At 44.3% G+C, this 51,449-nt stretch overlaps 1 protein-coding gene and 1 long non-coding RNA gene across 2 annotated transcripts; both read right to left on the bottom strand.

The window, feature by feature from the left end:
* Window positions 1-10,048: 10,048 nt before the first annotated feature.
* LOC306797965 lies at window positions 10,049-11,754 on the bottom strand. The gene is made up of 3 exons (XR_013773249.1): window positions 11,637-11,754; window positions 10,573-10,676; window positions 10,049-10,253 (listed from the first exon to the last, which is right to left on the bottom strand). It is a non-coding gene; the product is annotated as an uncharacterized lncRNA (long non-coding RNA).
* Window positions 11,755-14,418: 2,664 nt separating this feature from the next.
* On the bottom strand, window positions 14,419-25,404 carry LOC306798744 (uncharacterized protein; the record flags this gene model as incomplete). Its single annotated transcript, XM_079298948.1, has 8 exons — window positions 25,365-25,404; window positions 23,850-23,896; window positions 21,600-21,884; window positions 20,993-21,087; window positions 19,895-20,045; window positions 18,635-18,796; window positions 15,403-15,413; window positions 14,419-14,658 (listed from the first exon to the last, which is right to left on the bottom strand). The coding sequence occupies exons 1-8, from the start codon at window positions 25,367-25,369 to the stop codon at window positions 14,419-14,421; spliced, it is 996 nt and encodes a 331-aa protein (XP_079155074.1). The 5' UTR covers window positions 25,370-25,404.
* Between the last annotated feature and the right edge of the window lie 26,045 nt (window positions 25,405-51,449).

The following is a 51,449-nucleotide window of genomic DNA, read 5'->3' as shown; positions in this document are numbered from 1 at the left end:
ACAATAGTGAAAAGAATTAGTAGAGCATATAGATCATTTAGAACTGTGAAAACAATAATCAAAGGATTTAGTAGGGCATATAGGACATCTAGAAACTTTCAAGATAAGGCTAAAGTATAATAATAATAAATAAAGGGTTCTGGTGATGGGCAAACATACAAGGGGGATTAAGGGGGGTAGCCTATAGTTCTAAGTAGACAAGCATGCAGAATTTATAACTTTTAGGAATGATACCTGCAAGATTTATGTATCTGTATTGTTTTGAAGAATGTGTATTTCTGCACGTAGACCACTTTGTAAAAAGGTATAAAAACTTAATGGAAAAAGGGAGCTGTGGGATCCTGACTTTGGACGCTAGTCCGCAGGTTCCCCGGGCCCTGAATAAAGCACCGCATAAACTGACTCTGTTAGTTTGTGTTCTGTTTGGGGCATCGGGCAACAGTTTTCCTGGCGACCCAGATGGGACTCCGGAGGTGGCTGGGGCGGTTCGTGGGCTGATCCACTCCACGCCGGCACCAGGTGATTTCTGGGGAGAACATCAACCCGTGCCCGACCCCGCGCCTGACGGACTACCTGGAGGTAAGCCCGAAGATGCTTTATTCTTTTATTGAGGGGAAGGGGGGCCTGCCGATTAAGTCGGAACGGCGATTCCGCACGGGGGTCACAGACGTCTTTAAGGTTGTGGAAAAGCCTAGGCGCTGACCGTCAGACGCGGCAGTGACTGCGCAGGTTCAGCACTTGCCACTCGCGGCGACGAGAAAGGCAAGATTGGTGGATTGGTGGAAAAGGGTGTGAGTGTTGTGTGTGGTGTGCAGTGTGGCAAGGTTTGTGGAAAAGGGTGTGAGTGTTGTGTGTGGTGTGCAGTGTGGCAAGGTTTGTGGAAAAGGGTGTGAGTGTTGTGTGTGGTGTGCAGTGTGGCAAGGTTTGTGGAAAGGGTGTGAGTGTTGTGTGTGGTGTGCAGTGTGGTAAGGTTTGTGGAAAGGGTGTGAGTGTTGCGTGGTGTATATTGTAAAAAAAAAAAAAAAAAAAAAAAAAAAAAAAAAAAAAAAAAAGGTGAAATGATGTCTTTAAAAACGTTTAGAACTATGGCAAGTTCTGGGATAGAAATCCCGGACGATTCGCCTTTGGGCTGTTTATTACAACATTGGAATGTGGGGAATTTTGGTCAAGAACTAAGTAAAAGGAAATGGATTGATTTCTGTAATTATGTATGGCCTTTATATGAACCCGATGGTATGCAATGGCCTAGGAACGGTACACTGAATCCTGACATTATTACACCTCTGATGCATTTTCTGCAAAGTAATGAAAAATGGGATGAAATACCGTATCTAGACCTCTTTTATTATTTGAAAGATAAACCGGAGTGGCAAAAGGAGTGTGGGATCATGGTTTTGAAAACATTAAAGCAGAATTGTGATGGATGTAAGGGTTGGCAGAAAGAGAAGGAATGCTCGGTTAGGTTTTCAGAACCTGAGGAGGATGTTTCTTTGCTGATAGCCCCTAGTGCCCCTCTGGTGGAGGAACGTGGAGAAAGTATGCCAGAGGTAGAAAGGGGGGATCGGGAAGCAAAAATAGAAACCACTGATATACCACAGACCCCCTTATGTGAAAGAACTCGGAGAGGGCGGTGGGAGGTGGAAAGGAAGAAAAAGGAAGAAGGTGCTCATTTAATGGTTCCGCTCCGTGAAGCTGTCGGGCCGCAGGGGGAACGGGTCATAGTGAAAGTTCCCTTCTCTCCGAATGATTTACTAATTTGGAAACAATCAGCGGGGGCGTATCGGGAGGATCCTGAACGAACTGCGCGGGTGGTAAAAATGGTAATTAAGACTCAGAACCCAGATTGGAATGATTTACAAGTTTTGTTAGACACAATAATGGATTCTACTGAAAAGGAAATGGTGTTTAAAGCTATGACAGAGAAAGCACGAGAAATGATTAGGTTGCGGCTTGTGGATGGTACAGTAAATGATTTGGTACCTAGGGAAGATCCGGAGTGGGATCCCAACTCGACGGGCGGTTCTCGGAGACTTAAAGCTTATCAGGATTTGCTAACAGAAGGAATACGGAATGGAATACCAAAAACTTTGAATTGGTCTAAGTTGTATTCGGTCAGGCAGGAAAAGAATGAGTCTCCGTCAACCTTTTTAGAGCGGCTTAAAGAGACAGCTCGTAGATACACTAATTTAGAAGTTGAAGGGGAATCGGGAAAATTACAGCTAGCATTAATTTTTATGGGGCAGTCTCAGGAAGATATTAGAAAGAAATTACAAAAACTGGAGGGAGAGGATACTCGGAATTTAGATAAACTGTTGGAAGTTGCATGGAAGGTATATAATAATAGGGAAAAAGAAACGGCCAGGAAACAGCAGGCTACTATGTTGGCAGTGTTACAGCAAGCGGCTGGAAATAATATGAGAGGGGGGAGTCGTGGACGTGGACGAGGAGGGGGAAGGGGAATAGCAAAAGGGGGAATGCCAATGGGTGCGGGAGGACTTATGGGTCAATTTAATATGGGAAGAGGGAGAATACAACTAGGGATAGATCAATGTGCTCTATGTAAAAATAGAGGACATTGGAAAAATGAGTGTCCTCTCAACCAAGGCATGGGTTTTGGGGGAGGAATTATAGCCAGCAGGAATGGAAATCAGGGATTGATGAATAATACAGGTGCTTTCCCGGGAAATCCCCAAGGTGTCGCCCAAGCCCTCATGATGGGGAATTACCAAAATCAGAGCTGACTAGACCAGGATTTAAAGGTAATAATGGAAGTAGATGGGGAACCATTAGAATTTAGAGTAGATACGGGGGCATCATATTCAGCTGTTAACACTAAGCTAGGACCTTTGAGTGATTCTACTATCCAAGTGGTGGGGGTTACGGGACAAGTTGAGGAACGAACATTTTTGCGGCCATTAGATATAAAATTTGGGGGGAAAGAATTTGATCATCAATTTTTATATATGCCAAATAGCCCAGAATCGCTATTCGGGAGGGATCTATTGTCAATGTTAGAGGCAAAGATAATATTTGAAAAAGGTAGAGTAAGATTGGAATTTCCTGAGGAGAATATTGCTAAGTTGTTTGTAGTAAAAGAAGTTGAAGCAGCAGAAATACCACAAGAAATAGAACAAGCTGTAGTACCATGGGTATGGGAAACAGGAGTACCTGGAAAATCAAAAGCAGCACAACCGGTTGTAATAGAACTAAAGGAAGGAGCCTCCCCAGTAAGGGTAAGACAATATCCTTTGAAATTGGAAGCACGAATAGGAATAGCACCCATGATTGAACAATTTCTTAGCTTGGGAATTTTACAGGAATGTGAGTCAGAATTCAATACTCCGATATTCCCAGTCAGAAAGCCAAATGGTAAGTATAGATTAGTTCAAGATTTAAGAGCAATTAATAACATCACTAAAGATATACACCCAGTAGTAGCTAATCCGTATACATTGTTGACAGCTGTGTCGGAAAGGTTTAAGTGGTTCACAGTGATTGATTTGAAAGATGCATTTTTCTGTATCCCCTTGGCACTTGAAAGTAGGAAATACTTTGCCTTTGAGTGGGAGAACCCAGACACGGGACGCAAGAAGCAGCTCACCTGGACGCGTCTACCACAAGGATTCAAAAACTCACCAACTATTTTTGGAAATCAATTGGCTCGAGAGTTAGAAGAATGGAAGACGACTCAGGTAAAAGAATCACCTTTCTTATATGTTCTCCTACAATATGTTGATGACATCTTTATAGCCTCCACAGAAAAGGATGTTTGCCTCAGACTCACTATTGGATTACTTAATATGCTGGGACAAGCTGGATACCGAGTATCGAAAGAAAAAGCTCAGCTGGTAAGAACCCAAGTAATTTACCTAGGCTGCGAAATTTCACAAGGGGTGCGAAAGTTGGGGGTTAATCGAATACAAGCAATTTGCATCATACCCACACCACGAAATCCACAAGAGTTAAGATCCTTTTTGGGCATGGTAGGGTGGTGCCGCTTGTGGATCCCAGAATTTGGACTAAAAGCAAAACCCCTATATGAGGCAGCCAAAAGCCCTGTGTTTCAGTGGGGACAAACTCAAGAAAAAGCATTCCAGAGTCTGAAACAAGCCTTAAAGGAAGCCCCAGCACTAGGATTGCCAGATCTTACAAAACCTTTTCAACTATACGTAAATGAGAGACAGAGACTGGCAATAGGGGTGCTCACCCAAAAACTGGGCTCATGGAAGCGCCCGGTGGGGTACTTCTCAAAGCAGCTAGACACTGTAAGTGCCGGATGGCCAGGTTGTCTTAGAGCTGTGGCAGCAACAGTGCTTCTAATTCGGGAAGCCAGAAAATTGACTCTGGGGAAAAGGATGGAAGTATTTGTTCCCCACATGGTCATTGCGGTTTTGGAACAAAAGGGGGGGCATTGGCTCTCATCAAGCCGCATGTTACAATACCAGGCACTTCTCCGAGAACAAGATGACATTGAATTAAAAATAACTAATCATCTCAACCCAGCAGAATTTCTTAGGAGCAGCAGCCAGGAAGAAGGAGGCGAATTGACACATGACTGCATAGAAATCATTGAACAGGTATATGCCAGCCGGAAGGACCTGAAAGACGAGCCTTTGGAGAATCCGGAATGGGAACTGTTTACAGATGGATCCAGCTTTGTAGAAAACGGAACCAGGTATGCGGGATATGCAGTAGTGACTTTGACACAAATAATAGAAGCTCAAGCTTTAACCCCGGGAACTTCAGCCCAGAAAGCCGAGATACATGCTCTGGTGAGAGCCTTAGAATTGAGTCAAGGGAAAAGAGTAAACATTTGGACTGATTCAAAATACGCCTTTGGAGTAATACATGTACATGGAGCACTATGAAAAGAAAGAGGACTGTTGAATTCTCAAGGATCAGAAATTAAGCACAAAGAACAAATATTAGCACTATTGGAAGCAGTGCATAAACCTCAGGCAGTGGCAGTGATGCATGTAAAAGGACATCAAAAGGAAGAGGGAAAAGCGTTCCAAGGAAACCAGTTGGCTGACAGAGTTGCCAAACAGGTTGCCCGAGAGGTATGGACACAATTAGCTTTATTGCCAGTGCGAATTAACCCTGCAACTTCTTTTCTTGAGCAGAAACCATGGTATACACATGAAGATGAGAAGCTTGCTCAATTTCTCCAGGCCCAGAAGAATGAAAAAGGATGGTATGTCACAGCTGTAGGTCAGGTTCTACTGCCGACAAAAGTAATGAAAACAATTTTAGAAATCGAACATAACAAGTGCCATTGGGGAGCAGACGCATTGGTACAATTTTTAAAACATGAGGTGATTTCCAACCAGATGTTAACAATGGCAAAACGGATTAACGCCACGTGTCCTGTCTGTATTAAAAATAACCCAGTGACACAAAGGCAAATACAACTAGGAAAGTTACAAGTAGGGCCGCAACCAGGAGACTATTGGCAAATAGATTTCTCAGAGCTACCAAAAGCACAAGGGTACCGTTATTTACTGGTGTATGTGTGTACTTTTTCAGGGTGGCCAGAAGCTTTCCCGTGCAGGACTAACCAGGCAAAGGAAGTAATTAAAACCTTACTACGAGAAATCATTCCTAGATTTGGGATCCCATTAGGAATGTCCTCAGATAGGGGACCTCACTTTGTAGCTGGAGTAGTCCAAGAGGTAGCCAGAGTATTAGGGATAGCCTGGGATCTCCATACGCCCTGGAGACCACAATCTAGTGGCCAGGTAGAACGGATGAATCAGACATTAAAAGGGCAGATTAAGAAAATTTGTCAGGAAGCAAAGATACAGTGGCCCCAGGCACTACCTCTAGCCTTGCTAAGAATCAGGATTAAACCCAGAGAAAAGATAGGAGTAAGTCCATACGAAATTTTGTATGGCAAGCCATATCATGCTACAACTTACAAAGGGGACCCTCACTTAGTAGGAGATCAAGTATTGTTGAGTTACATTTTGTCTTTAAATAAAGTCCTTACAGCGCTGCGGGGAGCATTGCAGTGGAACCGGCCTCTGCCCTTGGAAAATCCTGTCCATGACATCCAGCCAGGAGATCAAGTATATGTAAAGAACTGGAATACAGAACCCTTGAAAGAAGTATGGGGCGGTCCTCACCAAGTGATCATGACTACCTACACGGCAGTGAAAGTCCAAGGGATCGACAACTGGATTCACTACACTCGAATCAAAAAGGTCCCGTCAAGATGGGAAGTACAGCCTCTGTCTGCAACAAAGCTGGTGTTCAGGGCAAGGACTTAGTTCTTTTAACATTAGTCTGTATAATGCAGGTGGGAGAAGCATTTGTTAAAATTACAGTTCCGGAGCCAGATGTAATGGTGCCAGAAGGTGCGGGAATAAATTTAACCTGTTTGTTTTCTGACAACCAGAGAGCTGGATTAAAAGAAGTAAAGGTAGCCTGGAGACAAATCACCACAGACGAAGTATTTACAGAAGGAATCGTGACATTTTGGGATATGGAACAGCAAAGAGGTAACACCACATTGACAATATCTCATATGCAAGCTGATCAAGTAGGACAATTCTCATGCATTGTGTGGATTAGAGAAAACTTTGATTATGGGGACATAAATGTAGGTATTTTAAAGGAAAATAAAACCCAAAGGGGGTACTCGGTGCAGGTAATACCAGTCAGTGCACGAGTAAATATGTGGAATGGATTGAGAGATACAAGCCTGGCACTACAGAGAAACCAGGAACAACAAAATTTAGTAGTAGGGTTAATTCGAGATTTTGGACAAATACAAAACGTATCAAAAATAACGGCATGTTTACCTCTGCCACAAGCTGCAGGGGAACCAATCCCTTGGGGAGTGATTCCAGTAGGAAATTTACCCCTAATAAAAAGAGGTAAGAATGGAAGTTGTGAATTAAAATTACGAAATAAAATCGAAATTGAAGTAAAATGGGAAAAGGTTGGAGAAACATTAAGAATATTAACCTATAAGGATTGTCTAATTAGCCATGGAAGGTTAGGACAAATTAGGGATTGGGGAATTCAATTAGCGACAGGGGGAAAAGTAAAACCTGAAGATGCTAAGTGGGAATGTTTTCTACCACATTGGCAAAAGAAAAGAATACCTAAAAATGAAAGCTATTATGAAATGATATGCCAGAACTCATCCCGGCAGGAATCCTCGTGGGACAGTTGGAAAACGGTATGGGGCCCCAGCATATTAGAACATTATAGTTACATTGGACAAGTTAATTGGTGTGTCCAATAGACGGGAAGCAGAAATGCCACTCACACAGAAGTATCTCAAACCAGCACATCTACAAAAACTTTGAGCGCCACAAAAGAAAATTGGAACTGCACCCAAATTCTCACCTGTGACACTCCAGAGAATCAAATTAGTTTGGCACCGGTCAAAATGCTTATAAAATGGGGTTGTGAGTGTAGAAAACTTAACCATACAATTCCAGGAAGTGCTTTCCCGCAGGACCAGAAGGGTAAAACTTTAAGCTGTAAGGATACAACTATCAGGAGTCCAGGAAATTTAGTATGGATTATGGGACATGGACAATGGACAACACATTTGCCATTAGACGGGCCTGTAACACAAATTACCTTAGGGGTTCCCACATTATGTCCTTTTTGGAAACAGTCTAAATTAACGAAGAAAGAGATGCAGTCACGAGCAAAGAGAAAAACAAATAAAGTAGCAGAAGAACTAGGACAGGGAAATGAAGATGAATGGCATGAACCCTCATCAGGAGTTAAATTTGGGTGGGTATTGGAATCCTTGTTTGCACCAATTTCTACATATAGAAACCGGGAGATGCTGTACAAATTACTAGGACAAACTGAGAGGTTAGCTACCGTTACAAAGAAAGGATTTAAGGATCTAAATTTACAATTGCAGGCAACAACAAGAATGACAATCCAAAATAGAATGGCATTAGATTTGCTTTTATTAAAAGAACATGGAGTCTGTGGATACCTCCAAGGAAAGGTTGATCATTGCTGCATACATATCCCAAATGTCACAGAAGAAGTAGAAAAGGACATAAGTCAATTGGAACAAATTGAAACAAAAGTGCATGAAGTCCAGGAAGAAGCTGAACATAACTGGGTAGGAGCACTGTTTAGCTCCCTAGGAATCCAAGTCTCTGGTTGGATATCATCAATTGTACAATATGTAATAATGATTGTATTAATTATTGTAGTATGCATGATTATGTATAGATGTCTTTTAGGAATGATTGCCAGAGAAGGAACTAATACTCGACGTGTCATGAGAGCACTGACCCGGAAAGAAGTAATCCTGCCAACTCGAAAAGAAGACTCACCGTTCTACATAGAAACCACAACTTGAAGAATTGAGCATCCTTGCAGAAAATCTGAAGAATGCTCAAAAGGGGGGAGTTGATACCGAAATAATGAGAAAAAGGACTAATGTAGATATAGTAGTAGTCATGCTAAGGCTTAGAAAACTGCAGTTTTCGGACAGGCCCTGAGAACCTACCTTGTGAAACAATAGTGAAAAGAATTAGTAGAGCATATAGAACATTTAGAACTGTGAAAACAATAATCAAAGGATTTAGTAGGGCATATAGGACATCTAGAAACTTTCAAGATAAGGCTAAAGTATAATAATAATAAATAAAGGGTTCTGGTGATGGGCAAACATACAAGGGGGATTAAGGGGGGTAGCCTATAGTTCTAAGTAGACAAGCATGCAGAATTTATAACTTTTAGGAATGATACCTGCAAGATTTATGTATCTGTATTGTTTTGAAGAATGTGTATTTCTGCACGTAGACCACTTTGTAAAAAGGTATAAAAACTTAATGGAAAAAGGGAGCTGTGGGATCCTGACTTTGGACGCTAGTCCGCAGGTTCCCCGGGCCCTGAATAAAGCACCGCATAAACTGACTCTGTTAGTTTGTGTTCTGTTTGGGGCATCGGGCAACACTTGTACAATTTCACTGTTTTCCTGTGGGCAACTCACTGGAGTGACTGTGCAACCTCATTTTGGAGTAAAGATTTTCATCTATTCTTAAGAGGTTTGGGTGGGGACAGAATAGTTCCTATGATGTTTCTCTCCCCCTATAAATCCTTAAATTAATTCAATTTATTAATTCAAAAGACTTCCTTTTCTTTAGAAATATGTAAACAGATATTTACAATACCTGTTTTTCAATACAGTCGCCTCAAGTACTGAGGGCAATTATGATTTTGCCAAAACTATGGCTGGAGGAGATCTAAGTTTTATTTTGTCTGTCTCAGAACCTGTGTCTGGAGAAATGCAGGTCTCTGATCAACTCTTCCATAAAATCCATACTATTTGTCTAACAGGTAGATTTGTGAAATTTAATGTGCTGTACAGCCCTCATTAGAGCAGGTTCAGTCCTTTGACAGACACATTTGGACTCGATGATCTTGAAAGTCTCTTCCAGCCTAGTGATTCTGTGATTATTAGGCACCGTTTTCTACAGAATGGGGAAAAGCAGCTACTGGGAAGAGATTGAAGAGATCTGTCCTTAGCCCTTTTTTTCTCCTTTTCCAAAGACAAAAACAAAAAAAAAACCCAAGAAGGGTGTGCTCCTTCTTTACCAAGTGGAATGGAGACAAGATTGGAAGCAACTAGCCAGAGTTGTGCCTGTTCAAAAAAAGATGGAGTTTACAGAAGTATCCTTTTAAAAACATTTGGTTTAAACCAACTCAGCCTGATACTTCTCTTCCCCATCCAAATCCATTTTGTGTCTAGAGAATAACTGCCATGCTTTCAGTGGCTGTATTCCCTTCACCAACTGGGAACAGGAGACTGCAGAAGTTACACCAGTGGAAAATTCTGTCATCATCTGATGAACAGCATCAATAGGCACGTGCCAGACAAATACAGCTGGACTGAAAGAACTTGTCCGAAGCCTGGACCTGAATTAAATTGGTCTGGGTAACAGAGACCAGCCTGTCCCAAACAGCTAGGATGTAGTGCCAAGACACACTGAATTAACTTTACTGCTACAGGCCTGGCAGAGGAGCTAAAGAGAAGGAACAGTGAAGATAGCCTATGTACTTGGACAATGTTAGTGGTGACAAGCTTGGGACTGTTTTTGCACAGGTCTAGGAGGAGTGCCACTCCTTCCATCTGTGCCTCAAACCCCTTGGCTTCCAGGAGATCGTAAAGCTTCTGGAGGCTCTCTGTTTCATCCATAGCTGGAGGTAATGTGACCTGGGCTTTTGGACGCTGCAGGAGGCGTCCATCAGAGGTCGTCTTCACCCTGGAAAATAAAACCAAATTACCACTTGTTGGTGATAATACCTGCAGATAATTGTGAGCAAAACATCTAGAGGAGCTTTCCTAATGATGTGATTTCAAGCTAGAAAATCATGAGGCACTGAAAAACAACGTGGACCTCATGACAATCATTACGGGAGACAATCTGCAAATATTATTAATGCAGATGTAGGCATTTTTTTATCAAAGACTGTAGGGAAAGGAAACAATCTCTGGCCATCTCTGCCAGAAGGATTTTCCTGAAGAAGAGACATGTCAAGCCTGTCATGTGCTTTATCACATCTAACAAAAATGCTCAGTACCATTGACTAGAAGACAATGTGGCCTGAGGCTTCTTCAAGCCATCACTCCTCTTTTTCACAGGGCTCTTGACAGATGGGTATTCACCCCTCTGCTCTTCCATCCCCTACAAAGACATAGAAAAACCCCATGGATCTTTAGAATATAAAATAGGAAATTCCCTGTTGAAAACACAAGTTAGAACCAGGATCACTGCTAACAAGGCTTAGAGAAACATTTCCTAACTTACAGAAGGAAATAGACCAGAGATTCAGTGATGCCAACTCCTTGTTTGCAATAGCTCGAGGGAGGTTATGGGTGCTGCCTTACTGAGCAGCAGTCTAAAATCCCAAATTCATGAGTCTTGAGCATAAATGGGAATGATGCAAACTGGTAGGCAATGAGTATTTTTAAAGGAAGCAGCAGAAAAATTTGGACTCTTTGGGGGTAGGCCCATTGTGTCAGAAGGTGGTTTAGTTCAACCTGGCTCTCCCTGTTCTTGCACAAGGGCACACTCCCTTCTATTATGTAGATAAAAAAGGATAAAAAATCCCCCCAAACAAACAAATTATTTTCTACTGGATGCTGCTGAATTCACCAAGCTTCTTCGAGCTCCACAGTGTTTGACAGGAGGGCAATATTCCCAGAAGACAGACAGTAATTCTAGTAATTAGGATTGACTTGGACATCTTTTGCATTTTTGGAAATGTTCTTGGCATTACTGCTTCCAGTGTCTTTTGCAAAGACTCTGTTATCTTCAGAAGCACCATTCTCACTTAATTGCTTTACTGGGGGCAGAGTAGGGAGAGTGCATAGAGGGGTTTCCCTTAATTGTAAAGCCATTTTCTCCTCCTCCCCTTTCCTGTTTGTGACCAATATTCAAAATATTCAAAACCCCACTTTTTCCCTAATAATATCAGTTCCTTTGTGGTCTGCAGATGAACAGGCTGGGGATTAACAGCTCATTTCCAGGAGCAAAATGATTCTACAGAAGGGGAATGAGATAAAGACAGATTAGGTATGTTTGATCTCTATTAGCAGTGGCAATACTTGCACAAAGGAGACATTTATCCTGCCAAGCACTTACTCTCTTCTTAATTCTTCTCAGAATATCTTCCAGGTCACGGGCAGGAATGGATCATTCCAAAAGCATTTTACCTTCTTGGTGATTCAGAAACAACTTCACCATCTACTGTCCATAATGCCTACGGAAAGATAGAAGGAAGACAAGAAGAAAGGAAGAAAGGCAGGAAGGATGGATGGATGGAAGAAAGGAAGGTAGAGAAAGAATAATGAACAAACAAATGAAGAGTGTTAGCAGAAGAGGCTGATACCCTAAACTCATTAGGTGCAATCCTTGCATGAGAAGGCATTACCTACTCAGCAAAGAGAGAGAAAAATATAATTTCACTCTGAAACTGTGGGTGTGCTTCTGTGGGATCAAAGGATCACAGGGAGCAAGGAAACCCATCTGCTTTGTTATCATTTGCCTTTCTTTAACTGGTAGGGAAGCCAGAACAAAACATCTCATGCTTCCTATTGATAATTCTATACTCTATGTATGCACAGGGGCAGCTAGTTCCTCCTGTGTTCTTGGCAGCTATTAATTCAGTCATCAGAGTAAGGGGATTTTGGTGACATGGTATGATTTTGCCACTAGAAGACCACAGGTTTCTTCAAGAAGAAATTTGGAGGTCATTGAGCCACAGATAACAGCACTCTAGAAATCTGCAGAAGGGGTTTAGAAAGACTGAATACATTGGCTAAAGAGCCCTGAAATATTTCTAGGAAAGTCCTAAGTTAATGAGAAATAGATGTTTGGGATCTTTCAGTGATGAACATTAGACAACACTTTGCCTTTGCGTTGCGCACCTAAGAACAAACAAAACTGTTTGATGGGCTCATCGGAGCTCTTTTCATCTCAGGAAAAAATCCTTCAAGTCACAGGAAGTTGGCAATGCTCCTTCTTGCTGGACAACCTCAGGTTACCCAGTGCAGTCATTTCCCCAGGCAACCCAGAGCAGTGGTCACAGCACCAAGTCTGACAGAGCTGGAGAAGCATTTAGACAATGCTCTGGGGCACATGGAGTGACTCTTGGTGTGTCCTGCACATGGCCAGGAGCTGGACTCGATGATCCTGATGGATCCCATACAATTCAGGGTATTCCATGATTCTATGGCCCTTACCCACACAATGACATAACTTAATATTTCCTTTAGTTGCCACTCTTTTGTGGTTTTACCTTTACAGACAGAGCTCAAACAGTTTTCCTGTCTCAGGAGGTAAAATGAAGATCATTACCTTGTGTCCTTGTGACAGTCCTGAGCAAGTGTCCCTGCTGCATGCGCCAGCCTCTCAGCCCTGGCTGTGCCTGCAATCTCTGTGACTCCAATTTTCTCCAGCAAGGACAGGAGCAGTTCGGCCACACACTTCCACACCTGGATGTGGTGGCTCCTGGGAAGGGGAGAGCAAACACTGGGGCACAGGGAGAAGGAGCAACAGTAGCACAGGCCTTGGCCAGAGTGCTCCCTGTCGTTGCTCCTGCACAGTCTCCCTGTACTATCTGATACTCCATTTCTGTCCCACAATTTACTCTGAGAAAGATTAAAGAAATAGATTACATATTAATTCTTTAGAAATGAAAGACAGTTCATGCTGACCCATCAGAGGGCACCAACTACACAGAGCTGCAGCACACTGAAGCTCTTTCCAGCCATTTATCCCCAAATCTGCAGACCTTTGGGAAAAAAAAAATACAGGGAAAACACACTGTGGGCTGTGAAGCTGCTAAATATATAAATATATAATATAAAGCAGTGCAGCCTGTTTCTTCTGTGAGGTTTGGCAAGGGATACATCTGAATGTTTCACCCTATTCCAAAGCTGAGGAAAGAGTGGCAGTCATTTTAGCCTGCTTGTCCTGTTCTAGACAGTGTCTTTTGGCAATTACCAGGACCAAAACCAACACTTAAGGCAGCATTTGCATCAGCTGTTCCATAGCATTTGGTCTGTGAAGGTGCCTGTAAAGTGATTCATCATCTCAAGGCTAACATGAAACAGTTTGAATTGAAAGTAGAGCTCTAAGGCCAGGATAATCATGAAAGACTCTTTTTTGGCAGGAGCTGCACCTGCTGTGCAGGCTGTGCCACACCCAGCACATTCTCCCCCATGTGCTCCATGCCCCAGCAAGTACCCTCCTTATTTCTCAAGTTAATGGCATAATGAGGATTCATGGTTTTCCCCAGGGCCTCCGTGGTTAGTGCCGTGAAATATCAAAGAGCGCTCACAGCTGCAATTGCAATTGTCCCCCTTCCCGCAAAAGCACAAGGCTCTATCCATAGCCTTTGCAGGCACTTTCACTTCCCCACCATTCACCACATCTAGGCAACTCTGACAGACTGGTAGAACTCCAGGAAGCGGCAGGAAGCTGAGCCAGAGGACTTTTAGGTTGGATATCAGGAAAAGGTTTTTTCACCCAGAGAGTGGTTGGGCACTGGAACAGGCTCCCCAGGGCAGTGGTCGCAGCACCAAGCCTGACAGAGTTCAAGAAGCATTTGGACAACAATCTCAGGCACATGCTGTGACTCTTGGGGTGTTCTGTGCAAGGCCAGGAGCTGGACCCGATGATCCTGATGGCCGCTCCCAACTCCCCATATTCTAAATTCTGTGTTTCTGAGAACTCATGGGCTGCAGGAGGGCAGAAATAGGGGACAAGAGGAAAGAAATGAGGTGGACTGGAGAATACAGTCACTGAATTGACAGAAAATGCAGGATACAGGACCTTCCCTCCCACCATTCCCATTCTTTATCTCTTTCGTTGCCCCACCTGCACTCTAGAAGGTGAAGAATATCACTAGAAGAAGAAGAATCTACTTGACTCCATTGTCCAGGAAAGCAGCCATTACTCGTACAGGAGTCACATTTTCCACCATGATCCCCAGGGTCTGATTGGCTGCTTTCTCAACAAACTCTGGGGAGTTATGCAACATCCGGAGAATGACCCGAACGACCTCATCCACCTCAGAGTCCATGTCCTTCTTCAAGGTAGCAAAAAACTCTCCCAGAGTGACAATGGCCGAGTAGGACACCTTTGACTGGAGGTTGGTCACCTGGGGAAGTCATGAGGGGAAACATAAGAATCAATTCAAAAAGAAAACCAGTTGCCTTAGACAAAAGTCCCAGGAGATGACGACGCGTCCCACTGTGTCCACAGGAACAGAAAGGCATAACAAGAGCAGAAGAGCACAAGCACAGAAAGGCACTTACTCTGGCACCAATTTCTGTCCTCAGACCTGCTTACTGCAGGCCTAAAACTAAAAATTTCACTAAAGTGATCTACTTAACCATTCGATAATGTCAGTTGTTTTGATTTTAGACCCTTGTATTTGAAAAACAAAGAAACAAATAAAAGCAAGTGCTGCTTTCAAACCATAAAGGTACAAGCCATAAGGATAAAGAGTTGTGTGCTCCTGTTCAAAAAAGCAACACCATCAGTTGAAGCACTCAGCCAGGAAACGAAAAACACAGGCTCAGGTCTACAGGCTAATTTGCAGTGTTAAATTACAACTCAGGCAGAGATTAGGACTCTGGAAAATAACAATTAGTGTATCTGTTTTGGTATTTTCACATTTCATTATAATGGCAGCTCACTCAAAGATGAGTGTCAGATACCCGACCTACGGGTAAATACAGCTACATGTACACACAGATCCTATAGATAGCTGACAGACATTAGAAATATAAGGTCTAAGAACAGAAATTAAGGAAGTCCCTGAGCACACACGGAGATGAACAAGCACTACTCTACACACCGTGCATGAAGTACAGGGGGCAATCCAGAACAATGTTCTCACCTCGCAGGTAACTGCCAAGCAAATGTCACAAAGTTGTGAAAGCAGGACTTCTGAATGGCACCCAGCCAGGTGTTTGAGGCTGACAAGTCCCTTCTCCTTCTTCTCCCTGAAAGGCAAGTACCAAAAAGATGGATTTTTCTCTCCACTCAAGAACTAGGCAGCACCCTCTGAAATTAGCAGGCTGGCAGCTCTGTCAAACAATGGAAGGTGCTTTTCAAGGAGTACTTCATGAAACTGTGGAGCTCCTTACTACAGGATGCCATGGTTGTCAAAAGCATGCACCAATCCACGAGGCAAATAGAGGGGTTTCAGAGTCTGCATTTGTGGCTGTTTTAGAAGACAGCCTTTCTAAAATCTCTGGCACTATGTCCAGTCCCTATGTCACTGCTTCCTAGAAGCTGTGAGACTGGGCCCTGCTGCTGTTCCTTGTCACCTCCCTGTACCTGTCCCCAAGACACAATCCCATCTGGTTGTTACTGGGGCATTTCCCTTCTTTGCAAGCTCCAGCAGGCAGCTCAGCAGTGAGAGTCTACACTGGCACTCTGGAGCTGAGTTTCCACTCTACAATCTAGGCCTGACTGCCACCCACTCCACTCCACCTCCACATTCCCCCAAAAAGCAGCAGGATGACCCAGAAGATTCCACACCTAAGCAAGAATAGTTGAAACCCTGCCATTTCCTAAAATCCCCTCCCTAAAACAATCCCCACAACAGCAACATGTTATTGAAAAGGTGCAAACAACTCTGTCTCTCAGCACTTCCTCTGTGCAGGCCCTGAGCAATAGGAAGGTGTGTGAGGCATCAGGGCAGCAGCACAGGGCTGGAGACATATCCCACAGGCACCCCTGAGTGTTACCTGGACCCCCCACACCTGCAGAAGCTCTCTGCACCTCATAGGGCACCAAACAGAAATGGGGAAGAGAAAGCAGAAGAGAAAGGGCAAAGCAAAGGTGATTGCACAAGGAGATGCATCATGGTTCTTTTCATGCTTATCCTAGGAGGGATGGAGTCCTTATCCTTGTGTGAATGAAGCATCCACCAGTGATTTGATGCTAACACAGACATCAAAAAGACAACCAGTATCACCTAACATTTGTAGGCTTATCACCTCTGGGACTCCTTCTGTCTGTGTCTAATTGTGGAACACATGGTGAGTACTGACAAAACATTTCAGGCCCATATGAAGCAGTGAGAAGAAAAAGTTGAATTCCAAAAGTGCAAGATTCCTAGAAAATTTAGTTTATTTTTCCTTCTCTTTGGACATGAGCCCTTCAGGAGTAATGACAGGCTGAGGGACTTGAAAGCACAGTTCAGTCCACTTCTCAGTAAGATGAACTCCCTGGAGCTGCTTCTGGGACTCACATGCAGGAGATCACAGGGAGACCCTGTCACCTGCCATTGCTGTCAGCAGTAGGACCAGAGAGAAATCTTACTCAGTCCCACTGGGCCAGTGCCCCAAGGCACCCAAATCTCTACACTCAGATCTGCTGCCATCCTGCTTCTGCCTTCAGCCAGCAAATCATCTCATCCCACAGCTTCCTCTCTTCTCTCAAGATTCCCTTTGCAGCTCCATGGAGCAGCAGGCAAAGCAAGGAAACAGCACAGACCTGCTGAGCTGGAGCACAGCTGCAGACCAAGGCCTAGAAAAGGCTGCTCTCAAATCTTGATCCTCTCACTGCTCTGGAGTGGTTTCCCCAGTGCCCTTTGGCCCTCTGGGCTGTTGGGGCTCAGAGGCACCAGCAAGATTCACTCGAACCTCCTTTAATGCTAAGAGGGAGACGGAGTGACCGGGGCCTTTCTTACCAGTCGTCGCTGTGGAGCAGGGAGAGTGCCTGGAACAAGGACTGCTGTGGGTCAGGACAGGCTGTGTCCTTGTGCCCGTGCCCACGGAGCAGCTCCTCTCAGCACTGGGCACCAGGGGCCGTCTGCGAGGTCACTGTGAGGAGAGGGTCAGCCCTGAGCGCTGCAGCCCCGAGCAAGGCCCCGCCATGGAGCGGCTGCAGCCCCAGCTCCAGTCAGGGCTCCATGTGCTGCAAACTGGCTCTGGCTCTGACTCAGACACTTCCCTGCTCTCTGGCTCCTGGGACTCCTTGCTTTCTCCCAGCCCCCCCCAGCTGGGCACAGCTCTGGGCTAAACCTGACAATTGCCCACACAGCAATTGCCAGCTCCCAAGTGCCACAGGCAGCACAGCCAGCAGCAGGTTCCTGAGGCCGCAGAGCTCCCACTCCCTGCCAGACGGGTGAGCAGTGGGAATGTCTACCCCCGGAGGGACCCCTGCCAGGGGCCTCTCTTGTCCCAGCACCCTGATTTTCCCCAGCCCTGAGGAGTGAGGCACTCTGCAACTCCCTAAGGAAAGACCTGCAGTTGTCTCAGAACAGTAACAAGCCAAGCCTCAACATCCCAGACACGATTCTGGTCAGTTCTGAACGTGGAAATAGCATCACTAGAAAAGAGCATTCCGAGGAGCATTCCTAACTCCCTCCTTCTTATCTCACTCTGCTTTGGATCATAGCATGGGCAGGCTACCCACAAAGGAGAGACAAGAGCCACTAGGGACTGTCTGCTGTGCATTTCCTGCAGGCAGCAAACAGCCTGGGAGTACCAGGCAGCCCCTCCTGGCTATCAGCTGCTACACACAGCTGCTGTATTTGGGTGTGGTGACACAGGAGACACTGCTTGTTCCCTCTTGGCATTGCAGGCTGTGGGATGGCAGCAGCCAGGAGCCATTGGGCACTTCTGGGAGCAGCAGCATGATGGCACCAAGCCACTGACTGCTATGCAGAGACTGCCCTTGCTGGGATAGCAGAAAAGCTGGCTGCAGAGCTGGGCAGCAGCACAGGCAGAGGGCCCAGATGGTGAGTGGACAACTGCTCGTGAGGATACTCATAGGTGCACAGTGAGCACAGCCTGGCACACTGCCCCACAGCTCCTCCCTGCAGTTACAGCTGCCTCCTGGCACCAGCACTGTACTTTGGACTATCTGGATGGGCAAAAGCCAAGAGCTTAGGCCTTTACCACTACTTTATTCAGCTCAATTTTCCAGTGGATTTCTAAGAACCAACTGCTGCAGTACTACCAAGCTGGAGGAACTCAAAAGTATATTTGCTGTTCATTTTCAGGACAGTCTGTGGACCAAAGAGCCCAGCTGTGCTGGCTGAGGCAGGAGGCAGTTTGTGCTCTTTGTGCAAGGAAAAACCCATGGGGGAAAAAGCTGCCATGGAGCAGGCTTACCTGAGGAGTTGCATAGGATGCTGCCTTCCTTATAGATGATGGGCACACTGGGCAGTAAAGACACCTTGTCCTGCTTGCTCAAGACCTTCTTTTTCAAGGCATTATCAGGGTGTTTTTTCTGCACACTGGAAGCTGTGCCATTGACAGGTGGTAGCCTAAAGCCTGCAGGGACTTGTAAAAAGGAGCTTGTAAGTGGAGGGTGCTGGACAGAGTGATGATGGAATGGGCCAGAAAACTTGCTGGAGCTGGGTAACATCTCTTATCCCAAAGAACTTCAAGTCGAACACTGGCACACTAACACGGGACAAGGATCACACAATCACAGAATCCTAGAAGAGTTTGGGTTGGAAGGCCCCTTTAACCACTATCCTGTCCAACCCCTGGGAGCAGGGACATTTTCATCTAGATCAGGTTCCTCAAAAGCCTATGTAAACTGGCCTTCAAACCCCTTCAAGGATGGATCAGAAACACCTTTTGTGGGCAAACCCTTCCAGCATTTCATCCCCTTCATTATATAAAAACTCTCCCTAATATCTAATCTAAATCTACCCTCCTCTCGTTTAAAAACAAACTGCAGTGATGCTTCCCCTAAGAAACAAGGAAAACCCAGTGTTGCTTTGTTTTTGTTTTCCTGTTTCAGCGGCTGGCTGGGGAAGTTCCCAAAAGACAGTGCAGATAACCCTGCATGATGCTCTGGGGCTGAGTGCTGTCCCTGAAGGTCCCTGCTTCTGCCCTCGGGGCAGTGCACACAGCACTGCAGCCAGAGCCCCCAGCCAGGATTCACTGGGGAACACTGCTGGCTCCTGAGGCTACAACAGCAGCACTGCCTCGGGGCTTCAGCACAGCTCTGCAGCACCAGCTCCTGGGCAGCGAGTGGCGGGAGAAGGTTCTCTGGTGTTTTCACTAGGAGGAATTGAATTTGGTTTCTTCCAGGATGCACCTTGGTTGAAAATCATTTTTCTGGACTCACCTTCCCTGGAACCCACTCTCCAGGACAGAGTCTGAAGACCCAGTTGACTTTGCAACAGAGAATTTTCTAACTCTGGAAGACTTTAGAGGTGAAGGTGGGAAGCTGATATTGTGTTAGTGACTTAGTGAGACCATGGGCGAGACACTTCATGCCTCTGGACTTTTCTTTGGGGGATGGAAATCAATCCTATGCAAGCTTCCACTCAGATGCAAGAGGAACAGTCTGATTGCAACACTGGGCAAAGGGCAAGCAAATGGTCAAAAAGAATCACAAGAATAGCCACCACTTACTCGCTTCAGCTGCATCCCTGGGCTCAACTGCCTGTGGAGGAAGCTGCAAGGATGTTTTCTCTTCTCTCCTTTTCTTCATCTCTCTCTCCAAAAGCTCAATTTTTTTCCGCTCTAAGTTCTTTATAGCCAACTTGCACAATGGAGCACAGACCTAGCTGCAATGGAAATACATCACAGACTGTAAGCAGAGACACACAAACCAGACACAAAATCTCATCAGGAGTACAGAGTCCATAGAGTACCATAGCCTTTAATCCAGCTCCATGTACATTCCAATAGTTTCAGGAGAATGTCTCCCATCCTCACCTTGGCAATTACACACAGTGAGTGGAACACTTCAGTGCCACAACCTTATGCTGCTCCAACTGCAACCTATGACAGGAAGCCCTGTTTGAAGCATGAAAGTCGTAGGAATGCTCCAAAACAAATGAAGAGCTCCCATGACCAGTGGACAGGCAGTTCAGTTTCTACAGACCATGGCAGGAGAATAAAAACCATGTGCAATATGCAGCAAGGTGGGGTAATTAGCTGTTTCTTAACACTCATGGCCAGGAATTGCAGCTGTTTCTCACTTCCTCGCTTCTGAAGGACTCAGGATGACTTGGTCTCTGAGACCAAGACACCAAAAGGAGGAGTCATGTGAAAACAAGTTGCAGAAACCTTGATATTAAGGAGCAGAAAAACTGAGAATGAGTGGGCTGTGAGATACAGCCAGAACGGTAACCAGGAAAAATCAAACTCTCCCATTTTATTTTGTAGCCTTGCTTATACTCAACATTAGATTCTTTGCTTCTCTGCTTCTTAGGGTGCCCTTTGCCCACCTACACTGATGTGTAGCTTGGCACTGCCATTCAGAACTTCTCTAAAATGGCCTTTGCACATAAAGAATGCTTCAGGCAAGGCCTTAGCACCATCTTCAAACCAGTGATTTGGCACCACTGGAAACAGCCAAGCAATTGCTCTGTAGCTGTCAAATACATTCCCAAGAGAATCCCAATTCCCCAAGAGTGGAAGATTATGATTTTCAGGGACATTTTTGGCCAAGAACTACACAGCCACTGGAAAGGAAGTCTGCTCATCCCTGTCCTTATCCCTTACCTTTCCAAAGCCGTCCCTCAGGTCTTTGTCACTCGTAAGACCAGGACTGCTGGGATGATCCATCTCCTTGGCCTGGCTCAGTGGGAGGCCTGGTACTGGAAGCAAAGGTTCCTGTAAATCTCTGGCAGACTTCAAGCCGCCAAAAACGTCATGCTGGGCAACAGGCAAGGCAGGTTCCAGATGGCAGAGCTCTCATAAGACACAGAGATGGTGCATGAGACCAGCAAGGGACATATGCCTAGACCCTCTTCTCCCAGTGGATGGATTACTGGCAGCAGACATGACATTACTGTGTTGGCCAGCAGACTGAAACCTGCTGCATGATGAAGGCCTCAGCCCCCAATGCTGGACAGCCTCTGTGTTTGCTAGAGAAGGGTAGAGATGGAGATTGCTCTTGACAGAGATTCTTATCTGTCCTTATGCTGATTTTAGTAAACATCATCTTTCCAGCTAAGCAGCCCTACAGCTCCATGGGGCACTGGGAGCAGCACAGCTCATGGCAGGGGGCACCTGCAGGGCAGAACTGTTCCCTGGCAATGTGCACAGGCTCTCCAGGCTGGCACAAGACCCTTTCTCCTGGCAGAGAGGAGCCCAGCTGCCACCTTACCTCTGTGTGAGGCTGAGCCACGCTGGCCCTTCCCCTTGTCCTCCTCCCTGGCAGTGACCCCGGGGGCAGTGCTGCTCAGCTGCCTCTGCCCGGGCTCCTGGGCCAAGGTCCCCTGAGCCGGCTGGGAGCCCAGACCTCCATTCCCAAGGCCGGGGTTCTGCACATAGATCTCCATTCTGAAGAGGTCAGCGAGTTTCCTTGGGAACAGAGGCATCCTAGCTCCTATCACACACCAAGGGCTCTTTCCCTTTGTCCTCTCAGTTTCTGTTGTAGACTCTGAAGAAGCTGTAGATCAGGTACAAGTGAAGAAGTGAGTTAATTGAACTCATGCCTTTACAATCAACCCATCCAATGGGTGGGGAATTCAATGTTTTTTTTATTTACTGCAAACATTGGTTGGTTTTTTATTTTTCATGAAATTAGCATAACTGGATATTCTCTGAACAATGTGGAGGTGGCAATCCAGGAGAGAAGGGTTCTACGACTTGATATGTTGCACGTTGCCTCCCCACTACTATGGGATCCCTTTCCTTCCAAAGAGTTGGAAGCTCACAGTAGTCTGTAGAATTTGACACTTTCTAGGAAGTGATTGTTTTCAAAAGAAGTTATCAAGGCCATTGTATCTGTAACTCCCACTCAATTCTAGGTTAGGTTTTGCACTTTTGGGATTTTTTTATTTGTCTTTGCAACAAAGGAATTGCTGGTACATAAACAATGACACAACATGTTAGACGCAAAGGCTTTGCTTTCCACATTAGATGTCCCCAGTAATCTGCAAGCCTGTAATTGTAGGGAATAATTTCATCATCGAAAAGTCTCACTTTTGATCTACCTCACTGTTTGAGGGGATTATTCCCTACCTTCTTTCCTGCAGAGACATCCAAACCCAACATAAATATGACCCACCCAAAAATGTTTCAGATCATTGCTGATAATGACACATCAATTTTTTTCTTAATGGAAATACTGCTGGGTAATTCTCAAATACTCTCCAACACAGCTGTTAGAACTAATTCTTAAAAAGGCTTCACAAAGGATAAAATCATAAGGCAGCTATGCAGTAAGAGAGGAATAAGTGCAACAAATCAAGATTTAATTTCCCTTGTAGGATGGTCAGGACAATTACAAAATCACAACAGGTAAGATTTAATGATATAGCTCATTTCTAGTTCAGAATAAATCGAGCAAAAATGTCACTGTACTTACTGAGCAATACTTCTCCCTAGCTGCATTAAGCATTCCAGCTGCATATCAGCAATGAAGGAGTCACTCCAAAGGGGCTGTATACAGGGTTTGGCAGAACTAACACTGAGCAAAGCGACCAGGGGATTTGATCCCTTTTTCTGCATCAGCAAAATTGCTTCTTCAAGTCTCATCTCTCATATCATTGCATGCCCAGAGAGGGCAAAGGAACAAAAACAGACTTTCATGGAGGCTTTCAACTGGAAGGCATTGGCTGACACAGATGCACCAGAGACCACATTTTGTCTGGCACAATTCTACTTGTCAGGGATCAGGCAAGGCGGGGACGGGGGGGACAAGTCAGTAGGAATCTCCTCTCCCAGCCTCAGCCTGTGTGTATGACACAGAGAGAGAGAGAGTCGGTTAAGAGATTTGTTATTGTGGACCGTCCATAGGTGGCTTTGGGCTTGTGCTGTCAGAGGATGACTAACTCAGACCCTGCATAGGCTGCATCCATTTGGAAGTTTCCTGCTTCTTAACTGGAAAATTCAAAATGACTTTCTGTCACAGGAGGTTTCCTTATTTCTTCATGTGCAAAACCAGGCAATGTCCGTGAATCTCCTCCAGATTTCCAAGGGTTCAGCTCAGAAACTACCCCAAGGAAAGACTTTCTCCTTCAAGGGCAGGGGTAAGGAGTGGGAACATTTCTCATTTTATGATAAATGCCTTCATTTTCTCTACTAATTGTAGCACTAGAAAGGCTGCATGGAGATGAAAGGCATGTGTGGAATGGAGTGGATTGTTTCCTTATCCTGTGCTGCATTTCTAGGGTCCCAAGATCCCACTCCAGCTCCTTCCACCCAGCATTCCACACTGGAGGAATTTTCACTGCACCACTGGAGCACACTCCCAGTGACTGGGATCTGCGAGAGTCCACTGAGCCCATCAAGGCATTGAAATGATTTTAAAGAAATTGTTAAAAGAATGGTTTTTATCCAAGCTTTCAAAATGTCACCTCTGAGTTAAGATTCCAATGGGCATTTTAGGACAGACATGCCCTGTACCTACCTGCATGTTCAGACTTCTTTTCTTTGCTTCTGCTGCTGGATCTTGCCCTTGAGAAAATGGAGGACAAATGAACATATGAGGAGGGAGAAAGAGAAGGGAGGGAAGAGTGCAGCATGAAAGGAGGCAAACCTTCCTAGCTTGGTCACTCAGAAGAAGCAGGAAATGCAACACATCAACATAACATGATGCAAAGCTGATGAATTGTCCTTAAACTTTCAGTTGCTGCAGTCAGACACAGCTGACCAAGCTGCAGCTGAAACACAGCAATCATTTTTCAACTTGCATCCTAACTCCCCAGTTCTGCTGACTCTCCTTTTGGAGCCTAAGGGCTCCTACAAGCCTCTCTGAAGCAGCAAGACCTGCTAAGCTGAGACATGAGTCTGTGTGGGGGGCAGCTACTTTGGTGCTGCTGCCAAAGCTTGACTTTGCCTGCTCGTACCTTACACTGGGGCCAGTCTCGTGCTACATGTATTCAGAGCAGTGCTGTGTTCAGAGAAGGATATTCCACCCCATTGCTCTTTCAAGAAAAAGGCTTTCTCCAACTCAGCTGCTAGGCAAGGATATCTAGATTGCACTTTAAAAGCTCTACCTAAGCTTTTCAATTGGAATGATACTTCTGTGACTCCTTCTCTCTTGTTATTTATTCTTTTTTATCATCTGGATAAGCTTGAAAGCTGCAGTTTCTCACACCCATCCAAAGCAATATCTGTCCATCAGGTACACCCCTTGAACTCTTCCCTAGCACGTTGCCCTTTTGGATTTTAATCCCAGGCCTCAATATCCAACATTGATCAGACTGTACATCTATACCCCAAAATTTATCTGGGATCTCATTTCACAGTGGAGGCCCAGACACAAAGAAGTTACTCCTGACATTTACTTTGGGATCCCTTCCCACCAGTTGGCAACTCACAGCGGTCTCCAGAATCTGACAATTACACCCATCAAGGAATTGCTTTCCAAAGACAGTTTTCACAGCCTTTTATCTGTAGCTCCCACTGAGTTCTGGGTTAGTTTTGTTGGTTGTTGGTAATTCTCTTTGCAACAAAGGAAATGTTGGCACATGAACAACGGCACCCCATGTTAAGAGTAAAAGAAGCAGAACTGGAATTTGCAGACACCTCTCCAGCAGCCCATATTTGTCCAAACATATTCTTGTGGATGCTGAAGTTGCCAGTTAAGGATCACAGTATTCAGTGATCTTCAGGATCCAGACCCGTGCAATACAGTTCCCAAATGACACCACAAACATTACAGAGGGAATCAATAGCCATACCCAGCAGAGGACTGGCCTTGAAATGCATCTAAGCCTTGCCTCCTCTTCCCCACCACTACCTCTGCTCTTGGGACACATGGTGTGGGATTTGACATTGGGCTGGATCATCACAGATGGGCAAAATGGTGAATACAGAGGTTTGCCTAAATACATGGGAGAGCTAACTGTGCAAAAGAACCTCATGAGGCAGGAAGAGTGAGCTGAGCAGCAACAGTGGAGCAGCAGACACCTTGGCTTACCTCATCTCCTGGGACTCTTGGGCATCCAGAGTTGCTGCCTTGCGTATAGGGGGGGATCAAAGGCAGTCCCAGTGACCGCTTCTTCATATCCCCAACACTGGGATACAGCAAGGAAGCCTGGAAAATTTAGAACACCGTGCTGAGATCAAGCATCCAGCCTTCCACCACTTGTGGCTCAAGACATTTAGCCATGCTTTTAACTGGGACCTAGCAGGAAAAGACAAGTGAAATGCATGGGGAAGCTCAGCCTTGGATGGGGAGTGGAAAGGGAAGTGTTGAGGTTGGGCCCATTGGTTGGTCCGAGATTTGCCACCTCTCTCCTCATGCTCACTTCTCTGCAAGTGAGGCCACATTCACAGCTGGAATACACATGTTTGGCATAAAGATGTTCTGGGGTGCCACTGTCTCCACTGGCCTTTTGGATGGTATGGGAATGGGTTTAGATCACTATTCTCTCCCTGCTCCTTAGGCACCTCACAGCCTCTGCTGATCTCCAGCCACGTCTCCACAAAGCCATTCTGCAGGATGTCAAAACCTGCTTTTCTCAAGCCCCTCATTTCTTCTGCTGCTGCCCCTCCCTCTTACAGTTCCCCAGCAGCCTTTCAGCCCAGAAGCTGCTGAGCTCTTGGGATGACAGGTGCTCTCCAGCTCCCACACCTCCAGCATCTCAGCCTCACTGGCATTCAGGAAGTTTAGCAGAGTTCCCTGCCCTGCTGCTCTCTGGAAGCTCTCTGCCTGCCCAAGTTTCTCCGGGCCCCCATGTCATGGCCCAGAAGGGGAGTGGAGGCAGTGGGGGCAGATGCACACCCTTCCTTAGTATCCCATCATTTCTGGCACAGCTAAGGAGCCAAATCAGGACCTGTTCAAACTCCAGTGAAAGGATCAAATCCTGTCAGGGGTACATTGGCTCTTTCTCTGCAAGGCTGACATGAAGTACACAAGCCTTTGACTTGACCTTTTGTCTACCAAAGCTGTTGTTCATCTGCCTCCTCCTGCACCCCAAGGCAACCCCAAAACAACTGCAGGTGCTGGCCCTGCTGCAAAGGCAATCGTGTGGCTGGGCTCTGGGCTGCTTTCCCCATGGCCACCTCCCATCCCTTCCCTCTGGTCAAATTCATGCCAGAGCACACAGCTGCCCAGAAAGCTGATGAAGTCTAGAAATAGCATCAGAGGCAACTGTGCAGAAGGCCATGGCTGTACAACTCAGAAGCTGAGACAACCTGGAACTGGCTTTGCAGGACTGCCTGTTCCAGCAAACACCTCTTTTCCTTCCCAACCAGACAGAGTTGACAGAAAACACCACCAAGACATAGATATGGTTAACAGGTACCTGTAGGTTACTAAATGTAGGGGGATTGCTTGGCCAGATTGGACAACTTTAGCTGCTCTGCCTTCTTGTTGAGGTTTTCTCAGCCATAAGACAGAGGAGAAGCCGCAACAGAGTTCAGAAACCATTCAAAGATCTCTCCTGCTATTGATACATGCTGAGGACATGGAGTCTGTATTACACTCCCATTGCAAAGACAGCCTGAAGTGCAGTGTCCAGCAGGTTACACTGCTTTCTCCTTTTTAACAGTAGCCAAATCACTCATACTGTCAGCCAGGTCAGGGACTGTGGCCACAGCTGACCACAAACTGGACATGGTCAGGAGGTGCAAGTCCTGTTTCTTTCTTTGCCATCAATGTTGGGTCTCACTACAGATAAATTTCCTGATTTTCCTCTGCTTGGTGATTGGGTCCATGATGTGCTGCCATGGGGGAGCAAAGGGGGTCAGGGGCTTTTTGCAGATGAGGGTCTCCTCAATGTGCTGCTGCTGCTCCCTGGGCCTGATTCAGCTGCTGATGCCTTCCCCCACAGCTGTATCAGGAGCCTGCCTGGAAAAATGACACTGCCAGTGCAAGTGACAGCCACTGATCCCTGCCATGGCCCTGCCCACAGGGCATCTTGCCTTCCAGACTGCTCCAGTCAGGTGTAGTTAGACAACAAAAATATGTTCAAACAATGCATTTTCCACATTCTGTCAAAAGCATGGCCACACAGTCCACATGCTGGAGGCAAACTGCTGTCGGCAGAATGGGGGCAGCCCCAGCAGCTGCTCTCCCCACGGCTGGATGGCCACGGCAGTGGAGACGAGTCTCTCACCGTGCCCTCTGCTGTGGCACCCAGTGCTCTGGAATTGTTCCCACTGAACTCAGGGTGCTGCTACAACAGCAACAACACTTCACACATTTGATAACAAAGCCTTGGAATGCCATACAGCACTTGCCCCAAGAGCTACTAAAAAAAATGCAGAGTGGGCAAGGGAGTTAGAATAGTTTATTCCTTTTTAATATGAGCATACTTGGATTTAAGCAGGGACATTGGGCTAATCATGCTGGCAACTGGGTTGAAAGCCTTGTCTCTAGCAATTCCACCAGTCAGCAAGATTTTTTCAGGAGAAATGGGTAGATAAGATTTTACAACATACCCGTGAGCAAATCTGAGCCAGAACTGAAAGGACAAGACAAATATTCCCAAATTTGCCACCCATGGTGAAAGGAAGCAGAAAAGCAGATGAAACAAGCGCCATTGCAGCTAAGTTGCCTGCATTTATCCCATGGAAAAGGCCAACCTTTCTGTACAAAAGCACCTCAGTTCAAACACACACCTTAAGGCCAAGGAATAACAGTGTTTCAAGAGCATTTAAAGCGTTATTCCTCTTACTTTCAAGGAAAGGTAGATGCTGAATTCCTTAAAAACACAAATGCAGGTCTATTTGGGACTAGTGGCTTCAAAAGGAATGGAAGTTTAGAACGGCAGTACTGTTTCCATTGGAAAACACCTTTAAGACCAGAGAATCCCCCTGATAACCTGAGACTGCTAACACTGCCAAGGCCACCACTAAAGCACATCCCAGAACACGATGCTCTTGGCCTTCTTGGCCACCTGGGCACTCTCTGGCTCACATTCAGCCACTGCCAACCAGCACCCCCATGACCTTTTCTGCTGGGTGGCTTTCCAGCCACTCTGCCCCCAGCCTGAGGCCTGCATGGGGTTGTTGTGGCCAAAGTCAGGATGGGGCACTTCACCTTGTTGAACCTCATACAGGTGGCCTCAGCCCATGATCCAGCCTGTTCAGATCTCTCTGCAGAGACTTTGTAACCCCCAACAGATCAACACTCCTGTCACAGCACAAGCTGGCTTGTAGCTAGGCAATTAATTTAGCCATAGATAAGAGATTCAGTTTGATTAGCCTAGTTCAACAAACAGGCCCCTAGGTGAACAGTGATAACATATATTCAAACCCAAACATGGATTTCACCCAATGACGATCCATTGGTCAGAGAGCCGAGCAATCCAAACTCCCATCCAATCACATGCGTATGCCCAGGAAATCCAGACCCTCATTTTAAAGAGGGCTCAGAACAATAAAGAGGCTTTTTGTCACATGGATCACAGAGAGTCGTGTTGCCTGTCTCAGACCACAGCTCTAATCAATGTTATATCTGGTGACCATGATGTGATCTCGTATGTACAATGGGGGAGACAAACAGCATTCCACTAGAACTACAAAAACCAGTGAAAAGCTGGACAGAAATCTAAAGCGAGTGAGCAGAGCTGCTAAGCAGTGAAAAGCTAGGCAAAAAATTAAAAGAGAGCATGGAGAGCATCTAAAAACAGAGAAAACCTGCCTGAAGTGCAGTTTCTAGCTTAGATCTTCCTTGGCTCCACTGCTTCCATGGGCTCACACCACAGGAAAAGGTCTCAGAGTCCTTCCTATGGATGCCTTTAGTTTAAGCTTTCACATTTCTCACATTCTGTGCTGAGTTGGTGTGAGACTGTGAACTTCATTTTAAGTGTTGGTAGGTTCTCTTCACAGGGGAGTTAGACAAAAAAGTCCTTTTCCAGCTTGAGAATTGAGGACAAGCACTACCCAAAAAGCATAAACAATGGCAAAGTGAAAGGAGTGGATCAGGAGGATGGAACTTCGTGACCTGAAGCTGTAACTGGACAATCAGCTCCCAATATGTAAATGGACCAAAACTTACAAAGGCATAAAGTATCATGAGCGGGATTTATCTTGGATCCATCCTGCGTGTAGCCCTGGCAAGACTCTTGTATGGCCCAAGGTGTATGCTTTTAAGGCCTCACAGGAAGCCCTGGGACTCTGAGCCCCTCCCTGCCTCCAAGGGAGCCTCTCCCGGCTGTATCTGGGAGTCGGGCAGCCACATCCCAGCCCCGCCATTTTTGCTACACAGTAGCCACGCACCCACCCCCTCCCTGCCAGGACACTCCTCGGCCCCTGCCACAGCTGCCCCCACAGGAGTTTCTGCTACCTCTTGCTTGCTCTCCCAGGTGAGCCTGCCCTGCAGTCCCAGCCGCTGCTCTGAGGTTCCTGCTGCAGCCCATTTTTGCTCCTCAGCCCGCCCGCCATTATCGTGAGGGAGAGCCCTGCGCCACAGCGCCCCCTACTGGAGCAGGGGAATCACTGCACCTGCCCTGCCCGGCCGGGAGCCACCGGCGCCCCCTGCCGGCTGTGCCCAGATCTGCACCAAGGGGAAAGTGCCCACAGCTGAGAGAGAGAAGCCAAGACATTTGTTTACTAGTGTTCTTATGATTTATATTGAATTTTGATAAAATACCTTTGTTCTTCATTGAAACACTTTAATATTTTCTAGCACTGAAAAATTTTATTTAAAAAGGTAATTTTTGTCTTCTGGCAAGACAAAGGTACTGTAAAGTCCTACTCCCACTTCCCCTCCCCTCCTTAATTCAGCCAGATGCCGAAACTATCTGAGAATGCATGGAAAAATGCAGCCATAAAGCAGCTGCTCACCTACCCTCCGTCCAAGAACACCGGGGGCAAGACCAGCAGGGCAGAGCCAGCTCAGACGAGTTTTGTCAGTGAAGGTGCACTTCTTGGGTGGCATTGCCTGAGAATATTGTGCTGCCTTCTAGATTGCCCTTTCCCCAGCCTGCAACAGAATGTTAGAAATACAACAGGCTCTTGCCTGATTGCAAAATATTTTGAGGGTTGGTGTTGTTTGTTTTTTTTTTTAATCTAGGTTCTTAATAGCCCATCAGCCTCTGTGCATATTTAGTCCTTTCTAACACTGTCTTAGGAATAAAGCAATATTAACCATTCACATATAATGAAAAATTGAAATTTGGTGGTTGAAAATGCATTTTCTGTGAAAAATAAGTTTCTACAGCTGGTCCTGTGCAATATTACAGCATTAAAAATAAGGCATAAGGATACTTCTGATCACATTTTCCTGTGATGAATTTGGGTATTCCCACTAACAATTCCCTTTGTCTTGCTCTCCATTCAAGCACACAATGTGAATGTTCAGCCAGGCTTGTGAGGGACAGTCCATGCTTCTCAGCTCTGGCAAATTATCTGTGAAAACAGATAATAATAATAAAAAAAAAAATCTGTGAAAACAGGAACTGTGTGTGGGAACTGGCATCCAAAACAAGTCTGAGGGAGAGTCACATTTGTTGATCAATAATGGTCACATTTGTTGATCAATATCACTTTGCATCCATGCTACTCTTCATAGATAAGCAGCAAACAAGACTTGTGACTGTTACTGCACCTTTGGGATTCAGAAAAGTTTGAACTCTGAATTTCAGGTGATAATCAAAGGGAGACATGCACATCTTGGGAAGTGCACGAACTGTCTTTTAGCCCAAGTGGGTATGTCAATTAGAAGAGAAAGAATAACATTCCTCAGTGCTTGATCCTTACATCTCTATGTGACTTACCCCCCTTTATTATGGCTGTGATGGTGTCAAGTCTTGCACCTGCATACTGATACCATATGTGTATAAATGACCATAGTTGTGGATTCTGTCGTAGCTCCTACCTCAGGGATTGTATTTCTCTACTTCACTGAGCCCTTCAAAATGGTTAATTCTTTTGTTGAACATCTGCTTATACAAAGGGGATGTTCTCACGATGATTTTGTTCAGCAGTTGCAGCCTTTGAGTGCATTGATGGGAATGCTATCACCCTAAGAAATTCTGTTCAGCAGCCAGACTACATGACGTGAACCATTCCTTCAGGATATCCATCTTAAACTCATTTTGGTCTAACACAGCCTGAGTCATATATTACAGCAAGGAGAAGCTAACCCTTTAAATCTACTAAATGCGATTGAAACACATTACTTATTTTGTGAATACCTGGATAGTTTTATAAAAAAAACCCCCAAAACACCATTGCAGGAAAAATACCTCAGTCACTGGGCAGGGTTAATGGTCCAAAAAATGCCTTTGCCTGGACTTCAAACTAGATCCAGCTGCCAGAGAGAAGCCCACAGAAAATTTGCAGTTGCAGGTTACTGTAGCGGCTTGCACTAGATGGTGAAGTGCTGCTACCTTCCTGAAAAGCAGCTTTAGTAAAGGCGGTCAGGCAGGCACATGAACACACACGAGGTCCACACAACCACAGCTAGCAAAATAGAGCCGACGGAAAAAGAGGAGTCTTCTTTATGGAGTTCCAATGAGGTTTAATGCAGCCAAACATAAAAGGGATCCAGGGATAGAAGATCACCCATGAAAAAGGAAGGGCCTAGGTTTAAATCTGGGGAAGAGGGGTGGAGCATGGGATCAGGGTCCAATGAGAATGGAGAAAAGTGGTGCAGAGGCAGGGCAAGGAACCAGGGAAACAAATGGGGTAACAGGGATGGAACACTGCACCAAACTGGGACCAATGGGGATCAGGGTAAGGGAGAACATTCTAGGAAAGACCATATAGGCATAATAAGGATGGTCTGGCCCAATAGGCCAATGGGGAAAACAGAACTGGGGTACATTGACAGAAATGCCAAAGAACTGTGGGGAGAAGACTTTTGTCTTCATGACTTAAATGCCATTTAGACAACTCCTCATCTTCCCTTCCAGGACATGGAGATTGATAACTCTCTGGCAGACCCCTGGCCCTCCACAGGTTATGCTCAGATCCTTTAGAAGTCTAGCAAATTTTGCCTTACAACATTAAATTATTAACAGTAGCAATACAGACCTGACTTTGTCAATACAGTTTTATTTTTTTTTCTCAATGATAAGACAATGCAATATATCTCCTCTGCCTCCACATGCTGTGAAGCTGACAATATCTCACTATGAGCAAGTTCTTGGGGAAGACAGACACAGTGCATAAAGGTCTATTAATTTGTTAAAGACTTCAACATTAACTAAAGCCTTACCAGGGCTGGGGAGGGAGGTTGGGAGGAGTGAGATGGAAGATGTTCCTCAGAGGATCCAGATTCCCTGCATAATCCAATATAACCGACATAATGGAAATGAAAAAGAGATGTCTCCTGGGATTAGAACACTGCTGGAAGTTCTCTGCAACCAAGAACAGGGAACAAGAGTATTTTCCTTTCTCTTTCCAAATACTCTGTTTCCAAACCGTGTCCTAATCCTAATTCAGCAGAAATATTTTTGATTATGATGTGGTTGGGTTTTTTTCAACCAGTCCAGATTTTCTCTAGACTGAAAAACATCCTTGTTAGTGGGTACCATTCCAGATTATAAGTGCAAATGAGAAAAGTGGATAGCAAGACTCCAGCTGTCAGAGACTGAAATATTATAGTTTATGACTAACTATAAACTGCCTCTAACCTTGGACTATAAACTTCCACCTAACCTCTGTCCCCCTGTCAGCCTTACCCTGTCCCCTCACCATCCCCACTGCACACTACTTTCTTTTCTTTTTCTTTTTCTTTTTCTTTCTTTTTTTTTCTTTTTCTTTTTCTTTTTCTTTTTTCTTTTTCTTTTTCTTTTCTTTTTCTTTTTCTTTTCCTTTCCTTCCTTCCTTCCTTCCCTTTCCCTTCCTCTCCCCTCCTCCCTCTCCTTCCTTCCTACTTCCTTCCTTCTTCCTTCCTTCCTTTCCTTCCTCCTTCCTTCCTTCTTCCTTCCTTCCTTCCTTCCTTCCTTCCTTCCTTTCCTTCCTTCCTTCCTTCCTTCCTTCCTTCCTTCCTTCCTTCCTTCTTCTTCCTTCCTTCCTTCCTTCCTTCCTTCCTTCTCCTTCCTCTCCTTCCTTCTCCGCCTCCTTCCTTCCTTCCTTCCTTCCTTCTTCCTTCCTTTTCCTTCTTCCTTCCCTTCCTTCCTTCCTTCCTTCCTCCCTTCCTTCCTTCTCCCTTCCTTCCCTTCCTTCCTTCCTTCCCTTCCTTCCCTTCCTTTCCTTCCTTCCTTCCTTCTCCTTCCTTCCTTCCCTTCCTTCCTTCCTTCCCTCCTTCCCTTCCTTTCCTTTCCTTCCCTTCCTTCCCTTCCCCTTCCCTTTCTTCATTCTTCCCTTCCCTTCCCCTTTCCTTCCCTTCCTTCCCTTCCCTTCCCTTCCTTCCCCTTCCTTCACCTTCCTTCCCTTTCCTCTTCCTTCTTACTTTCCATTCCTTCCCTTCCTTCCCTTCCTTTCCCTTTCCATTTCCCTTCCTTCCCTTCCCTTCCCTTACTTCCTCCTCCCCTTCCTCCCGTTCCTTCCCTTCCTTCCCTTCCTTCCCTTACCCCCTCCCCCCCCCTTTCCTTCCCTTCCTTCCCTTCCTTCCCTTCCTTCACCTTCCTTCACCTTCCTTCACCTTCCTTCACCTTCCTTCACCTTCCTTCACCTTCCTTCACCTTCCTTCACCTTCCTTCACCTTCCTTCACCTTCCTTCACCTTCCTTCACCTTCCTTCACCTTCCTTCACCTTCCTTCCCTTCCTTTCTCTCCACATCATTTACTATTAATAAAAATGCATAATTTTTTTTGCATCAACATTTTATCTTATTTGCTTTTAATCTCATTTAGGAATATTTTGAACCTTCAAAGTTCTTTCCATTTTGTACACAGAGACAACTTTCTTTGTTCTTCTGGATTTAAACCAGTTCATGCACCAGCACACCAAAAAGGTATGCAGTCCTCTGGGGTACTGATGATTGAGATGGGGACTACTGACTTGTGATCAGAATCCAAATTTTACTCTGAGCTACATATGCTTATATACCATTTTTACCAAGACTAGTAATTTTTTGCTACATTCACTGGGCATCACACAGAGAAACTTTGCATTTGTACTTAGTTAAATCTTCTTTTCTGTCTCCAGACTTGATCCAATCTTGTTATCTTCAAAACTCTGTTTGCTCTTGCCAAGGCATCTTGGTTATCAAACTCAATATGCTGATTAAATCCACAGTACTCTCTGAGCTGCCACATTGGGGTAGCACTGAATTACTGTGAGGGGACACCTTGTCTTGGATTGCCATTCAGTTCAGAGCCTCTCAAACAGGAGAAGGGAAAAAGAAGAGCAAATATTTTTTATTTGAAAACAGTTGTGTCACTCTTTCTACATTGCCTTTCTTCCTTTTGCCTAGACCCTCACTCCTCATCTGAATTTTCAAAAATTTAATAAAAGGAACAAGGGAAAAAAATCAATAAAGCAAAAGTAACAGTGCTTGGTGCACAGCCAGAGGCACACCAGCTAATCATAGCAACTCTTCTTACATAACCTTTCAATTGCATCAGTCAAATACATATTCAAAAAGATTATACATATTCAAACATTTCTTTGAACTCGTTTACATGTTCCAGGAACTCTTCAGCATGGTTTGGCTCCTGAGCCAACTTTTAGAGCACATGCAGTAATTGTGGATGTGGCTTTAAGGGTTGTGTGTCAGCTCCTCACAAGGGCTCAGTGGTTTCAGCAGGTGACAGCTGTTGATAGTGTCAGTAGCAGGGGTTCTCATCACATCTGTTCTTCAAATGTTATTTGACCATGCAGATGGTTTTAGCTCAGTTATTGTAAGTTAACCACAAGTACTCTAAATCAACATCAGCTATTTCACAAATATGTCTGGGTTATTTTCATTGTTGCCAAATAATGTTAATTACAAAAATAAAAGCAGTAGTTTTCATTTCACAGCCACAGCTACTCCCAAGAAAGCTCATATTATATTATAATGCACAACACATAGCATTCACTTTGATATTGGTGAAGGCCAGAACTATGTGTTTATCACAAGGAGGACATGCTCTTGGAGAGAGCAATCCTCTCTTCTTGTGCATTCACCACAGTATAAGATACCAAAAGCATCTCCTTTTCCTGCTTTTCTGGCATTAGTAAATTCCTAGCCTCTAAACTACAAGAGTTCTGCCTCAGTTTAGTGGTAAGAAAGTTAAAAAGCAATATCTCTCCAACAGGAGAAAGTGTAACATCTTCAGGATGTGGGTCTTTTCTTGATATTAATGGAACAACTCTTAGCTTAAAAATGGAAACACTAATTATATTCTTTTCAAAAATAAGAATTAAGAAATATATGCCTAGTGTTAGATTTGTCACATTGATCCTGCAGACTGGAAAAAATCACTCAATCAGCCCAACTGATAAAACAAAACTGATAAATCAGGTTTGTTCTATGCAATATGAACAGAAATGGGATTAGCAAATTTTTAGGGGTATGGTACGACTCCAAAAAAATCTATCTAGAAGAAAAATAGAAGTGGTTTTTAGATAAAATAATCACATGAATTATACTTTCCTCATGCAGGGAAAAAAAAAAAAAATTGTGTTTAAGTCTGATGTTGTAGGAGCACTAATCCACTCATTCAAGCGGCAAAGAATGCCTCATTACAAGAGGTAAAGAAATTAAGATGAGGCTTTTTTTAGATAATCTTGCCTGTGAGCAGAATTAAGACACATCCTTTGGTAAGTCCCAAAGGTGAGGATGCAGTGGTCAGAATTTTATGTGAATTGAGGGCTTTTGTTTTTTTTCTGTTGTGCAGAATCCTCTAGTGTTTGCTCAGTGGGAAAGACATAAATTTAATATTTATACATTCATAAAATGATTAAATTTTAATGGTTTGTCCCATACAGGGTACTTTATTTTGTCCTGCTGACTTGCAAGGGATTGGTCTCTCGCAAGTGTAATGAAACCTTGAAAAGTCTTATGATTCTTCTTCCTTGTTTTTTAACACTCCTTCAGAAAAATTAGCTTCAAATGTGTGTATTAGGAATATAATGAAATATAGCAAAGACCTCAGAGAAATCAAGATTTTTGGTTTTTTTAAGTGACAGCTATTTTTCACTTTGACTTATCACTTGTAGTTTGGCTGAAATTATCAAGGCATGGAAAATTCCCATGAAATATCTCATTACACTGGAGTTCTGCTGGACTTGCATTCAGGACACTTCTTGCAAGTCAGGAGGCTGAGTATAATGAAAGTACAGACCTGCTTTTTACCCCCTTCTGTTCTTTGATCTTCAAGAAAAGCAATCTTTGTGTATATTGCTCTTCTAAAATGACCCAATATGCACTTTCCTAAGTGCTTAGTGGAAAGTAAAGCTCAGTTGAAACAACAGTGAGGGTAGGAATATGTACATTGGCAGCAGCTGCATGTGTCCTTGGCATTACCAGTGCCTGTCACCCTCAAAAATGATCTGTTTTTCTGATACCTGGGGTACCATTCAATTGCAATCATCCTGAAAGCAAACCTATATCTTGTTCTTAGTTATTCAAATAGCACTTCTTGAGAAATATTTAAATTTGTAATAATGCTCATAATTTGGCATGTCAGAAACCTGCTACAGAACTCAGTGAGTGCTGCTCTGGGTTTGCATGCACAAGAAGTGGAAATTAGATAGTGTGAGATGGCATTTCATGTTAGCAATCTTGAAGAGCTCTTCCACTGCTGATAGCAATCATCTCCAAAATAAAAGAGGTGCACAAGCTTCTGGTAAATGTCTCTTGAGGGAAGCAAAAGCAATCTTGTGGGAGGTATTGCCCAAAAGAAGAAAGAAGAGCCTGGTAAACATCTTGCTTGCTTGACCTTTTGTAATTGGTTTACCCTGGCTGGGTGCCTAGGTGCCCACTCAGCTGCTTCATCACTCCCTTTTCTACTGAGACATAGGAAAGAATAAGATGGAGAACAACCAGCAGGGTGAGATAAGGCAGTTTTATTACAGAAATATATAAAGAAAGAAATAATCAGAGATCTGTGTGTGCATAGGCTAAAGAGAAAAAATAGTCCCATCAGCAGCAATGTTTGGACACTTCCTGGGAAGCAGGGCTTCAGCATGCATAATGATTTCTCCAGAAGACAAACACTAAAAAATCACGAATGTCACCCTTCTTCCTCTCCCCTTTAGCTTACATATCTGAGCTGATGCTGTATGGTATGGAACATCACTTTGGCTAACTTGGTCAGCTGGCCTGGTTGTGTTCCCTCCCAGGATCTTGCCCACTCCCACCCCCTTGATGCTGAAGGAATGTCAGTGGGATAGCTCTGCTCAGCAGTGGCCAAAACACTGATCTGTTATCAACATCCTTCCAGCTACCAGTGCAAAGCACAGCACTGCAAGGGCTGTGGACTTTACCTTGGTCAGCCCAGCACACCTTTCCAGCTGATGGGACATGAAAATGGGGAGATTAAAGAGGCAGATCTCATTCCTTGGAGGGGCTCTTCTGCAAGAGGACAAAACAGAACAAGAAGGAGGCATCATGGACACAGCTGCTTCTTTCCAAGGCAAATGCCACCAGCACTTTCCTTAGTGGATGAATGCTGACTTTATGGTGGCTTGGTGGTGGGTGGATACCTGGAAAATGTCTGTGATGGAGTTACCAAGCAAACCATCCTTAGTCAAAGGAATGTCTTTTGGGACTCTGTTGGTTACAGGTGGTTTAAGGATATATTCTAAACATATTGGCTGAAAACTTTGATCTGTATTTAGCCTGCAAATATTCGCTGCCCAGGGCTGCTGCTTCTTTGTTTTCAGCATGTAGAAACATACTGATTAATGCTGCTTTTCCATGTGGGATTAGCAACATGTCTTCTGACTAAACACTGTTATGAGGTGTTTCATTTCAGCCTTGAAAGGGAAATGTACCTTAAAATTGCACCAGCTTAAATTTCAGGGCTCTGTTGATTTACTAGAGTTGATTTCATACATGAGCAGGCTGGGTTTTAATTGGAGTCAAAGCTTGTTTCTCTGTGACATGCCATATCAGGCAGGGACTCGAGATAAAGTGCAAGCATAGCATTACACTGTTGGTTTTAAGCTTCTTTTGAAGCAGCAGAAGGATTAGATGAGGGATGCTAGGAGATGTTCTCTGGTTTTCCAAAACGGCATACACTGAGCTCTGGCTGTGCTTTCCCTGAAGTCTGATCCAGGTGTTGGGCTCTGTTCTCATTGACTTTTCTGTGTGACTCTGGGCATCTTCTTTCCCTTCCTTCTTCCTATGTTCTGTTACATACCTTCTCTATTCAGCTGTAGATGCCCAGCACAGAAAGAGCTGTGCTGAAGCATATCTGCCACCATGGTCTTTCTGGCTTGACTGAGTGGATACTCCAGACATTTTATTAGCAATATTCATTGTTATTGCCAAAATAATATCATAATAGTATTTATTCCAAGGCAAGGAGGGGAAACATAAATATTCTCTGGGAATACTCACCATCTGAAAGTACGTGTACAAAATATCCCATGTGAATTTTGTAAATATGCCATCATCATTAGAGCAGCAATGATGTTACTCACAGCCCACATAAATGCTATTGGGTCAACTATCAGTGCAGCACTTCAGTATTAGTGTTTCATCTGTTTATACATGCAACTTTTATAAATAAGAAAGTGGTATTTAAATAATTGTTACAGTTGTTATACTTAATAGCAAATATGGGAAACAATATCACTTGAAATATTGAGGAAAACTACATTTGTATTTTTAGAATTTTTTGAACTATAGTGAAAAGCAGCCATTTTTCAATGTAATCATCACATAGCAGGTGTGAATTTGCCAGGTTTTTTTCAGGTTTTTTTTCCTGGATCAGGAATTCAGCACCTGAAAGGACAGTTGGTGCCCCTCCAACAAAATAACTTCAGCTGTGGTTTGAAACCAGATTATTCTCCCCCTTGCTTCAGGCAGAAGGATGTGCAGGATTGCACTGTGCTGCCTCTGACCAGCAATGTTTGACCTGTTAGTGAAACACTGCTAAGCAGGAAAGTGGACACTTTGACATTAAAAGCTGCTTCAGGTCTTCTTCACTCTTCTTTCTTTTCCATTGTTGTATGATCTAATCTCCATGCCATGACTTTATTTTTAAAAAAGAGCAGTGGCCACTAAAGGAAGAATAGGATGTGCATTAGTTTGTGTCATGCATTCTTTTTATTAATGTTAAATATGTCTTCTGTATGGAGTTACTGATGATGCTCTAGGCATCACTGACTTACAAAACCTTTATTTTTCTTTTTCTGGTTTGTGTGATCCTAATCTAATTTTATGTCATTGAGGAAATGAAATGAGGTGAGATTGACAAGATGTAGTTTTATTAAAATGCTTCACTTGGCTTTGTTTTAATGTAAATTTGAGGGACTATTGTCTAATGCCTTTTGCAGATGGTATTAAAAAAGAAATCAAAGATTCATAGAATAGTTTAGGTTGGAGAAGTCTTTTAGGATCATCGAGTCCAACTGTTAACCCAGCACTTCCAAATCTACCACTAAACCATGTCTCATGTTGCAGGTTTAAAGACTACTAATAATAAATGAATATTGTCTTATTAGTGAGGGTTACTTCTGAGATGACCCAGGACTAGGTAACACTGATAAACTTGAAAGAAAAAAAATCTTTCTGATATTGTTTAGTTTTTTGCTAAATTGTCCCCAAACCCTATGTAAAATATACATCAGTCCCCAAATCTGGGTGGGCCCTTGTCCACCCTGTGCAGAAACAGAGCCTGTATTCATCAGTCATTATTCATTATTCTCTTTTATACCATACTTCCCATGGATTCTTCTCTCCATCAGGAGCCCACTTGCCCTCCCCAGCCCTCCTTACCACACCCTCTGCTTTCTGTCTTTTTTCTCAACGTGTCTTTTGCCCCTTGAAATTCACAGCTCGTGGGCTGGCTCACACCTGCTATGTGATGATCACATTGGGTGTTAGGCTTGGCTTACTAGCCTGAGTTGAAAGATAGTTATGCTTCTTTTCATGAGCAAGTGTTGGGAAAATGGATTTCCAGACTGCCTAAATCTTCCATTTCAGTCAAGAGGAATCTGTAGATCTTTTGAAGATCTGTGGGCTGTTTTTCAAGTACCTCCTAAAATAGTTTTCTTATGGCTATTACCATATTTAGCAGCTCAGTCTTCCACCATCCTTTTTCCTAGGGATTACAGATAAAGCCTTATCCTATCAAGACAGTTGAACCATACTCCAGTCTGTTTTTCTTCTGATCCCAATGTTAGCATTAAATACAAGAAGATTACAAGTAGAAGTCTACTAGGACATAAATGTGCTCTATACTAACTCAGAATAACCTCTTTATTTCTCTCCAAATCTGCCTTATCCAAATCCTCTAAGTGTTTTCTCAGGAGCTTTATTCCAATAATGTTATTTGCCTGCTTTTCCCTATAGACATTGATTGAATTGCACTGAAGTTAGTACAATATTTCTCAATTATTTTCAGTGGTTTACCTTTGGCTTTGCATTAATTTGTATTTTCCCAAGTTTCTTATTTTATTCTAAGCGTGGCTATGTCACTTGCCTTCATTTCCATTGAATAAAAAGGGAATTTAAAATGAAAAGCGGGGGAAAAAAACCAGGGAGCAAACTGGGTGTAAAATACATGCAGATACTTTTTGTGCCCATGAACTTCCAGCTTCAAACATTCATTATAGGGTACCCTAAACCCAGAGTGTAAATAACTCAGTAATTCCTACCCTGGACCTCTCTGGCAAGGGGAAATTTCTGCCTTGAGAAAGAAAAGATGTAACGTTGGAAATACTGAAGAAAGATTAATTATTATTCTTTTCTCATATGCCACCAACCAAAACTTCTTTGGCCTCCATGAAAGCTTCTCTTCATGCCACTCATGTCCTTGCTCTGCAGTCTGATGTCTTCCAGGGTGGGTGAAGACTGAAGAACATTTTCCTGCCTGAAATCTAGATACCCTGGCAGCAAATACATCTGAGTCCCCAGATTTATCATGCCTGACAGGTGCCCTTCACAGCCTTTATCAATTGCTGGGGATGTCCCCATGAGCATTATCTGTTTAGCTTCTCCAGATGGAGAATTAAGAAATGGTTCTCAGTGCTAAATTCTGTGGACCTCCAGCACTGAGACTTGTTGAGGGATACAAGATGGCAATGTGTGGGTACTCAGTCTCATGTCTCCCTGGAAAATCTGTAAGAGATTTCTCTGGAAGAGACTTTGCTACCTTAAACTTCCTCTGTCTTTAACACCAACAAAAGTGATGAAAAGGGTGCTTGAATGAGGAGTGAGGGGGAATGCATTGCCTGTGTTTTAAAAAGCCAGGAGTAAATGGCAGTGCTATATGTACACAAGGCATTTCCTTGGCCTCCTAGATAAAACTGCACTGGCATACCCAAGAGCTTGATCCTGCCTCAAAAAATACAGCTATTCTTGATCCCAAGTAGTGACAAGTTAATGTGTTGTGTAAATACAAGAGAACATCTCCAAACATGGCACTGCAGTAATTCATTAAACATTATTGCATATTTCTGCTGCTTGCTTGCTTATCAGGCCTTGTCATATTTTCTTTTGGACATTGCAGATTGCAATGTTAATTGAATAATGCACCAGAAAACAGCAAAAGAGAGAGCTCAGAGACTGCCACTGTCCATGAATTGTAAATAATAAGAACTTGATAAAAAAAAAATTATCAGAACATCTCCCTGTTATATTTAATAATGAAACAACATACGGCTATGTTCTTGGATGATTGGATGTTCTCGGATGGGAAAATTAATGAGTTGAACAACAGACAATCTCATTTCTCTTTCCAGCTGTGCAGAAATTAAATGTCAAATACAACCCCTTAATCTGCATTTTCTACTTCTCTCTAGCATAGTTTTCCCTATCAGGTTCCTTAAGTGAAAGTGAAGGAGGAGAAGGGGACAAAAACAACCTGACTTTTAAGAAGCCAGCAACACATTTAAAATGCTAGAGAATACTCTGTGAAACTCAGAGTGCTCTTTGTAATGAGAAAAGTTTCTATGTAGGGCAAATTTCTGTTCTGCAAAGCCATCTCCAATGAACATTTTGAAATAAAAATGTAATGACTGTGTTTTAACAGTTAGAGTTCAAGGTGACACTTGTGTGGCAAAGTTCAAGGCATGTGTTAAAGGAGTAAGTTGTCTCCTACAGAATATATATCTAAATGTGAGCAGTGCATTTGCTTCCCTTATTTGCTTACTTCCACATGAAGTATGTTTAAAATGCTTTGAAACTGAACAGAAGGGGAAAGCACAGCAAAAAGAAAACTAATTCATAGAAGAGTGAATGAAGCAATTAGCAGGAGATCAAAGCAGCAGAGGCAGATTGGTGACTTTGTAGTTCAGTTCTAATTAGGCTTTGGCTGAAGCTGTTCTGGTTCAGTTCTGGATCAAGCCCAACACAGCTTAGAAATGATGATGTATACTCAGTGATTTGAGTCTTTGCTTGGTGATCCCCCTGATCCAACTCAAAGGTTATTTACAAACTCTTCTTTCCTGTGGTCCAGCAGAGCACAGAAAAATTTTAGTGTGGACATTGGTGTTTCTCTATCCTGCTACATCTGCACCTTGGCAGGTTCTAGGTCCTTCCACAGCAGGGCAAGGAGTTGTGTCTGCTTCCTCACCCCAACATTAAACCAGTAGGGCTGTAAAACCTTTGCACCCTCCCTCATAGCTCAAAGGACAGTCTGTGTAAGGGGGGATCAGTGAGGACACCTGTTGTTGGATGCTGCTGGAAACCAGGGAAAAAGCAGCCTTGAAGCCTTGGCTTTCTCAAGCTGCTCAAGGGCAAGAAATTATAACAATGATTATACACCTGCAGGGTGTGTGAGAGTCGTGTGAGTGTTGTGTGATATTTTGCAGAAAGCATGTTTTCCAAGAGGTGTTGTCTTCTTGGACCAATGAGTCTTTTCTATTTTGTTTTCCATATACTACCCTATACAAGTCTAGTGTTTCTTTAAATAAATCTCTCCCTCTCTCTTTTGCTTCTCCACTGCACGAGGAACTATGGTGCATTATCCTTTTTGCCGCTGTCCTATAGACTAAAATGCAACAGACACCTTTCAACAAAGCTAGCCATCTCCCTATACCTCCAGCCAGGAATTTGGAGGATCCCTGCACAGCACAAGTGCTATCTGCACTGGAAACAAGCCACTGTCTCCTATACCAGCCTCTCATGGAACAATATCCAAATGTTTGTGGTGGGATCTCCAGGAAGGGGTGGACCTAGAAAGCCAGGCAGTGTTCATGGATCACAACATGCAGCTGCAGGATGAGCTGTGAATGGACTCTGCCAAGCACAGGTGGAACGGTCACATCCTGGATTATATTATCACCATTATATTTGTGAATGTTAAGGGCTGGATACAATGACAAGAGGAGAGGGAAACAGACCTGCTACCATTTAGTTCAAGATAATTTCTCCAATTGTGGGAAGCAGAGCCCTGGCACACACCCTGGCATAGCTGTGGTTGCTGCTGCTGCTGCCAAAGGCACTGAGGTCCTACCTTTTCTTCTGCAATTGCTGCTGCTGCTCTGCCTGTGCTACTCCCAAAGATGGTACTGGCAGTGTGTCTTGGGTTGCAATACAGAAATGTGTATTCCGTCACCACCTGTTGAAGCTGGGTGGGGCAGTGACCCTTATCTCTGTGACACATATTCTTTGTTAATGGGCCATCTTTAAAACTAGGTGGGGCAATCATCTTTATCTTTTCCACAACCCATCCTCCCTCCAGGAAGATATAGGTTGTTCATAGGCCATTGAGTCCCACTGCATGACTGATAAAATTACATCATCCATTGGGAGATGCTCCAGCCACAGGGAGGAGCCAAGCCTTTCCAACCTAGATAAAAACTGAGATTTTGAACATCAAGACAGTCTTCTTTCCACTGGTTTCCAGAGGAAAGCTGGACTTTTCCACATCACTGGACATTCAGAGGAAAACTGCACCTTCTCCAGGAGCACTGCTCCAGCTGAGCCACATCTGCCAATGCAGGAGGATGCAGCCACCATTTACTGGGACTGCTACCAACACCCTGACTGACAGGGCGACAGGTTGTATTTTGACTCTGTCAGTGTTTTGGGTTTGTTCTTTGTAATACTGTATTTCTATTTTAATTTTCATAGTAAAGAACTGTTATTCCTAATTCCTATATCTTTTCCTGAGAGCCCCTTAATTTCAAAATTATAATAATTTGAAGGGAGGGGGTTTACATTCTTCATTTCAAAGAGAAGCTTCTGCCTTTCTTGACAGACACCTGTCCTCCAAACCAGGACACAGTGCCAGCTCCAAGTGTTCCTCCTGGGCTCTCCCAAATTCCTCACTCCTATCGACATCCTCTGGTAAGAGCCTGGCACGTGGATTGGATTGATGTTCCATAGCATTTCATTAATATAAAAAGACAAGTGCACAAAATGTCAAAGTGGGAAATACCAAACCCCAGTGCTGGTGGCAGCTCATTAAAAATATGCAACTGACAATGAGAATTTTAAGCTGATGGTTTGGTTCTTATTTACTTGAAATTGCACACTGAGAGCTGCTGGAAATGAGATCATTCCACTTGTTTAGTGTGAATTCGCATAGTACTTCATTAAATTTTTAATACCAGCGTATCCTTTATTTTTCATCCATCAGATGGCTCCATTTGGGCCTTGAGTTGGGAAGCTGTAGTGAAGCCCTGGCTTCACTAGGCCTAGCAGAGGGCCACTCATCCCTTTGAGAAGTTATCCATGGCAAGCTCCTCCACTGGGATACAAGTGTGAGTTAAAAAATGTACAAAAGTGATTTGTGCAAAGTGGGTACGAATACAGACCGAAATTTGGCTTGAAAATGAACTCAGGGAAGCAGACTGTGTGCATGGACTAGGAGGACTGTGTATGTATGCTGCTGGAAATCAGCAATACTGTTTATTCCTCATAATTTTGACAGAGTGGAAAATCAAGCCAAAGAAGAAGGAGAATTCCTCTGGCCGAGATAAAAGAGTCTACAATCTGTTTCAGGAGAGACAGTAGTAATGACACCTGAGTTTTCATGGCACCTCAGGTGTAAAAAGCCCTGCAAGCAGCAGGGTTGGAGGACAATGCTGAGCAAGTGTTTTTTCCAAAGGACTCCCAGGACTGGAGAAGTGAATGATTTTCCTGATGAACTGATCCATGACAAGATAATACCTTCCATTGAGAGCTCTCTTCATCATTCTAGTAGTGAGCATTGACCTTTCTGCATCAAATTACCAAATGCTAATTTGCTAATCTGCAAATTGATCTGGGGCTGATGACATGTTTCTGCCCAATGGTGAGTCCCACTGGGGAGGAGATGCCCATCCTTCTGACCCATCTCTGGTCTGCTAGCTGGATGGATATCTCAGCAAGCTCAGGTAGAGGTCCTGGACAATGTCTCCTTTTAGAAACATTTCAAACTGTGGTAGGACAAGTGTATTACAGCAGGCAAGAGGTAACTGTGGTAAAAAGTCTTAGCTGAAAACCATAAAACAACATTGCTAGAAGAGTTAAAAAGATTGTTGCTTACCTTATCGTTCTATCCACTCATTCGTTTGTTGGTTCTTTGATCAAGTTGTTATGTTCTTTTCCCCAGTTAAATGTGTAGTCCCTATGTAATTCAAACCCTGGTTTATTGTATTTCCCCTATCCCAGTTACTTCCTCCTTCCGCCCTTCCCCTTACCTCATTTCCGGCCTTACCATTTCCGCCCTTTCCCTTACCTCATTTCCGGCCTGCTGCTGCCTGCCTATCAAGTTAGCCACACCCTATATGTAAATCTCCAGAAGTTTCCCAGTACCACCATTACCGGAAGTTGTTGTTGAAGAAAAGATTCACAAAAATAGTCAACCAACACCGAACCCAAGTTCACAGATCATCTCAACTAACAAGCCAAGTCACCTGCAATATGTCCTTTGTAACTGTTTAATCACCACAACCTTAAGGGCAGTTAAGAAGAATGACACCCCCAGACCAATGAGCCACTATTGAGATCTCGGACGTGTCCGTGAGGCTGAGACTCCCATCCCTACGTTCGTCGGGATCGGCAGGACCTCCTCCCGGCGTTGCCTGGCAGCAGCAGCAGCAGCAGGCGTAGGGCCTACTCCCTGTGACCCCCCATTAATAAAGAGCTGTTTAATAAAGGCCTTGGCCCTGCTACATTCATTACAACTTGGGGGCTCGTCCGGGATAGGCCACGCCCAGAAGAGGACGTCGGAGGGGGAGGCACCACCCCGAAGAGGCCCTCTGGGACAGCTGGCCACCCCGGACCCGGAGCTGCGCGGAACCAGGACAACGCCTGGAGCACCGGTAAGTAGACCGGTGGCGGGCACGGGAGGCGAGCGAGTGTGGTGTGGATGAAACGGGGGCTGGCAGCTCAGACCCCCGAAGCGAGTGTGGACCCCTGAGTACCGCGGTTCCGGACTCCCGCGAGGGGGCCGGCCGGGAAAAGGGGGGAAGCGAGTGAGGCCTACCAAGGCCTACAGCGTGAAAGAGGCGCCTCCTTGGGGCCTAGGCCCAAGCTTGGGGAAGAAGGAGAACCTTCGCTAGGACCCAGCTTTCTGTCGGTTGGGGAAGGAGGGGAACCTTCGCTAGGACCCAGCTTTCTCTTCCTTGGGGAAGAAGGAGAACCTTCGCTAGGACCCAGCTTTCTCTTGCTTGGGGAAGAAGGAGAACCTTCGCTAGGACCCAGGTTTCTGTCGGTTGGGAAAGAGGAGAGAACCTCACTAGGACCCACCACTGTGTTTATTTTCAAAGAAGGGGGGGTGCAGGAAGGGGCAGCCGGCGCCCCGCTGGGACCGAGCCCCCCAGGGACGAGGGTTTAGGAAGGGGTATCCGGGCCCCGCTGGGACCTTACCTGACTCCCACCGGTGGAACTGAGAAGAGTAGAGGGAGGGGGCGACCGGGGCCCCGTTAGAGACCGGCTCTATCTCAGTTTAACTGTGGGCCAGGAAGGAGCATAGGGAGGGGGATATAGGTAAACCCCAGTAGTGACCAGCTCTTTCCTTTGCCCTGTTTTAGTTGCCCGTCATTAAATTTGCTTTGAAGTAGGGGCACCGTATATTTTTTTTTTAAAGAAAGAAATTATACGATAAGTTAGAAAGGGCCAGATTTTTTGTTGAGTGTGTCTTTAGTTGCCTGTCAGTTGTTTCCTTTCGAGTAGAGGCACAGTGAGTTTCTGTTAGGCCCGTTTGAAAAATCATTATGGGGTCTTGTATGAGTCAAAAGAGTAGAGCGAAAGAGAACAAAAATGTAAAGAACATCCCTCCTGATAGCCCTTTGGCGATAATGTTAAATAAGTGGGATACTTGTGAAGCTACTAAAAAGTTAAATAAAATAAAAATGATCCATTATTGTGTTGAAGTATGGCCAAAGTTAGATTTACCAGGAGCATGGCCATGGTTCGGTACCCAAGATCCATGGATGTGTACAATGCTGAATCAATATTTAAAGACTTGGGGAGGATCAAATGTGGAACAACTTGAATACGCAGCTTGTTGGAGAGGGAGTAGAGCAAAAGAAGAACCAATAAAGATATGTAAAGTAGTAGAGAAAAAGGGACAAAGGAACGAGGAAGAGAAAAATACAAGTAAATGGGACCCCCTTGATTATCTTCCCCCTCTTCCCCCGCCTGTCACTCCCCTTCAACCTCCTCTTCCGTCCATTACTTCCTTTGAACCCCCTGCTGTTTCTCTACCCACCAATGCTTCCAATAACCTTCCTTCTGCTCCATCTGTCAATTCTCCTCCTACCTCCTCTCCACCCACCAACACCCCCACTTACTTTCCTTCTTCTGTTCCACTTGTCAATTCTCCTCCTCAAGCATCTAGCATAACTCCCCTGTCACCACCTTCCCTTAGTACCCCTATTCCAAATCAGCTTTTTTTACCTATGTGCCCACTTCCCAACCTGCCTTCACCCCTAGTATCTCCACAAACCCCAATTCCTCCTGCCTTGGTTCAGGTCCCTCCACCAATAGGTGTCCCTTCACCTCCTTCCAATTGGGAACTGAGTCTATCTCCATCCAACAGTAGCTCTTCCTCCAGTAATCAACAGAACCCTGTACCGGCACAAGCAGAGGGACCATATTATAATACGAGGTCAAGGGCAGCAAAAGCAGAAAGGATGTTTCCACTCAGGGAAGTCCCTATGGGAGGAATAGAGGGCAGACTTGGGTTTGTAGACGCACCGTTGACGGCCTCAGAAGTGAGAGGATTTAAAAAAGAAATTGGGAATTTAGTGGAAGATCCCATAGGCATTGCAGAACAGGTAGATCAGTTCTTAGGACCTAGCATTTATACTTGGAGAGAAATGAATTCAGTTATAAATATACTATTCAACCCAGAGGAAGTTAGGATGATTAGAGAAGCCGGCCTACGCATATGGGAGAGGGAAAACCGGCAAGGACCACCGGGTGACTATAAACTACCTCTCACAGACCCGGGATGGAACCCAAACCAAGAAGAGGGGAGGCGGAATATGATTGACTATCGAGCTTTAATAGTGAGGGGAATAAGAGAGTCTGTTCCTCGCCAAAGTAACACCAAATTGGCCTTTGGAGCAGTACAAGAAAAAGATGAAACCCCATCCGCGTGGTTAAATCGGTTAAGGAAGAACTTTCAGCTGTACTCTAGTATAGATCCTGATAGTCCGGATGGCCAAGCAGTATTAAGAGTACATTTTGTCACCAAATCTTGGCCTGACATCCGAAGGAAATTAGAAAAGATGGAAGACTGGCAGGAAAAAGGGATAAATGAACTACTTAAAGAGGCTCTAAGGGTGTATCTGAGAAGGGAAGAGGAGAAAGCGAAATCGAACGCCCGAGTGATGGTAGCGATAGCTAGAGAATGTATAAATGCAACTGGAAATAAGCTAGAGAAGCCATGTGGATCTAGAGAAGGAGAACCTAAGATTGCACCAGGCGCAGGAGGTTCTAATGCCAACCCTTGGCAGAAGGTCAGAAAATTTCAGGGCAGATGTTATTACTGTGGTGAAGTGGGTCATCTCAAAAGGTACTGTAAAAAGATTGCCATCGATGAAGCAATTGAAAAAGAACAGGAAAATTTAGAAAAGATTCTGAGAGGGGAAGATTAGGGGTGTCAGGGGCTCTTCCCTTTAGGGGACCCAATGAAACATCTAGATGAGCCCTTGATAAACCTCAATGTTGGTCCCCAGAATTTAAGTTTTGAGTTCTTAGTTGACACGGGAGCTGATCGGTCCAGTTTGAAAGATCTTCCAGTAGGAGTCCATATTAGTAATCGAACGTGCGAAGTAATAGGAGCTGAAGGGACACCCTTCAAAGCACCAATAATTGAAGGAGTAGAGTTAAAAGGAAACTTTAAACAGTGTGTGGCAGAGATGATTTATTTACCACATTTAGAAAAGAATTTGTTAGGGAGAGATTTACAAGTTAAGTTAGGAATAGCAGTTATTCCAGAAAATGGGAGGATGGTTGTGCGTATTATGAAATTGACCGAAAAAGATATAAGTGAAATCAATCCCCAAGTATGGGCAGAAGAAGGGAAAACTGGCTTTTTAGACATCACGCCAATAAAAGTGCAAATGCAAGAAGGAACTACCCCAGTCAAGGTAAAACAGTACCCAATATCAGAAAAGGGTAGAGAAGGACTAGCCCCAATTATAGACCACCTTCTGGCGGAAGGTGTGTTAGAACCATGCATGTCCCCCCATAACACCCCAATTTTAGCAGTCAAAAAGGCAGAGGGAAAATATAGATTAGTCCAGGATTTGAGAGAAATTAATAAAAAAATCATCGCTAGACATCCTGTGGTGTCTAACCCTTACACTCTGTTGAGTAAAATTCCCAGGGAACATGCATGGTTCACCACCATAGATTTGAAAGATGCCTTTTGGGCGTGTCCGCTAGCAGAAGAATGCCGTGACTGGTTTGCATTCGAGTGGGAGTACCCAGGAGGGAAGAGAAAACAACAATTAAGGTGGACCCGTCTACCTCAAGGATTTACTGAGTCCCCCAATCTTTTCGGACAGGCTCTAGAAGAACTATTAGACCAGTTCACCCCTGAAAATGAGACACGAATCCTCCAATATGTAGATGATTTGTTAATATCTGGAAAAGAACAACAGCTAGTTAGAACAACTAGTATAAAACTCCTTAACTTTCTGGGAGAAAAGGGTCTAAAAGTATCCCGGAACAAATTGCAGTTCGTTGAACCAGAAGTGACATACCTTGGTCATATAATTGGAAATGGATACAAAAAGTTAAGCCCCGAAAGAATTTCGGGCATACTAGCCATTTCGACCCCAAAAACTAAACATGACATTCGAAAACTTTTAGGCTTGTTTGGATACTGTAAATTATGGTTAGACAAATATACTCAAAGTGTAAAATTTCTTTATGAAAAATTAGTAAACCCTGAACCCATAAATTGGACTGCACAAGACGAAAAACAATTAGAAGAATTAAAAGAGAAATTATCTTCGGCCCCAGTCCTAAGTTTACCAGATCTCACAAAGGAGTTTGAACTATTCACGAACACTGAAAGGGGAGTAGCTTACGGTGTACTAACTCAGGAATGGGGGGGTTGTCGAAAGCCAATAGCTTACCTCTCTAAATTATTAGATCCAGTAGCAAAAGGATGGCCACTATGTCTCCAAGCAATTGCGGCTGCAGTAATTTTGATAGAGGACGCACAAAAACTGACATTTCAGGGAAAACTTAAAGTATATACTCCACATGATATTAAGACTATCCTCAGCCAAGGGGCCCAGCAATGGCTAACAGAAGCCAGAATACTAAAATATGAAATTATATTAATGAATGCAAGTAATTTAGAATTGGCCACCTCTAAAAGTATTAATCCGGCTCAATTTCTCTCAGGGGAACCCTTGCCAGAGCTAGAGCACAATTGCCTGGAGCTTATAAATTTCCAAACCAAAGTAAGGGAAGATCTACAAAGTACACCGTTGCCATATGGAGAAGTATTGTTTACCGATGGTTCATCTAGAGTAGTAGATGGAAAAAGGGTATCTGGGTATGCAGTAGTAAAAAGAGCAGAAGGAAAAGGCTAGAAGTGATAGAAAGGGGAAGCTACCATCCAATTGGTGCTGCACAATGTTGTGAGATCTATGCGTTAAA

This window comes from Erithacus rubecula, assembly GCF_903797595.1.
Source record: "Erithacus rubecula genome assembly, chromosome: 2".
NCBI classification, from domain to species: Eukaryota; Metazoa; Chordata; class Aves; order Passeriformes; family Muscicapidae; genus Erithacus; species Erithacus rubecula.
This window is presented reverse-complemented; position numbering and strand designations above follow the sequence as displayed.